This window comes from Myxine glutinosa, unplaced genomic scaffold (genome assembly GCF_964187855.1).
Source record: "Myxine glutinosa unplaced genomic scaffold, kmMyxGlut1.1 SCAFFOLD_532, whole genome shotgun sequence".
Taxonomy (NCBI): Eukaryota; Metazoa; Chordata; class Myxini; order Myxiniformes; family Myxinidae; genus Myxine; species Myxine glutinosa.
In genome coordinates, this window is record NW_027616629.1 from 146361 (window position 1) to 218449 (window position 72089).

General features: G+C 44.9%; 2 protein-coding genes across 2 annotated transcripts in view; both read right to left on the reverse strand.

The window, feature by feature from the left end:
• Positions 1-15502: 15502 nt before the first annotated feature.
• On the reverse strand, positions 15503-33547 carry LOC137412325 (chromosome-associated kinesin KIF4A-like). Its single transcript, XM_078768812.1, has 26 exons — positions 33520-33547; positions 32871-32986; positions 32535-32649; positions 31690-31877; positions 31500-31589; positions 31232-31398; positions 30877-31085; positions 30623-30798; positions 30294-30355; positions 28227-28338; positions 27871-27929; positions 26175-26277; positions 25839-26006; positions 25608-25702; positions 25289-25433; positions 25103-25213; positions 23108-23191; positions 22898-23002; positions 22481-22633; positions 22295-22380; positions 21668-21791; positions 21344-21478; positions 21185-21226; positions 20324-20368; positions 19696-19823; positions 15503-15774 (listed from the first exon to the last, which is right to left on the reverse strand). Exons 1-26 carry the CDS (start codon positions 33545-33547, stop codon positions 15768-15770), a joined length of 2853 nt encoding a protein of 950 aa, XP_078624938.1. The 3' UTR covers positions 15503-15767.
• A 25850-nt stretch (positions 33548-59397) lies between these two features.
• The window catches only part of LOC144889007 (chromosome-associated kinesin KIF4-like), a 14771-nt gene continuing 2079 nt past the window's right edge, over positions 59398-72089 (reverse strand). Inside the window, exons 8-11 of the mRNA XM_078768814.1 lie at positions 71253-71297; positions 70625-70752; positions 66279-66707; positions 59398-61272 (exon numbers count right to left, since the gene is read on the reverse strand). Coding sequence (XP_078624940.1) covers positions 66701-66707; positions 70625-70752; positions 71253-71297 — 180 coding nt within the window. The 3' untranslated portion in view covers positions 59398-61272; positions 66279-66700. The remainder of the gene's footprint in view (positions 61273-66278; positions 66708-70624; positions 70753-71252; positions 71298-72089) is intronic.

Here is a 72089-nt window from a genome sequence, read left to right on the forward strand (position 1 = left end):
TTCCATCATTGCTTCAGATATGAAATCTTTCCTCTTCTCCAATGGCTCTCTGATCATCAATTTGGTTTCGGACCTGGTCACTCTACTCTGGACATGCTGCTTCTGCTTTCTCAACAATGGATGGAGGTCCTCAATGCCAAACAGGAAATTAGAGCTGTCTCCCTTGACATATCACGTGCCTTCGATACGGTCTGGCACCCTGCTCTGCTCACCAAACTCTCCTCTTTTGGTATCCATGGAAATCTCCACGCATGGCTGGCAGACTTCCTCTCTAGTCGTAGTCACCGTGTGGCCCTGAATGGGTTTCTCTCATCTCCTCTTCCTGTTCAGGCTGGAGTTCCCCAAGGCAGTGTTCTGGGCCCTTTGCTTTTTCTGGTCTTCATCAATGATCTCTCTGACTCTCTTCAAAATCCTCTCTATCTCTTTGCTGATGACTATACTCTCTGTCGCTCCATTCTTCATCCCTCAGATCGGCAGTCTGCAGCCTCCTCTCTCTCTGCAGACCTGGACAAAATCACAGACTGGGCAAACAAGTGGAACATGTCTTTCAATCCTGACAAATCTCACACTCTTACGATGTCTCTCCAAAAAGACCAACTGGACAACCCTCCCATCCACTTTCTGAATAATCCTCTCCAAGAAGTTCTGTCACTCAAGCTTTTGGGTCTCACTATCTGCCATGATCTTTCCTGGGAAAACCACATTTCAAATCTGGCCTCCAAAGCCAGTCACCGACTGGGCATCCTCCGTCGTGTGAAGTCCTTCCTTGGCACACCTGAGCTCCTCACCACATACAAGGCTTTCATCCGCAGCTCAATGGAATACTGCTCTCCCCTCTGGGCTGGTGCTCCTGCCTCACACCTAGCTCGTCTTCACGCTGTTGAAACCAAAGCATTCAGAATCATTGGAATCTCCCGCGATGAAGCTAACTCCAAGGGCCTCTCACTCACTCACTCACTCACCGCAGGCAGGTTGGTGGTCTTTCCGTCTTCTACCGACTCCTCTCTGGCCTTGCCCCCCCCCCCCCCCCAGCTCTCTCTGGGCTCTGTCCCGCAAATATTCCTACAGGTCGCACAAGATCTGCCTGCAACCCTCTTATGGTTAAACTGCCAAAATCAAGACTCTCTGCTCACCTTCACTCCTTCATTCCTCTTTTCTCCCGCCTCTGGAACAAACTCCCTCACTCTCTTCAATCCCACTCCACCCTCCAGGTCTTTAAAAGAGCTGTTCACCACCATCTCTTATCTTCCCCCATCCAAAACCTTGATCTTTTCTACCCCCGCTAATTTCACCCCAATTCCACTTTTTTGAAATACCAACTTCTGTCCTGGAAGTCCGTGGTGTCCTTGTGTTTTATATTTCTCCCACCCGCCCCCCCCCCTTCCCACGCCTCCTCCCCCCAAGCCCTCTCCCTCCCACACATCTCCCTGCTCTCAAATGTTGTGTGCTCTCAAGTGTTTGTGTGCTTCCCCTTCTCTCCCCATCTTGTCTTCCGCTCCCTCTTTTTATATATTTTGTCTGTCTGGTTGATTTGTTTGTGAAGTAAATATCAGCTCTTTCACGAGCCTCGATTCAGTATACAAAAAAAAAATAAAATAAATAAATAAATTGTGACTCGGGACACAAACTGAAATAAAGTTCGGAAACTTTTTTCGCTGAAAATTGATAACCATACTGATTTGTTGATATTTGTGTTGAAAGTGTTCTCTTGTTTTTTTAAAAAGCATCTTATAGTCCCTATTAACCCCATATATGGGTTAAATAGGAATAAATAGGATTTTTATGGCTGTCCCTATTCACCCCGTTTTATGGGTGAATAGGGACTGTCACAGGGTGGTATGGTGTCAAGCGATTCTTCACCATTGAGAGATGGGGTAAAAAACGATATCTTAAAAAGTTATGGACGGATTCAGACAAAACTTGGTTCACGAGAATTGGTTGGGTGAGAAGAACAAGCCGATTAGATTTTAGTTCAGTCCGAATACAGATCCGGCCTATCGGTGGGATGGAGGAGGAAAAAAAGCCTACTAGCCTGCAGCGTGGTATGGTGTCCAGTCGGAGGAAAAAAAGCCTACTAGCCTGCAGGGTGGTATGGTGTCCAGTCGGAGGGAAAAAAGCCTTCTAGCCTGCAGGGTGGTATGGTGTCCAGTCGGAGGAAAAAAAGCCGACAAGACTGCAGGGGGGTATGGTGTCCAGTCGGAGGAAAAAAAGCCTACAAGACTGCAGGGTGGTATGGTGTCCAGTCGGAGGAAAAAAAGCCGACAAGACTGCAGGGTGGTATGGTGTCCAGGAGGAGGGAAAAAAGCCTACAAGAGTGCAGGGTGGTATGGTGTCCAGTCGGAGGAAAAAAAGCCGACAAGACTGCAGGGTGGTATGGTGTCCAGTCGGAGGAAAAAAAGCCTACAAGACTGCAGGGTGGTATGGTGTCCAGTCGGAGGAAAAAAAGCCGACAAGACTGCAGGGTGGTATGGTGTCCAGTCGGAGGAAAAAAAGCCTACAAGACTGCAGGGTGGTATGGTATCCAGTTGGAGGAAAAAAAGCCTACAAGACTGCAGGGTGGTATGGTGTCCAGTCGGAGGAAAAAAAGCCTACAAGACTGCAGGGTGGTATGGTATCCAGTCGGAGGAAAAAAAGCCTACAAGACTGCAGGGTGGTATGGTATCCAGTCGGAGGAAAAAAAGCCTACAAGACTGCAGGGTGGTATGGTATCCAGTCGGAGGAAAAAAAGCCTACAAGAGTGCAGGGTGGTATGGTATCCAGTCGGAGGAAAAAAAGCCTACAAGACTGCAGGGTGGTATGGTGTCCAGTCGGAGGAAAAAAAGCCGACAAGACTGCAGGGTGGTATGGTGTCCAGTCGGAGGAAAAAAAGCCTACAAGACTGCAGGGTGGTATGGTGTCCAGTCGGAGGAAAAAAAGCCTACAAGACTGCAGGGTGGTATGGTGTCCAGTCGGAGGAAAAAAAGCCGACAAGACTGCAGGGTGGCATGGTGTCCAGTCGGAGGAAAAAAAGCCTACAAGACTGCAGGGTGGTATGGTATCCAGTCGGAGGAAAAAAAGCCTACAAGACTGCAGGGTGGTATGGTGTCCAGTCGGAGGAAAAAAAGCCTACAAGACTGCAGGGTGGTATGGTATCCAGTCGGAGGAAAAAAAGCCTACAAGACTGCAGGGTGGTATGGTATCCAGTCGGAGGAAAAAAAGCCTACAAGACTGCAGGGTGGTATGGTATCCAGTCGGAGGAAAAAAAGCCTACAAGAGTGCAGGGTGGTATGGTATCCAGTCGGAGGAAAAAAAGCCTACAAGACTGCAGGGTGGTATGGTGTCCAGTCGGAGGAAAAAAAGCCGACAAGACTGCAGGGTGGTATGGTGTCCAGTCGGAGGAAAAAAAGCCTACAAGACTGCAGGGTGGTATGGTGTCCAGTCGGAGGAAAAAAAGCCGACAAGACTGCAGGGTGGTATGGTGTCCAGTCGGAGGAAAAAAAGCCTACAAGACTGCAGGGTGGTATGGTGTCCAGTTGGATGAAAAAAAGCCTACAAGACTGCAGGGTGGTATGGTGTCCAGTTGGAGGAAAAAAAGCCGACAAGACTGCAGGGTGGTATGGTGTCCAGTCGGAGGAAAAAAAGCCTACAAGACTGCAGGGTGGTATGGTGTCCAGTCGGAGGAAAAAAAGCCTACAAGACTGCAGGGTGGTATGGTGTCCAGTCGGAGGAAAAAAAGCCTACAAGACTGCAGGGTGGTATGGTGTCCAGTTGGAGGAAAAAAAGCCGACAAGACTGCAGGGTGGTATGGTGTCCAGTCGGAGGAAAAAAAGCCTACTAGCCTGCAGGGTGGTATGGTGTCCAGTCGGAGGAAAAAAAGCCTACTAGCCTGCAGGGTGGTATGGTGTCCAGTCGGAGGAAAAAAAGCCTACTAGCCTGCAGGGTGGTATGGTGTCCAGTCGGAGGAAGAAAAGCCTACAAGACTGCAGGGTGGTATGGTGTCCAGTCGGAGGAAAAAAAGCCTACTAGCCTGCAGGGTGGTATGGTGTCCAGTCGGAGGAAAAAAAGCCGACAAGAGTGCAGGGTGGCATGGTGTCCAGTCGGAGGAAAAAAAGCCGACAAGAGTGCAGGGTGGCATGGTGTCCAGTCGGAGGAAAAAAAGCCTACAAGACTGCAGGGTGGTATGGTGTCCAGGAGGAGGGAAAAAAGCCGACAAGAGTGCAGGGTGGCATGGTGTCCAGTCGGAGGAAAAAAAGCCTACAAGACTGCAGGGTGGCATGGTGTCCAGGAGGAGGGAAAAAAGCCGACAACACTCCCCCTGCAGGAGAAAAAAATGGTCACCATTTCCCATGGTCGCTATTACGAATATTGCATTTGCTTACCCCCATCAAATGTTTATGTTGAGCGAGTGTTCTCGCTAATGGGACAAAAGTGGGGTGGTTTTAGTTGCAGGTATAGCGTTGACCTCATGAAAGCTGAACTTCAGGTGGCATGTAGTGATTTCATGGCCTTTGCAAGATCTATACTTGGTCTGCTTAGAGCTGTAGGATCAAATGCAAACTACAAGAAATAAAAGTGTGCACACAACACACAAACCATCTGAGAGACAGACATACAGTGTTATGCTTGAGCAATTGTTCAATTTACCTGTTGGTATGGTTACGAGTTATGCTTGAATTTTTTTTGTCATATTGCAATTGCAATCTGAAACCTCAAGGAAATTGTGAAGCCTGGGGAGGCTTGTTCTGTATTTTGTCAAAAAGCAAAAAATGTACTTCAAGCTGTAATTGTTTTGAATTGAAAAGTTTCACCCTCAAAAGTTTAAATCCATTTAAACAAACTAATGTTGTTTGTACGTTTCCCACAATAATCTGAGCATTCACATTGGGGCCTACCACAGCCCGCTTGACCCATGCCTGAGTGTCCCGTATTTTTTTCCTCAGACCTGGTCACCCTACGTCCCTGTTCCCTACTGTTATACTTCCCTCTCTCCCCCCCCCCCCCCCCCTCCTGTCTCCCGCTTCCTTTGTTATAGGGTTTACGTGTTAGCTCTGATACGAGCCTCGATGAAGTATACAAAAAAATGGAAGGACCACGGTAACCTGAATTCACCCTGAGACCAAGCATATTTCACGCAAATAGTCATGAAGGCAACACAAGGAAGTACAGTAAACCCTTGGATATCACGGTTTTGAGGAATAACCATTTTCGAGCTTAGCTGTTCCACATATACCTAATCGACATACATGTCCATGTACTCCTAGTAGGCCTGCATGTCCTCATGCACTATCAACAGCCCGGATGCTTGTTTCCTCATCGTGGATTGTTACTGGCGGCCCTCAAGATTGCTGAAGTGTCGTGCAGTCGACTTGATGCCCAGAAGGGGGGCAACATGAACCTTTTATTACCTTCGCCAGAGGAGAGGGTTTTGCATTTGAGTCCGTTTTTTTTGGTCTGTCTAGCTGTTTGTCCGCACAAAATGTTTCACTCCTTCATTCCTCTTTTCTCCCACCTCTGGAACAAACTCCCTCACTCTCTCCAATCCCACTCCTCCCTCCAGGTCTTTAAAACGGCTGTTCACCACCATCTCTTATCCTCCCCCATCCGAAACCTTGATCTTTTCTACCCCCGCTAATTTCACCCCAAATCCACTTTTTTGAGGTGACTTTTGACTTCTTTCCTGGAAGTCCTTGGTGTCCTTGCGTTAACTAGTGTAGTGATCCTGCCTCCCCCCAGGCCCTCTCCCTCCCACACATCTCCTGATGTCCCTGCTCTCAAATGTTGTGTTTGTGTGCTTCCTCCCCTTCTCTCCCCATCTTGTCGACCGCTCCCCTTTTTATATACCTTGTTTGCTTGTTTGTTTGATTTGTTTGTTTGATAAATGTTAGCTCTTTCACGAGCCTCGACTCTGTACACAAAAAAAATAAAAAATAAAAATATGATTTTCTCTGGAACCCTTGGTCCGATTGACTGGAATTTTTCACCATAGGTAACCCTCCACCTGTATAATTTTTTGTTAATTACGTCATAGGTCACGTGGTATGGCCGCCATGTTGTAAAAACCGAAACAAATTGCACCTCTATCTCCGAAAGCGCTGCATGGAAAAAATTGAGCCGTGGCTCATTGTAAAGAACTCTTCATGGGGAATAAAATATTGTTATGAATTTTGGGGTCGTGATATATATAGATTTAGGTAGATCTGCATAGGTAGCTGCTCCGATGATCGTGCATAGCAAGAACCACTTCGATGTGCAGAAAGCAGGGACCTGTCTAGCCCGGATATCGGCTTAGGTGTATATTTGCCCGATTATGAGGAAGGGGGCGTGTTAACTAGTGTAGTGAATATGTTAATTCCCCTGTGTGTGAAACCTCTGTAGTTATCTCTACTGTTTTACCATCACCAGTGCCCATTAGTTACTCGAATGAATAATTGCCCCAATAAAACTCACCGGAAATGCAGGGAGGAAGTGCCCACACATTGCGCCGCCATGGTGATAAAACATTGCTCAGAATGGCTGAGGCCACGCCCACCTCACGACAGATTGTTCGAGGGGTTTGATGGGGTCACACCAATTGTCGGGATGGCCAATCAGCATGCAGCTGAAGCCCAGAGTCAAGGAGCCAGCTGATTGGCTAGGGGGAGATGATAAAAAGTGAGTGCGTCCGACATTTTCTCTCTCTGCTCCTGGGTTTTTGGCAAGGATTGCTCCCTGCGCTCTGTGTTCTCCTGCTGAGATTGGTTATCTCGCTCATCGGTCTCAGTGCTGAGTGGATCGCGATCGTCACGCCTGGGACATTCCAACAAACGTTCCACCATCACACCACAGAAGGAAGGCTGCCGGACTGCGGTGCGTTGGGCTTGACGGAGGCCGGTGCGTCGAGTGGCGGAGCGCGCGCATGCAAGGCTGCACCATTAGTCTGCAAATTCCCACTTCTCCGCGTAGGGCGAGAGGCGAGGGATCGTCGGCCAGACAATCAAGCCAGACCGAGCTGAGTACCCATAAAAATAATCCCTTTCATCCCGTCCCTTCATCCTTCGTCTTGTATTTGTGTTCTGTCTGTCGGAGTACTCCAATTTAAGGGGGTTTTAGTTACCGGCGCGTTTCATTGTTATTGGCATCCGTGGCAATAAAGCCTTATTTATTTTCACTGTACATTTTAACCCGGATTCCCGTTTGAGTTTATTTCCTGCAGGCTTTGAAGACTGCCCGGCGTGATCGTGTCAGGTGAAAGCTTTCCGCTTCTTCTTCCTCTCCCTTCCTCCCGTGCATATACAGCGAAGTCCGTATTTGATCGTCGCCTCAAATAACGCTCGATTGCTGTCCGTGATTTCCCAGTCTTCACCGAGGGGAATCACATGACAATATGTTAATGTCATAGGTGCCTCCATTACATCATAATTTGGCAAGTACAAAACTTCAATCAAAATAATTTATTGAGCATCATCTGGGGATAAAATGGTTGAGGAAAAAAAGAAGAAAAAAAAAAGCGGTCATGGTTCGGCCACCATGTTTTAACACAAAAGCCTCAAAACCACTGAAAACACGTCCTGGGGAGGGTCTGCAATCTGTGATTGCTCACCTCATGTACACCACAGCAATACCCAGATAGTTATTTATAGTGTGTGTAAAGGTAGACCTTTGCCCATTGTGTAAGGGTTGGGGTATGGGGGCATGTTTTGGAAGAACAGTTTATGTATGTATTCCCAGTGTGATGTCTCCCTTGTTCCAGCTATCTCTTTCAATCCACCATTGGTCCGTTGCAACAATCAAGCACAAGTAGGATCCACTTTATTTACTCCCTCAAATTGTAGTCGACTAAGTGAGGCAAATATCAATTGTGGAATATTGCCCATGCCCTGGGAACACAACACCCAAATCAGGATTTACTTTTTGCTGACATTCTTCCTTTTTTCTGCAAGTGCTGTTTCAGCTTTGTTCAAGACACGCTGAACATATTGGATACACTAGTGAAAGTTTCTGGGCAGGGGGAGATAGATGGGTACAGACGCAATAAATACTCTGCCCCTCTTCAAGTGAAAGATAGTTTTCCGTTTTTTTTTTTTTTTTCCATGAATAAATCACTCACTCTATTCTCTGCCCATTACTCGTTTTCATCCCTGGCTTTTCCCTTCCTGTTGTTGCAGTGTTAAGCTTGTATCCAGCTTGTTCACTCTCGGCCCTCCACCCAGCCAATAGTGCATCACTCCGCTCCCCCATGCTCTCGTCCAGCCCTTCAACAAGCCAAAACTTCATAAATTATAATTGGCAAAAATACCTGATTCCACCATTAAACATTGGGTTGGTGTTTTTTTTTTTGATTCAACAGAGGGGTCAGAGGTCAAAATTAAAGTTTCTGGCCTGACTCCTTTACAGCTCAACAAATCCATGCAAAACTTTGCATGAACATACCTCACCACAGCCCATTCTAACAAAAACGCAGGAGACATTGGTCCATAGTCTTTTTATTTTGACAGTGGTCAAATCAGTGTTTGCTCGTGAAAGTTTTGCAATTCGACTTCACAAGCACAAGAAAAGCTACATCAAAGATTTGCTGCTGACCACACAAACTGGTTAGTTCAATGACAAAATATACAGATTCAGCTCGTTAAAATATCCACATCAAAGACAAAAGTAAATGGCAATAATACATACCCAGTGGGTATTGGCACAGCAAACAGATTACTGTACCACAAACCACTGAAGAAAAAGGTCAGATTCAATTATCGTCGAAAGCCTCGTCGGTGTGTGGAAGCCAATTCAAGCGCAGATTACACAAATACCATAAAGGATGCATGCAGATGGCTGTTTGGTTGACTACAGAGATTTTTTCCTTTCTCCATTGGTTAATGTGGGTTTGATTCATGGCTGCCCACTCTAGCAAACTTACAAAATCAATTTTTCCTTAATCACTCCAATACCAAGTTGATTTGTAGTGTATTACCCACCACAACAGGGGGAAGGATAACAAAAAGAAGCAATACTACACAATTATGCAATTTCTGTACTATGCTAACCCTGGCTTTTGTACACAGTCCTTATTTACACAAACTTTAATGTCACACACACACACACACACACACACACACACACACACACACACACACACACACACACACAATGAATAAATAAATGACAGGAGGGTGACAAAACAAGAAATACCATTTTCGTTATTACGCAGCAGCGGGTAAATCACCCAGCCGCCATTCCGCACTGACTGGACTAGTATGAGATGGGCCACGGGATGCTGGGGGTGCGAGGACGAATACCAAATACGTAGCACCCTGATGGTTCCTTGTCAGCCATCTTGTGCATGCACCTCAAATCTTTCTGCTAAACTTATCGTGTAATGGTATCTTGTGCATCTTTTGACACCCTGAATGCTCTGGGTGAAAAACACAGGAAATATATTTCATTGAAGGTGAAATTAAAATTTAGATGGAACTGTTATTTGATGGAACCCCTCAATAACTCCACACCATTGTCCCCTCTATCTCCACCGCAAGCAACAACATTTAACAACTCAGGTTCATGAAATTACTATTCCCCATGGGGAGTACTTTACAATGAGCCATCTTTCAAATTTTTCCATGCAGAGGTTTCGGAGATGTGGAGGCGCAAAGTTTTTCATCTTTTTTTCCAAGATGGCGCCCATAACACGTGAAGCATGACGTCAATTTCTTCTCTTTTTAAATTATACAGGAGGCACGACGGTGAAAATTGTCAATCGGACCAACGGTTGCAGAGAAAACGAATTTTAAAAGGAACTAGAACTGCGAGCAATGATAAAATCGGCATCGAAGAATAAACACTTCAATTAGGTGCAGAGTACAATTTGTCTACAGAGTTGACGGCATCAAAAGGAAATAGTTACGTGCACTGAGGGAGTGCGCGACACGCTCAATCACATGAATACACTTCTGTCTGGCCCTCGGACACTTCGGCAGATATATTGAATTCAAAAGGGTGGTGGGAGGGGGAGGACATTGTTACACAGATGTAGAGTTCTCATCAAATAGCACAAGGGAGAAAATTATTTCCAGGAATGTTGGAAAAACAAGTTAGACAACCAAGGAAAATGAATGTGCTAGAGAGAAACAGTTGAGATGAATGAATGCTCGTTTTAAGGCCATTTTCCCCACGAGAGCAGGAGTTAGCCTTGCAGACCCCATGACAATCATGGTTCCCTGTTTGAGGCAATGTTTTTATGGCCGGATGCCATTCCTGACGCCAACCCTTGGTCACGCTCTTACGATGCGCAGGGATACGATGTACCTATTCTAAATGGGGGTACACACCGTGATCATTCATCCCAGCAAGCTGGTACTCAATTTGCCGACCTCGGAAGGATGACAGGCTGAGTCAACCCCCCCCCCCCCCCCCCCTGGCGTTAATTCAGCGATCGACAGGGATTGGAACCCAAGATCCTTGGATCCCAAGCCAGCACCCTAACCGCTAAGCCAACACCAGTTGAGATAAGAAAGCATATTTAAAATAATGAGAACCATATGCGGAGTCATTTCCCAGCACCCAAAAGTCAATGGGAGGGTGAGTTTATGACACCAGGATGGCAGAGTGTGCATTCTTGTACACTATAAACTATGAACTTGTCCTTCGGACAAGAAACAGTACGGTTTTCAGTTAAGAACAAAAGATTGTGTGTATTCTGTCTCGCCATATTGTCTCAAGTACAATTTGAACAGGGGAGAAAAAAAACAAAAACATTCATCCACAGTATTAAAGTGTTTTCCAATTATTTGCAATAAATATAGGACGACTCAAAATACTTCCACATAGGATTCCGGGTATAATGGCTGCCATACTACGTGACTGATATCATTTTCAATAAATTTTCATCATTTGTGGAGTCGTTCATATCTGTAAATTTTGGCTTGCATTGGTTAAACGGTTCTGGAGATATAGATTTTCAAATGTTTTTTTTTTTTTCATTGAATCCATCATGGCCACCATACCACGTGACTGATGGTCAGTTCAGAAACATTTTCCTCATGGGGAGTTGATCATAAATAGGAAATTTCATATTGATCCATTCAGTAGTTCTTGAAAACTAATAAATTAGTTAAAGTTCGTAGTTATTTTGGGTCCTCGATCGAGATCTTTGGGGTATTTAAGGGTCTTCGGGGTATATTGAGTCTTGGGGGTAATTTTGGGTCTTTGGGGGTCCACTGGGTCCTCAGGATCTTAAAGGAGCTTCGGGGTATTTTCAGTCTTTTGGATTGTTTCGGTCTTCGGGGATTTTAAGGGTCTACGGAGTATTTTGGGTGTTCGATCTTTTCGGTCTTCGGGGTTTTTTGGGTCTTTGATCCTTTCAGCAAAAGGGATCTTTTGGGTCTTTGAGCTCTTTAAGGTTCTTTGGGTCCTTTGTCTTCAGGGTCTTTTCGATATTTGGGGCATTTTTGGGTCTTCATGGTCTTTAACATTCTTCAGAGTTTTTGTGGTCTTTGGGGTATTCAGGGTATTTAAGGGTCTTTGGGGTATTTTGGGTCCTTGGGGTTGTTTGGGGCTTTAGGGTCTTCAGGGTCCATTGGGATATTTTGGGTCTTTGGTATTTTGGATCTTCAAAGTCCTTGGGGGTCAACAGTCTGCAGGGTATTTTGGGTCCATTGGGTCCTCAAAGTCTTTTAACCGGTGGACACAGTCATGTTGATAGATTGCCCATTAAATCCCCCCTCAAATCCCTCCTCAAAGCCTTTAAAACCGACCCTTATGAAGGGACACACACACACACACACACACACACACACACACACACACACACACACACACACACACACACACACACGGTAGATGACTGACGTCATACTTTAAAAATATTTTCCCCCATAGGAATGTAAACATGCGTTGCAAGTTTCATAATCGATCGGTGAAGCGGTTTCGGAGAAATAGATTTTTAAATCCAATATGGCCGCCAAACCACGTGACATCGATTTTTTTTGGCAAATTTATCCCCACAGCTAGGCTGTCATATTTGAAAAAAAAAAATTGTGTTGATCTATTCAGTGGTTCTGGAGAATATGTTTAAAGTTTGACATAACTGCTCTAGTGGGGAAAAATGGCCTTAAACTTCCCTGCTAATGTCTGCTGCTCTTCTTCTGCTCCAATCGGTTCTTCTGATCATGTGCTTGTCAAAGTGGACATCTCTCTGGCCATTCTCAGAGAGCCTCCTCAGCGTCGACGAGTCTAGCATTTCACTCAGGCCGACTGGGACGGTCTTCAAGCAGCCATCAATCGTCTGGATTGGTCTCCCATCTCCACTGCCTCTGACATCAATTCTTCCTGGGAATTCTTCCAAAGCAAACTGATCTCTCTCATGCACAGATTTATCCCATCTCGCCTTCAGTTGTCTTACCCTTCCTCCCGTCCATGGTACACTGAATCTTGTGGTGAGGCAGTTGCCCTGAAACAACTTGCCTTTGCCTCTTGGAAGGCTAATCCAACTGAAGGAAATCTCAGTTCCTTCCACCAAGCTCGGAACAAGTGTGTGTCTACCCTCAGGAGTGCCAGGAAGCACTATCTCTCACTCAAGAATGAACTCTCAAACCTGTCTCCTTCCTCCAAATCCTGGTGGCGTCTGGTCAAATGCGTTTCTGGTGTTTGTTCTCCCTCCATCCCCTCCCTTACCTCAAATGGCCACACAGTTGACATCGCACGTGACAAAGCCGAATGCCTCAACTCTGTGTTTGCCTCAAAATCCTTAGTCCCAAACCCATCTCTCTCTGTTCCCACCTTTCCCAGTCGAACCAAACTGCTCCTGGACTCTGTGACCTTCTCTCCTGACAAGGTGGAGGAGTTTTTGTCAAACCTCGACTCTGATTCTGCAACTGGACCAGATGGCATCAGCCCACGGGTCCTAAAATCCTGCTCTGCCGCTCTATCTCACCCTCTCTCTGTTCTTTTCACCCTATCTTTTGCTCAAGGTCATCTGCCAGCATCCTGGAAATCAGCAAACATTACCGCTTTACACAAAAAAGCTGCAAAAACAGATCCTTGCAACTACAGACCAATCAGCCTGCTCCCAATTATCAGCAAAGTCATGGAATCCATCATTGCTTCGGATATGAAATCTTTCCTCTTCTCCAATGGCTTGATCTCTGATCATCAATTTGGTTTCAGACCAGGTCACTCTACTCTGGACATGCTGCTTCTGCTGTCTCAACAATGGACGGAGGTGCTCAATGCCAAACAGGAAATCAGAGCCGTCTCCCTTGACATATCACGTGCCTTCGATACGGTCTGGCACCCAGCTCTGCTCACCAAACTCTCCTCCTATGGTATCCATGGAAATCTCCATGCATGGCTTGCGGACTTCCTCTCTGGTCGTAGTCAACGTGTGGCCCTGAATGGATTTCTCTCATCTCCCCTTCCCGTTCAGGCTGGAGTTCCCCAAGGCAGTGTGCTGGGCCCTGTGCTTTTTCTGGTCTTTATCAATGATCTCTCCGACTCTCTGGAAAATCCTCTGTATCTCTTTGCTGATGACTCCACTCTCTGCCGCTCCATTCTTCTTCCCTCAGATCGGCAGTCTGCAGCCTCCTCACTCTCTGAAGACCTGGACAAAATCACAGACTGGTCAAACATGTGGAACATGTCTTTCAATCCTGACAAATCTCACACTCTTACTATGTCTCTCCGAAAAGATCGACTGGACAACCCTCCCATCTACTTTCTCAACAATCCTCTCCAAGAAGTTCTGTCGCTCAAGATTTTGGGTCTCACCATCTGCCATGATCTTTCTTGGGAAAACCACATTTCCAAGCTGGCCTCCAAAGCCAGTCGCCGACTGGGCATCCTCCGTCGTGCGAAGTCCTTCCTAGGCACACCTGAGCTCCTCACCACATACAAGGCTTTCATCCGCAGCTCAATGGAATACTGTTCTCCCCTATGGGCTGGTGCTCCTGCCTCACACCTGGCTCGGCTTCACGCTGTTGAATCCAAAGCTTTCAGAATCATTGGAATCTCCCGCGATGAAGCTATCTCTGAGGGCCTTTCACTCACTCACCGCAGGCAGGTCGGTGGTCTTTCTGTCTTCTACCGACTCCTCTCCGGCCTTGCTCCCCCAGCTCTCTCTGTGCTCTGTCCCCCAAATATTCCTACAGGTCGCACAAGATCTGCCAGCCACCCTCTGATGGTTAAACTGCCGAAATCTCGGCTCTCTGCTCACCTTCACTCTTTCATTCCTCTTTTCTCCCGCCTCTGGAACAAACTCCCACACTCACTTCAATCACACTCCTCCCTCCAGGTCTTCAAAACAGCTGTTCACCACCATCTCTTATCTTCCCCCATCCAAAACCTTGATCTTTTCTACCCCCACTAATTCACCCCAGATCCACCTTGTTTGAAATTCCAACTTCTTTCCTGGAAGTCTTGGCAGTGTCCATATGTTTTATACCTCTCCCACCCACCCCCCCTTCCCATGCCTTCCCCCCAAAGCCCTCTCCCTCCCACAGTTCTCTCGATGTCTCCATGTCTCTCGGTCCCTGCTCTCAAATGTTGTGTTTGTGTCCTTCCCCCTCTCTCCCCATCTTGTCTACCGCTCCCGATGTTACTTGTTTTGTGTGTCTGTTTGTCTTTCTGTGTGATTAATGTTCGCTCTTTCACGAGCCTCGATCTTGTATACAACAACAACAACAAAAAAAAAAAAAAAAAAAAAAAAAAAAAACGATCATTCATTCATTTCATTAATCATAAGCAATGGCGGCCAATGCAAGTCAAAATTCATGATGCACCAAGTTACATTGGCATGTATAAATGAGTTAGTTTCGTATAGCTAGCTGTAACGGTTTTCTCGGAATAGTCTTCACAAATTGTGTGAGAATAATCCTTACAAGAATAGGCTCCCAGTGGGAAGCTCACTGGTAGCCTAAACCCAGCAAAATTCCGGCAGAAGGGACATATACACTGGACAGACAGATAAATGCTGAGACGGCATTGCCCCAAGAACTACATCGTAAAAATTGTCACAGTGCCTTCTGTACATGGCTGAAGTCAAGACTGATATAAAGAGCTATTGGTGGCATGTTTAACAGAGTGATACACCATGTGGCCACCTCAAACATATTGGGGGGAAAAAAAATTATCGGAAAAAAAAAGTCAATATCTATTACCAAAAAATTGATACAGCAATTTAAAACGGTGCAATTAAAACACAGAAGACAAACACCGACAATTAGCTTCAGGGTAATTAAAGGTATTCACAGCATCACGTAAACCCTGGTGTTGGCTTAGCGGCTAGGGTGCCGGCTTAGGATCCTAGATCCTGGGTTCGAATCCCGGTCGATCGCTGAATTAACGCAAGGGGGGTTGACTCAGCCTGTCATCCTTCCGAGGTCGGCAAATTGAGTACCAGTTCACTGGTAATTCCCTGTTTGTCGTAAAAGGCGACAAAAAGGGTTGGCGGCAGGAAGGGCATCCGGCCGCAAAACATTGCTTCAAAAAGGGGACCCAAAAACAACAACAACCATGGTACCAGAAAAAGGCCAACCCCCGCTTTGTGGGGAAAAATGGCCTCTAAAGGTGGTTTGTTTACAGCATCACCTTAAGCTACTTTCAAGCATCAAAGAACATATTTTAAGCTAAAGTGTAATATCAGAAAGCTGTTTGGTTGCCGTTTCGACAATTTTTGTTTTTCAGAAAAAGTCATCAAGCATGCATTTGGAGAAGATGCCAGTGGCAGATGGGACGGGTTTGTGTGTGCAGACTCCGTTTTGGTTCTCTTTCCAGCAATATCCCCTGGTGATTGAACAGCTTGCTCGCACAGTCTTTTGGCATTCCAGTCAATACCTGGAAGGGAGACATTTATGGCAAAAAAAAAAAGAATTTAAAAAAAATTATAAAAATAAAATAATAATTTCAGAAAATAATGAAAAACAAGACCAAAAGTCCAACAGCGGCGTAGCCGGGCTTGTAAAATATAAACCACGAACACACATAATTAGCTTTTTAAACAGTCGCTAATGCTGTTTATAACATTAAACAAAGAAATTTGGAGGAATCCCGACATCTGAGGTATGTTTTACTTACAGAACTGAGGGAAGATCTACTGTAATCTATATACCCCACAACAATACAACAACCGGCATTTTAAGGCCATTTTCCCTGCAAGAGCGGGGGTTAGCCTTGCGGTCCCCATGACATTGTCATGGTTCTATTTTTGAGGCAATGTTTTTATGGCCGGATGCCCTTCCTGACGCCAACCGTTTGTCGCCTCTTACGACACGCAGGGATACGGTGTACCTATTCTAAACCGGGGTACACACCGGTGTGTATATACCGCACAAGGATTGGGTTAATAACATGCCATCAAAAAAACCGAGGCAAATTCCTTACTTCCACAGTTGTTAGTACCGCAAACCGCTTATTTTTGATTCATGAACCAAACACTGCTTCAATCCATTAATTTGTATTCACGACATTGGGATTAAAGTGTTATGGTCATATTTACTATATTATTATTATTACTATTACAAAAATGATACAAGTGGAACGATACACTACTGCATTAAGAAACCTGTGCTTAATTTGTCCGAAGCAGTCTGAAGATGAGGCATATACGTACCGTTTTGTTGGAAGAGACGTCCGATGCTTTCGCTATTTCACTGTCATTTTAACAATCGGTTTGTTTGTGTCTCACACTGAATGAAAAACGTAGAGGTAGAGCATGTCGATTGTGACATATGACAGGTTCGACGATATGTTCGGCATGAGCGAAATTGGAATCAAAATGCCGGAGTGTGGAGAGTCAGCCGCCGTACCACCATAATGACATCAGACGTAATCACATCATCCTGTCATGCGACCAGATCCTCAGCTCTGATTGGTATACGTTTGAGGGAACATACATATGGACAAACACTATTCTAGACGGCTTTGCCCTATGGGCTACGCCGTAAAAAAAAACAATCGGAAGGAAAACCTGAAATTCAAAGCTAATTTTGAGCAGCATGGCAGGCAGCAACATTGGAAAAGGCAGGAGGATGTTTTGGCTCAAGATGATCCATCTCAATGTCAACCACGAAAAAATAATAAATCAAATTAGGCCATTGGCCAGACATGGTCCTCGTGCACCCACCCCCCCCCCCTCCCTCCCACAACTCTACCACCCCATATATTTTTGAAGCACTCAGGTCCCCTCAACATGAAATCAACTGGTAACAGTAAATAAACTGGTTCTTACTATTCATTTTTCACACATATTTGATGGTACCCTTAAAATATATCTTTTCCGTGTCGTTATGTTCCCTGAGATGGCTGAAAGTGGTCTGAGTTATATAAGTTATATATCATCTGAAAGGTAATTATCTGCTGGTCATTATAAATGGCATATATTTTAGATTTAGTGTTACCATTGGCCTCAAAAATCAAGTCGAACAGCTATACCCCATGTTTCGCTGTGCCAACGTAACACAGACTAAGATATTCGAACTTATATCTTCAATCCAGCCACAGTAGACTTGACATTAACAACAACTTTCTGGACATTCTTCATAAAAATACCTTTCATTTGATACCAAATATGTCTTCTTACCAGTAAACATCTATCAGATATGACACTGTAAACTGACCGCAGGTGTGCTGACAATTGCCGCATATGCTTCTCAGATGATCCATGTGGTAACACTGTGCCAACTTTCAACACAATGAAATATGAATTGCTAAATTCACACACAATCACACCTTATTTGTTACAGTATAACAACATTGCTGCTTTCTAGCTGAGCAACATACAATGCTCTCAAGTCTGATAGTTTCACAACCTTGTGGCTATGTAACACCTCCTTATCTACAACATCACAAACTACTTTAAAAGCTTTCTTGTGAACTTCTTCTAGTTCTCGCTGATGCTAGATTCTAGCTGATGTTCTAGCTGGTAAATTTCTGAATAGTAGCGAGTGGTTGACAAAGCTGCTTCATTTGCAACATGCATGTATTCCTGTAACTAAATCGAGGTAAAGTGTGACTTAATAATATATTGTCAAGTAACAATGAGCAATTGAATGATATTTCACTTTCCAATTAAAGCACCTTCCATGACTGACAATGTCTATCAACGCGATCATTTCGTGCAGTTATCGCGATTGTCGGCACACCTGCATTCTGTTTGAAGTGTCATATCTGATAGATTTTTATTGACAAAAATACACATTTGGTATCAAATGAAAGGTATTTTTATGAAGAATGTCCAGACATTTGTTATTAATGTGAATCAATTCTAGTGCGGCTGGATTTGAAGTGTTAGTTTGACACAGCGAAACATGGGGTATAGCTGTTCGACTTGATTTTTGAGGCCAATGGTAACACTAAATTTAAAATATATGCCATTTATAATGACCAGCAGATAATTACCTTTCAGATGATATATAACTTGTATAACTCAGACCACTTTCAGCCATCTCGGGGAACATAACGACACGGAAAAGATATATTTTAAGGGTACCATCAAATATGTGTGAAAAATGAATAGTAAGAACCAGTTTATTTACTGTTACCAGTTGATTTCATGTTGAGGGGACCCGAGTGCTTCAAAAGTATATGGGGTGGTAGAGTTGTGGGGGGGGGGGGGGGGTGCACGAGGACCATGTCTGGCCCATGGCCTAAATGTTTCACGAATAAAAATTAGAGCAGGTCATTATTACAGCAAGCATTTATAAAACTATCATGGCAAATTACATCATGAAACATGTCAACATCAACGTCACATTCTTTCAGCAATTTGCACTTGCACGTCTGAAAGAATGGGAAGCCACCCAGAAAACAAGACACGGTCAACTGCCCTCGTGAATATGGTCAAGTGGTCTGATATTTTCACACTTTTCTCGACACTGATGAGATAACTTGCCCAACTGTTGCACAAAATTAAAGGTGGTGTAGGATGAATGGTGGAAACAATGGATACTCTATCGTACAAGGGTGCAGGTGAGTGAGACTGGGAGCTTTGGGCTTAACAATGGGTGCATGCTCAAGTGCCGCTATCCCAGGTCCTAATCTATCAATCACTCTGAAAATGGCAAAATACAACAACCGGAGAAATGCCCTCAGCAGCTTCTCGTGAGTCAATAGATGGCACGTCAGCATGATATCGTGCTAATTTGAAAAAACATTGGGCTCAGGAAGTTATTCGAAAGTGAAAACATCTCACCCCGATAAAACAAATACTTCTCAAAATCGAAATAAATAAAACTAATCCTGTCTGGGTTCCAAATCCGACCAGGGGATTGTCAAAAGAGTATTTTGTCCACCACTTTAGCCTATGAAGACCCCTCTTTACATGCTTGGGAGAATAATCTTTCCATGCTGCAGGATATGCTTGGGAGATCAAGACCCTTGAAAACCCTGAACACTCCAAAGACCATTTGGACCCCAAAGATTCTCAAGACCCATGAAAACCACAAAGACTCCTTTACACACCAGCATTGCCTCAACTCACCATTTTATATAAACCCAAATTTAACCCCGTCTCTTCCTGCAACCACGCCTTACGGACTCTTTCCCCCTCCTCCCTTCGCCCCCCCCCCCCAAACCCCATCGGTTCTCCTACCCCTTTTCAGTTTTTCCCCTGTCCCCTCTCTGCTGGCTGTCCTGCCACCCTCTCACCCCAACCCCCTCCACACCCCACCCCCCCCCCCCCCCCCAGCAAAACACTGGATAACCCTGCCATAAAAAAAAATTACGTAATGAACCCAATGACTTGCAAAGGGATGTTACCTTTTATTTGGTGAAGGAGCGATGTCAGGAATGGAGAAGAAAGACGTTTCTGGGGGAACCTCAACACCATCCTGCGGCTGTTCACCTCTGGGGCTCTGGTCACTATTTTGGTCACCTGTCCGTTGTTCCTGCATCATCGTTGAGGTTATGAAAGGAAAACAAATGGACAGCTTCAGCATTATTTGTTAATTTCATCAGTTATCTTCATATTTCGATTGTGCGTTTGAATGCAAATCATCCATACGATTTCAAGAGTCTCGTTTACAAACCGGGTTACAGGCAAGAGGCAGCATTAAAACGAACACATTAACTGATATTTTCCAAAACAGATGTTGAAGACATTGCAACTGAAAACGTTGAAGCAACCGCATAATATTACGGTGATGTTTAAATCTGAGTGAGAATAGTTCTAAATTTTAAAAACTTTCTTCTGATATTTGTGATTTATTTCAAACAAACTGTATTTCCCATCAGACATGACCAACTTGCATTACACACACCAAGAATAAATCACATTTGCAACTTAAATGCACCACAACACAAGAGATATACCAAAGACAATGGTCAACTTTCAACCTCAAAGGAAGAGACAGGTAAAAGATTACTTGGGAATTTATGAAGGCCTAACCTTTGGAGGGGTTTTTTGCTCATCAGAGACATTCAAAGCTTTCTGCTGAAAAACCCAGAAACAAAGAAAAACAAAGTGAATTCGACCATACAAGCTGTAAATCGACAAAAACACAAATCGACATTGAAGCAAAACAATAAGAGTTCCCTTATAAGGAACTTCATTCCATGCAGGAGGCCATTAGGCCCATCAAGCCTATGCAATAATAGACAACCTATGGTTGTTCCTCTGCCACGTCTTTTTAAATGCTTGAGGATTAACATAAACAAAATTTGGAAACTCACTTGTATGTGGCAATCACAAGTAATGACAGTTTGCATGACAATCTTTACCCCCTCACCCCAAGCCCACCCCAGCAGTATGCAGACATGGCTGGGACAGCAAAACAGCCAATTAAGCAAGTGAAAATATTGGAATTTGATGGAAACATGCTGTTCCTTTGGTTTTGAAAGTATTTGATCATGAACAGACTCATTTGGCATGAGTGGAGTTGGGTCGACCACCCCACTGCTCATCCCATCTCCAAATGTGGCACAAAAATTGTTGGCACAGTTCATGCAATCTGGTAGGTCAAATTTCCAAAAAAAGAAAATAAAAAACAGCCAACCACCTTTGCCATTTAACTTGAAGATATGGACGTAACCACTAGTTATTCTACATCGTTGTTTATATAGAAAGGGAAGAGTTGGAAGTACCTGTATTATAAAAGTTCCACCATTTTTGCATAATCTATTGTGCAGAAGATGCCTTGGATTTTAGGCTTGGCAAAGTAACATCTTTTTTGGAACAAAAGTGCATCTGCCTTTTATACACCCAGAAATAAAAAGTTCTCAGCCACAAATTCTGAAAGGCAGAAGTTACCTTGTCTTCTGCTTCTTGTTGTCGCTGATTTATCAGGATCATCTGTCGGAAAAAGGGAGGTGCTTGAAGGTGGTTAACATTGCTTCAATAGCATAATATCAAAGTTGAACACCAGAGTCCAGAGCCAGAATTTACCATCCACCACCTGACATGCAATACCTGATCTTGATGTTCTTGAGCCTCGCATGCAATACCTGCGGCCTCGCTTGCTCGCTGTCGCTCCTGTGACACCTGCTTGGTGAACTCAACCACTTCTCTTTCCTTAACCCCACACCGCACCCGTGTGGCAACCACCTGGAGTGAAACATCAAATATACACACCACCCACAAAAATTAGTGGAGTGTACCATTCCTTATTCATCTGGAGAAAAAAATAATAATAATAAGGATAATAAAAATAATAATAATAAGCAAGGAGAATAATTTTTATTCTTTTAAATAAAGGAGAGGGATCTTCCCGACACAGAGAAAAGGCTCTCATACCTCCTTCATAAGCCACTTGAGGGCAGACTTAGCCTCAATCAAGCTGAAGCCATCCCAAAATGGCACACGCTCATCACCATCCACATCAGCCAGCTTTTGTTGCATGTCAGCAATCTGTGCAGACCTGTGGAGGAAGTTTTAAAATAAACTTGGCAAAAAAACAACAAAAAAAAAACAAGCATTACGCCTAGGTCCCCCGTCGTTGAAGTGATGCGAGTTGACAAAGTGGAAGATGCAAGGCGGCCATCTTGGATTTTGACGTGGCGACCCAATTTTCAAGTGTTCTTCCTTATGCCTAGATACACCCACACACCAGATTAGAAGTTGGTACTTCGCTTATTTTTCAAGATATTAAGCTCAAGGTTCAGACATACATGGCGTCAGACATACATGGCGGTGGCCATCTTGGATTTTGACGTGGGTTGCACCCACACACCAAATTAGAATTCGGTCCTTCGCTTACGCATGCACGGAGGGGAAAACCATAGTCCTCTTTCGCTCCGCAGTGCGACGGGGGACAAAAAAAAAAAAACCTTGCATTGAGAATCACTGGTTGGATAAATTATATGAAAAACTGGCAGGATGCACTGATTGAAATTCTTGATTCGTAGACAGTAAAATATGTACCTCAGTTCCATCTCAGTTTCCAAACTTTTGATCTGCTCGTCAATGTCACAATCTTGTTCGCGTTCCCTGCTGCCGAACGTTCTTCGCTACAGATGACAAATAGACAGAGGTTAGAATGGAACCCAGGAGTGACAAATGACTTGGTTAAAACTTAATTTTTTAATTCACTTGATCACATGACCTTACCCGAGATTTTTTAATAGGCTGGGAAATGTCCTCCTTGTTGCGCTGCAGCTGTGCCAAATCCCGGGCAAGCATGTGGTCATCCAAAAGGTTATTGAGGTGACATCTTACCTCCTCCATGCTTACCAAGACCTCTACCTCAATGGTCAACAAGCCCTGAGGTCAAAGCAATCAGCATGAAAAACAAAACCCCAGGTTTTTGAAATGCCAGCATACCAAACCCTCAACCTTGGCATTAAAACATGAAGCTAGCACCAACTACAAGCTTTCTATCTCATGAGAATGGTTATAGAGGTATTTGGATCCACATACAGTACACCCAAGATTATTAAATGATTCATGTAATGACTCTTGCAATTCCTCCCTCCCCTCAAGATACATAATGTTAATCAAAAATTCTGGTCATCAGAAGATGAAGACCTTGATCCAAGCAGCCATTCCTTCCTTGCCCTTCTGCTGCTGTCCCTTGCGTTGCTCCCCAGCTTCCTTCTGCCGCTGCAGTGCATCTCTCAACCGGCGAGCTGCCTAGATAAGAGAATGACACACAAGGGGGGGCTCACCCAAGGAAGGGCAATTTAGGCTTGGTCAAAATTCCTGCAGCCCTTTGGCCGCTAAAGACCAAGGGCTCACCTCTTCAGTTTTGCGTCGAAGAACGGCCATCTGCTTTTCATAGCCCCTCTCCATCCTCAGCACCTCAAACTGGTGCTTTCTCTCCTAAAAAGTGTACATCGGTTTACTTTATTATTTTTTTTAAAGGAAAATAAAAATAAAAATTAAAATAAAGACGAACAAGGAGGAGTTTTCCTTGGTTGGGTGATGCAAGAATGGCAGGCCCTTTCTATATGGCCCAAAAATAGAGGCCTACTCCACAATATTGCTTGGATCTCTCCCTTTGAAAAAAACCACTGCATCCTAAGATGACATATATCCAACAGAAACCTTTCATTGGCTATCTTGGACTAGCTCATCTCCCTCGAGCTTTTGTACACCACTCCTTTCCTATGCCATCTCCAGGCGCTTTGTATAACGTCATTGCCGGACACCGAAGGGGGCTCGGCAATGACGCACGCTGAAAGGGAATACTCAATTTTCACTCTGGTTGTTTGTTTTCTTGTTTTCTTGTTTGTTTGTCCGGGCGATATCTCAGCCATCCTTCGAGCTGGGAAGCTGAAATTTCGGCACAATAGTCAGTACTTTGTCAAAAACGGGATTTTGTTGTTTTTTGAATAATCAACTAATTGATGAATTACTTAATTATTATCGATTAAGTACTGATACATTTCTTTAGTCTCCTCATCCTTTAAATCCTTTAAATTTTAATTATTTAATTTTTAAATTTTAATCCTTTAAAATCCTTAAAATCCTTGAAATTAAATAATTTAATTTAAATTTAATAATTTTGATTTTTAATTTAATAATTTAATAATAATAATTAAATTATTATAATATTTAAATCCTTTAAATAATTTAAATCCTTTAAATTTTAATCCTTTAAATCCTTAGTCTTAAATGTCAGGCACCTTTTGAGTTAGGAAGCTGATATTTGGACATGCCAACGACCAAGTGCCAATGCCAATGACCAAGATCCAATGATTTGGACATCCCATGATCTTTCTTGGGAAAACCACATTTCCAAGCTGGCCTCCAAAGCCAGTCGCCGACTGGGCATCCTCCGTCGTGCGCAGTCATTCCTTGGCACACCTGAGCTCCTCACCACATATAAGGCTTTCATCCGCAGCTCAATGGAATACTGTTCCCCCCCCTCTGGGCTGGTGCTCCTGCCTAACAGCGTGAAGCCGAGCAAGGTGTGGAGGCCAAAGCTTTCAGAATCATTGGAATCTCCTGCGATGAAGTCAACTCCAAGGGCCTTTCACTCACTCACCGCAGGCAGGTTGGTGGTCTTTCTGTCTTCCACCGACTCCTCTCCAGCCTTGCTCCCCCAGCTCTGTCCCCCCAATATTCCTTCAGGTCGCACAAGATCTGCCTGCAACCCTCTTATGGTTAAACTGCCAAAGTCGAGTCTCTCTGCTCACCTTCACTCTTTCATTCCCCTTTTCTCCCGCCTCTGGAACAAACTCCCCCACTCCCTTCAATCCCACTCCTCCCTCCAGGTCTTTAAAACAGCTGTTCACCACCATCTATCTTCCCCCATCGAAAACCTTGATCTTTTCTAACCCCGGTAATTCACCCCAGAGTCCTTGCAGTGTTCATATGTTTTATACCTCTCCCACCTCCCCCCCCCCCAAGTCCTCCCGATGTCCCTGCTCTCAAATGTTGTGTTTGTGTCCTTCCCCCTCTTGTCTGCCGCTCCCCTTGTTTTTTGTGTTTTGTGTGTCGGTTTGACTTTTGTATGATTAATGTTTAATGTATTTGTATACAAAAAAGAAAGAATTTTTTTTTTTATTTCGCAGGAAAGGCTATTTTTGATTTATTGATTAAGCAATTAATCGATTAATTATTTATTGATTGATAAATGAATTATTTAGTTTCTTTATTTTTGACTTATTATTATTATTATTAATTTTTTTTTTTTTCACAATCAAAACAAGCTTCATTCACAATCGAAACAAGATAGCCAACCAAACTTCTGGTCTATGCTTCAGAAGTCTCATTGCACAAGCTGACCTTCTGCTTGAGCTGTTGAACCTCACGGTTCTTTTGTACACACCACTGACGGAACTTGGTTGAATCATCTTTGATACTCTTGATGAGATGTACACGTTGGTTCAGGTGCACCTGAAGATGGGGAAACATCAACCACTGGCCTGGCCAAGATAAATCAATTTCTCAAACTACAGTGCAACCCATTACCTGGATCTCATCATTGAGTTGGGAGACCGTTTTGTCAGTTCTCTGCTTGTGGTCGAGGAGCTTAGTTTGCTCAACAATTTTCTTCTTCAGCGACGCCATTTCACTTGCGAGGTCCTGCAGCCTTTTCCGACGCTTCTCACTGATCCTTGAATGAAAATGGCAGTGACACATTATGAAGAATTTTTTTATTTTTTATTCTCCCATACGAGAATAACTTTTGGGCCATATGGCAATGTTGACAATGTTGCCTTTCCAAAACCTGCAGACTTGATATTTAATCCAATATGGATAAGGATCAGGGTACATTAACAATTCATACTTGGCATGGATGGCTTCTTTCTTGGCCGCAGCATGTTGCTCCTCTTTCTCACGCTCAAGGTTTTGAACTTTTTTTTCTAGTTCCAAAAGATTATCCTGATGAAAGAGGTAAAAATGGTACACATTAATTAATTTATTTTTAAACCTCAATGCCCAATAATCCAAAGGAAAAAAAACAAAAATTAAAACCCCAAAAAAATAAAAACCCATCACACAATGCATTTCCATTTACCTGGTAACTGCCATTATCTGCAAGCACGGTCGTGTCAACTAGCGTGACATGGCGAGCCAGCTCTTTCTTCATGGCCAGTGTTTGGTCCAATTGCAGCAGCTCTAGAGACAACTTTACCTGTCGCTCGTCATATTGCACCGAGAAAGGCTCCGCAACTTCACCTGAACCCTACAGCAGAAATAAAACATAAAACGTGAGAATTCCCACAAAGCAGAAAAAGCACCTGCACAAAACAAAAAGTAAATTAAATAACAATTTTGTTTTTTTTTTAACAAAAAACGAACAAAAGTTGTTGTTTTTTTGGTTTTTTTAAGAACACTTGTTACTCCAGAATACCTCCAGCTCAGTGATCTTGCTCTGAAGGTTCTGCAGAAGTTCAAACGGTTTTCTTAACTCAATTCCTCCATTTGCAAGCACATCCAACGACTCTGCAAATGCACTGAAAGGGAATACTCAATGTTGCACTGATGTCCACACCACACCTGCAACAAACAGCACAGCCAGGTACCTAACTCACAGTTCCAACTACTCAGCAGACAAAAACCCAGCTGTCCAATTGGATTGATAGTAATTCAATTATAGCATCCGATAGCGTAACTGTGCGGTACTATAACAGTGCAATCTTTAAATGCAAATATTTTAAAGTCACTTTCTACTGTGAATCCGTCGTGGTGCTAATTGCACTACTGGTATTTGGTGCTAATCGCACTAACCATACCTGCTTTGTTACACAGTGGGTCAATTATTCGAGTTAAGGAACATTTTGCATGGAAACAAGATTTATCAATCATCAATATAGAAACACACCAAAAAAAAAAAAAAAAAAAAAAAAAAAAAACCCTCCTACCAAAGAAAACCAAAACATGTGCTTCTCAGGCTATTCCCAGAATGCACACAAGACTACACTAGTTAAATGCAAAAATGACAAGTAAACAAACAATATTTCACCTCAGTACTTGGTCCAGAAGACACGACACCCAACATGTCAGACACAGAACATGTGTTTGGTGTGTTTGGGGCCCAGGAAAGGGCCTGAAATAACTCCTGGGGGGAGTGGTAATGGGGGTGACAGGCCCCGGACATGTATCGAAAAAGACACTTAACACATGCCCACGTGTGCAAAACCGGGTGCCCACCGACGCGCGTGCCAACAAATGGAACAAATGCTGCGGTCCTTCGAAGGGATGCTAAAGAAGATTGTGCATATGACGTACATGACCACACGTGACCTTGCAATCCAGCGCATCCATTTGCGCATGCGCCAAAGTCTTTCAGAGCACATCAACACCATAACAGCGCATTTTCGCATGCGCAAGATTGAGAACCGGCTGTGTTCCATCCACATATGACGTACATGTCCACACGTGACCTTGCAATCCAGCGCGTCCATTTGCGCATGCGCCAGTCTTTGAGAGCATCACATCAACACCATAACAGCGCATTTGCACATGCGCAAGATTGTCGTCCAGGTGAATCCAGGTGTCGTCCAGGTGTGTTCCACTGAACGTTGAGATGAATATCTTGAAAAATAAGCGAAGTACCAACTTCTGATTTGGTGTGTGGGTGCATCTCGGCATAAGGAAGAACGCTATTGTAAATTGGGTCGCCACGTCAAAATCCAAGATGGCCGCCTTGCAACTTCCACTTTGTCAACTCGCATCACTTCATGTTTAATGCCACAACAGGGCGCTCATCCAATGTTAAGTGAATGTCAGGGTTATATGTTTAATGCCACAAGATGGCGCTCATGCAAAGTTAAGTTATGTGAACTGGTACTCAATTAGCCGACCTCGGAAGGATGACAGGCTGAGTCAACCCCCCTGGCGTTAATTCAGCAATCGACCGGGATTCAAACCCAGGATCCTAAGCTGGCACCCTAGCCGCTAAGCCAACACCAGGCTGAATCTACAGTACTAATTGATGAATTGATGAATCTACAGTACTAATTGGGGGTGGAGAGGGGAAGAAAAAAAAATGAAACAAAAACGCAACACGATTAATGTGTAAGTATGCAGGTTGATGGATGACATACCCTTCATGCTGTTTCACATCCTCGATAGATTTCTGAACTTTCTCTTTCTGCATCTCCAGCTAAAAGTAGATTACAAAGAAAATGTTTAATTGGAGGGGGAAAAAAAAAGAAAAAAAAGTGTGTGTGTGTGTGTGTATATATTATATATATACACATATATACACAATTGGAGGGGGAGGGGAAGAAGAAGAAGAAGAAAAAAAACCCCCCCAAAAAACCACAATCAATGTTATTGAAAAGTGGTAAAGGCCGTTATGGGTGAAGACTCATTCAAGGGTGAATCAGTATTCCACAACAATGTGGAGGTATGAAGCTGCACAACAACCAGCCATGCCTTGGCTTTTTTGTTGACGTACCAACACAACTTGCTCGCTCAGTTGAGAATTTTGGCGTTCCAGGCGATCAACATGCTTTTGTAGGTCGACATTGCGCTCAGTGAGCTGTTGCTCTCGCTCTTCATTTCCATGACTACATTTCCACACAAACAATGCCAGCAACAAATTAATACATTAACACGGAAATGGAGATTACGGTTCAGTTCCAGAACCAGAAGAAGTGGAGATAGAGAGAAAATTTTTATATATGAATGAATGATCGTTTTAAGGCCATTTTTCCCCGCTAGAGCGGGAGTTAGCCTTGCGGGCCCCATGACAATCATGGTTCCCTGTTTGAGGCAATGTTTTTATGGCCGGATGCCCTTCCTGACGCCAACCCTTGGTCGCCTCTTACGATACGCAGGGATACGGTGTACCTATTCTAAATCGGCCATTTGGGGTAACAAAACTAGAAAAAAAAAAATGAAAAAAAAAATCAGAGATTGCAGACTCTCACCAGGACGTGTTTTCAGTGGTTAAGGCTTTTGTGTTAAAACAAATATGGCGGCTGTCGTGGATATTTTCCCTACCATAGTATGTAATATATGAACCAAGAAATTCAATGTCCATCAACTTGTCAGAAGAAAGTCACAAATTTAATTCCCGAGGAGGATAACACTTTCTGTCTAAAAGGAAATAACAACAAGCAAACAATAACCTTTATCAAACCATAATACAATTCACAAATTACATTTCAAGATTCACAGAAGGTCCCAAGTGAAAATCCTGGTACGTATAGAGATGTACATCAAAGGAAACATCATAAGGATACAGTAGCATGCACAGTATACAGTCAACATACAGTGTAAACATACAGAATTCTAAGTACAGCAAACCAACATCCTACACACCCAGTGATAATCCTGGTTATTTGGTCATTCGTTCTGATTTTTAAAACATTTCAAGTGGGAGGAGCAAGAGGAGGGGGGAGGAGCGAAGAGAGGGGAGCAGAGCAGTCGGATTGGTTGGGTAAAAGTTTGGGTGGGAGGGCGCAAGGATCGGGGGATACAATGTGATTGGTCAAGTGAAATATTGGGATGCGGGTGCTCCCTGCTGGGAGCAGATCTGCATTTACAAATCCTTTAATGAGAAGAATGTGCTGCTTCAGACTCTTCGGCACCAAGCAATCATAACAATGCGTAAACGTTGCAGCGACGTTTTATAATGCCATTGCAGGGACATTTATGATTTAATATTTAGAAAATATACAATAAGAAAGTCCTTATTTAATCACTCAGTAGCTATACTAGAGTAGCTCATGGTGGTTGAGTATGCACTTTATTGTACAGACCTAAACTCTTCAGGAATCCACTAATTGAAGGTCCAGGAACAATATTTGGTTGGTAACACATTTGCCACTGACGGCAAAATAGCTGAAATGGCCACACCCCTTTTTGGGCCACGCCCCCTTTTTTGCCGTGACTGTATCTACAGAACCGTTGGACCTAGGAGGTTGCCCGACCACTCAAAATTTGCGCAATGGCCACATTATGGGGGGTCAGTAATACATTTTCATATCCAAAAGTCAATGGTTTTTAAGATAATTGCCAAAAACCGATTTAGTAAACTGCTTCAAATCTTCCCGGTTGTCTTTTCCTTCATTTTTTTCAGCTTTGCGTGAACATAATAGCCCCATTAATTTGCTCCATCAGGTAGCAGACTCCCACCCAGGGTTTAGCTCGGCTGCACGTAACCGGTTGTGTGTGTGACAAGAACGAATTGATAAAATTTCCGAAGGTCTGAATGCAGACATGAAAAAAAAAAAAATTAAGTGGTTCTTTGCCATTGAGTGATAGGGCCAAAAACAATATATAGGAAGACATCTCAAAAGGTTGTGGACGAGTTATGACAAAACTTGGTGGATGAGTTGGGTCGGAGAAAAGAACAAACAGATTAGATTTTAGTTCAGGTCTGAATCCAGATCTGGCCAAGTGAGATACAAAACGTAACCTGTTCAGCCTGGTGGAGGTATGTGCTCTACCGAGTGCCTTTCAAGTTAAGCATGTAACTACCATGTGTAATAAAGCAATGCAAAAAAAAAAAGCGTACCTGAGCTGCTCCGGTGCCCTTCCACCTGTCGCTTGCAAAAGTTGTACACTTAGCTGCTGTACCTGCATGTAGTACAAATATATATATATATATATATATATATATATATATATATATATATATATATATATATATATATATAAATTGGGAGGGGGTTGAGGGGGAGGAAGGGGAGAAGGTAAGACATGGTTTTCCGCATTCAATTTTAAGTTTACAGAAGGTACCAAGCTTTCATATCCTTGTAGGATACAATGCTTTGCTCAAGCATTGGTAATATAGTTAAGAAAAATTAATTCCACCATCTACAGAAGAGAAGAAGAAGCCCTCACTTGCTGTTTCAGGGCCAGCATCTCCGCAGCCTGAGGATCACGTTTCACAATTGGCTTGTTTTTTATCTTGCGTGCACGGTCTGCAAAGCGAAGAGTGTTCACAGTTTCCTCAAGGTGGGCATCAGCTGGACTGATACATGCCACCATCAATGTGTGACTGTTGCCACCAAGGGAATCTGTGGGTGAAGTGCAACCAGTGAGAAAACAGAGTTGGTATAATGAGACTGCATAATGTGGGTCCAATCGGCCATCACCTTGCAACAGGCGCGTGAGCTTTGAGTCACGGTAAGGAATGTGGCCCTTCCTTCCCGAATCCTCTCCAAGGGCACTGATAACATTTCCCAAGGCAAGAAGACCACGGTTGATGTTGATTCCCTCTTTGAGACGAACACCCTCAGTTTTAGTCTTCTTTTGACATTCTGACCCAGCGACGTCTACCAAATGAAACTTGCAACAACAGCAGCTGTCACATTCATGCCCAATAAGGTTTGAAAGGAAGGGAAAGGTACAACAGGTTAACGACATGTCAGTCATTATAGTAGCCATTTGGGGTAATGCCTTTTACCTTTCCTCAGTCACATGACAAAATGTTCCGACATTGCCCCTCACCGTTGTTCTGCACGCTTTTGTTCCATGGAGATTGTGAATATTGCATGCGAGCGGGATGACTGTGCATTAATCGCCGTTGAACGCACAGTTCGAGCTGAATTCCCCAGCTCCAAGCATCTCACCATCTCCTCAGCAGTGCAAACAATTTGCTCTGTCAAACCGGCTACCTGGGGACGTTATTACAATTTTAAATAGTCGAAGAAACAGCCATCGTGACACACTGCAGGCATAAAAACATCTCATTTCAGAAATCCAAATCCACACTTGCCTTTAGGCCCTCTTTGGCATTTTCTCTGATGCTCAACACTTGATGTTCTTTTGAGTTGTGGAGCAAATCGATGATCTCTTCATTGTAAACCTGCAAAATAAATCGATAAAATAAAAAGGAAATCTCAAGTTGCAAAGTCACAGAAAACAAAATTTCACACCCACAAAACAATCTCAACATTTTCAGTTACCTCGAGGTAGGAAACTTTGAGCACAAATTCGATCTCGGATCTTTGAGATATACCATCAAAGAGATGGTGTATGACCCGGGGAATAACTCCAACTTCATAATCATCCTGATTGGTTGTGTAAGTTCCCCCCATGGTGAATGTTTTACCTGAGCCAGTTTGACCATATGCCAGGACTGTGGCATTGTAACCTAAAAAAAAAAAAAAATTCTCAAAACTTCAGCAACAATACATTTTCTTGAGTCAATGATTTATCAATCAATTTATCAAGTCAATGAAATCAAATATTTGATTTATCAATTCCCTTTTCCTGGTTAGGCCTTCTTCTCAGAGCTCTATCAGCACTCAAAGTGCAATGCTGTCAACAAAATAAAATATCTTAAGGATGGGTTTAACAAAACCAAAATTATACTCGTTTCTGACTTGGGACAATCAAGATCATATTCAATCACTCTGTAGTTGCATGTTCAGAAAACACTGAAATGTATTCTTTGAGATGTACCATACACTGTTAAACAGCATCAATGATGCCAGAATAGTTTCTTGGCAAGGATTATACAGGGTGGGTAACCATTGCCTTCAGTGGTAGTTAGGGCAGGAATTTCGCAATTTGGTCATGGTGCATCGATAGATCACCTACTCTTTGCAAAAAGAGGAACAAACTAGGAAGTATGTAAAAAAGCAAAGCTCATCCACATCCATTTGTATTCAGCAGTCTGCTTCTGTATGCTCAAAATAACGAAAACAGTTTTTTTTAACCATACAAAATGAAAATTGATTTATACAGCCTCGACTTTTGACCTTTATAAATAAATGAGTTTACAAAAAGAAAAGAGGAAAACAATTACCATCGAAAATACCACAAAGCAGAGGAGCAACAGTAGCATTGAACACCTCTTCCTGCTTAGTTGCAGGGTCAAACGTGTAATCAAATGTGAACGCCTTCTCCGTACCAACAATAATCTGGAGAGAACAGAAGAATACATATCGGGAGATTATCAACACCAAATTATATTTCAATACGAGGACACTTCAACAACTAGGAAATATAATTAGATGCAAATGCATCAATTGATATGCCTCTGCCCACATTACAGCATCCCACTAATGTTTGATCTCATTTAAAGGACAAATGAAGAACTAGAGTGAAGTCGATGACGAGCCATCGCAAAATATGCATTTACCTGCGGCTCCCCAGGTACAAAGGATATGCACGTCTTGCATCCTTCAGCCAACTCTCGAGGAACAAGAGGCCGGCAACGGATGGCCACACGAACTGGAATAACTTTCTCTTCCATCACTGAAAGCACAAATCAACCAATAGAACCCTTGCAAAAACATGAACAAACAACCTCATTAAAAATAACAATAAAGCAAATAAGGAATTCCCAATCAGGTTATGGTGGCTGAAGCATCGATGCCAAATGCGCAGAAATTGAAATCAAAGAAGAACATGACCAAGATGACTGAGCAAACAGGCAATTTGACCTTTAAGTCTTGTGCTAAACAATCTGGTGCATCCGATGATGCAATCCATGCAGTATTCAACAGTACAGTACATTATATTATAGTATAGCATCATAGACCATGAGGAACACTCCCCGTATCTAGGAAAGCACCTAGCGATTTAACAAATGTCCTTCGCAGTGACTATTTATTGTGCATGACTATTGTGCAACGTGAACTTTATACAAAGACGCGAAGTTGCTTATTTTTTTTGGCATCGAGCCAAAAGCTTGATATTGTTGGGCTTCAGTTACATGTTGGGCTTGATATTGCACCATCTAGTGTGGTCAGATAAGGGAACAATATTTACCTGCTGGACAAAAGTACCATTTTTTGTGTGTGGGTTCCCTATCATGCCTACAAGCAATTTCAATAAGACGACAATCGAGATCGGTTACTATACGCCCACAAGAGGGCGCTATGTACGGTAGGGGAAAATGGGCGTCGCCGCAGTGCGGAACCGACGGGAACGCCCTTTTCGTGCTTCATTTTCCGATGGAGGCAGAGCATTTCTTCGCAAAATGGTGGCGGTAAGTGCGATTTTGAATAATTTTGAATTGTTTTGAGTATTTATTGATGCAGTCGAGACATTTTGAAGGTTCAGATTTAGTAAAACTAGCTGTTTAACTGATGTATTACGTAGTATTTGCGAGTCTTAATCCTAAATACACATCTGTTGTGGGCAATATGTGACGAACAAGACGTTTTTTTTGGTTGGATTTTTTTCTGTTATTTCCGAAAAAACGATGTTGTTACACCCATAGCGAGCGGGTGTGGGTAGCAGGGAAGTAATTTGGCGAAAAGGGTCTGCACATGAGCCATTTCAGCTTTATAATATGCCATTTATGTGCTCTATGTGGAGTTATTCTCTGTTAACCTCCCTCCCACCACGAAAAATTTTGGGCCCGAATGTAAAAAAGGGAGGGGTAAGGCAAGTCATCCTACCATTATTTTTTTGCTCTCGCGACTCTCCAAATGGGGTTTTGAAAAAAATACCATCCCCAGAGAAAAATAGACTGAATGCTTAGAACACCCATCTTTCTCCTAGGCAAGCCTGCTGTGTATTTAGTAAAACAGACCATCCCCTGTTGTGACAGCAAACCTGACAGAAATTGCTTTTTTGATGGATATATTCTATATAGCAATTAGCTATTTCAAGTGAAGTAGTTAAATTACATAATTACATATTTCTATCAATTCTTCAAACCTTTTCATGGGTGGAAAGGAACTTTTTATTATGAGGGGTGGCAGATATTTTAGATGAGTAGGTCAGGGCGCCTCGAGCTGCTGGGTTCGGAGGCATGCTCCAGAATTTTCACTATAACAAAACAAGTATTTTATGAAACAAATTATTTTGGGATACAATTCTGTATTGAGATATTAATTGTATCTTTTGGTCTCTTTCAGTTACTCGCGGAGGCCGAGACCAGCCGGCCTACCGACTGGAATAAGTGCCTGATTTGTCAGAAGATAACTCAGGAAAATCTGAGATGCCCGCTGGATGCGTTCAACAGAAGGGATGAAAAGTCGGAAGGGTATACTAAATTCCTGGAGAACGTTCGCATATTCCGAGAGCTAGAAGCTATGCCAGTAAATGTGCCCTTCATCCCGGAGGACGTTAGCAAGCTGATCTCAAACACCGCGAAGTGGCACAAATCGTGCTACTCAAAATTCAACGATCAAAAGCTTGAACGAATTCGGAAACGGGCCAGCCTGGACTTCGACGACGCCGCCGCAACTGCAAAACGTAGCAAACGTCACGGGTCTGTGGACGACACAAAGCGACAATGTTTGTTCTGTGGCAGGGACGGTACAGTTGGAACTGATCTTCACGAGTGCATTACTTTTGGTGCTGATAAAAAAATTCGCCAAATGGCCATAGAATTGCAGGACGGCGATTTATTAGCTAGATTGAATGGAGGTTCTGATTTGATTTCAATCGAAGCAAAATATCATTTCGATTGCCTCACAAAGTTTCGGAATCGCCATCGTTCGCTGAAAAGAAACGAACAAAAGACATCGGCAGATGAGTTGGAAATGATGTCCCAGTCGCGAGCTCGTGTTGAACTTTTCACGTATGTTGAAAACTCTGTTATGAACGGTCAAGTTGTGTTCAAACTCAGTGAATTGTATGACTTGTATCAAGCTCGCCTTAGTGACCTCGGTATAGACAAGCTGACAAACCGGAGCAGACTAAAGAATGAAATACTGGAATGATTTCCAGAAGCAACGACAGTTTCTGAAGGACGCAATTTGTTGATAGTTTACAGAGATTCGCTATCGTACTTGCTGAAGGACCATATGACGTCACGGGACTATGATGAAGCACGTACAATCGTGAAAGCTGCCAATATCATTCGCAGAGACCTGTTCGAACACAAGAAATTCACCTTTTCTGGAAATTTTCATCCGGGATGCCAAAAGGAAGCCATACCCACGTCTCTTCTGTCAATGATCGCAATGATCTTGAATGGGTCGGACTTGAAAGACCAAACTAAAGTTGAGTCACAAGCGTGTTTGACCGCGTGTCAAACAATACTTCTTAATGCTAAGAAAAAGGGAACTGACGGATCACGGCCACAGGCAAACGTATCCTCCACCGCTGCCGATCTATATTGGCCTGAGAATTCACGCACAGTTTCGAGACAAAATACTCATTCAGGCCCTCTTCAAGTTATGGCTCAGCATTTCTTATTCTCGTGTCCTGGAAATAGAGTCGGCAATGGCTGTGTCTTTGAGTGAGCGATTCATTGAGGACGGTGTCGTGTGCCCAGTTCAGCTCAGAAAACAGATTTTTACTGTCGCGGCTCTGGACAATATTGACCACAATTTATCCTCCACATCCGCTACATCTTCATTCCACGGCACTGGTATTTCATTGTTCCAGAAGATTTCAGAAACCAATCCCGGTGAAGTTAGAGAACCGATAGGATTTCCACCCAAAGGGTACCCAGCCGCTGATGCTCAAGAGCTATCATGATGTCTTGGAAGTGCCAACAAATGGAACAAAATGTGAGTACATGCCTCCCGCTACCCAGCCATCTTTGACGCCCGCAGAAACGGAAACAGTTGGCGAAACCGCACCGGAGCTCAGCAAGTGGATAGATTACTGCATCCAAAAAATGCGAGAATGCAAAATTTCTCAGGGAGATATGGTAACATGGTCTGCCTTCCACGCCGCTCTCCAAGACTCCATAAATTGTACAACGATATCAGCTATGCTTCCACTGTTCTACGAAAAGTCTGCAACACCGTCAATGATCAAACATTGTATGGACGTCGTTAAAACGGCCCTCAATTTCTTGAACCCTGGACAGGTCGCGGTTCTTACAGTCGATCAGCCACTCTATGCCATTGCCAAGTCAATACAATGGAAATGGCCTCTGGAATACGGTGCGGAACATTTCGTCGTCATGCTAGGAGGGCTACACATAGAAATGTCTCTGGAATATCGCAAGAAATCTCCTTGACCATTCTGGGTGAACAGACGCTCTGACGAAGGCAAACATCACGGGGTCCGGTACTGCCGAGTCATTCTTGAATGTCTCATCTGAAGAGAACCAGGTGAGTTTGCTCTGAGTATGTAGTTTGTAAAGTGATGACACTGACGATTTTCTCCATCCTAACGATTTTTTCTATTATTATGAACACATAATCAATTTCCTCATCTTTATTAACTTAACTATGATAAATCTGAAATAATCATCATTGGCCCTAAAACGCTCATAAAATCCACCAATAACTTTGCCCTCAAAATCGATGGTATCCCAGTATCCACCTCCCCTCACATCCGGAATCTTGGCATCATCTTTGACCAAACCCTCTCCTTCGACAAATACACTAAACAGATCACAAAGTCAGCCTTCTTTCACCTGAAAAACATCGCCCGTCTCCGTCCATCCCTCTCCTCCATGGCTGCAGAAACCCTCATCCACGCCTTCATCACCTCCCGTCTGGACTACTGCAATAGCCTCCTCTATGGTTCACCCTCAACAATCACCAATAAACTCCAATACATTCAGAACTCCGCTGCCCGTCTATTCACCCGTTCCCGGGCCCGTGACCACATCACCCCCGTCCTTTACAAGCTTCACTGGCTCCCAATCTCCCAGAGAATCCAGTACAAAATCCTCCTTGACCTACAAAGCCCTCCATAACCTGGCCCCATCCTACCTGGCTGACCTCCTCTCCGGACACACTCCCAACCGCAACCTCCGCTCTGCTGGTACCAACCTCCTGACCCCCCCCCCCCGCGCCCCCATCCGGACCAAATTCAGATCCTGGGGGGACAGGGCCTTCTCCATTGCTGCTCCCACCCTCTGGAACTCACTACCTCACACCATCAGAGACTCCTCCTCGCTCACCACATTCAAAACATCACTCAAGACCCACCTGTTCAACACTGCATTCAACATTTAACCCACAGCATTTAAAAGCCATGATTATCTCTTCTCCTTCTCCCTCCTTTTGGCTATGGGTATTTCCCTATTGATTCTTGTTTTTTTGCAATTGTTTTTATGTTTTGCTATGCATTATGTTTTGCACTCTGTCAAAGCGTCTTTGGGCTCCCTGAAAAGCGCTATATAAAATAAATGCATTATTATTATTATTATTATACTTACTTACTTACTTATAATTATTATGATACGCACACCAGGTTACTGTAACCTGCTCGTCTCTGCTGGAACAAGACGCCTTTATCGCTGACGGGGCATCAGACGACGACACAATTACATTGGAATCCTGGCGAAAACTCATGTGCAGGCAGCACCCGACCTACTATTTCTGGGATTTGGTCTGACGATATGAGGTACTCGTTTTGACCATGGTGAAGGCGCACAGGGAGCGTAACTTTCAACTCTTTCTGAGAGTTTTGGAGGAGGTAATCCCATTCGCTTTCGCATTCAATCATACAAACTACGCTCGGTGGTTGCCCGTGTATCTGAAGGACATGAAACTGCTGCCGGACGAAGTAGCGACGGAATTCCAGAATGGCGGATGGGTGATTGCAAAGACTTCGAATAAATTTTCAACAATCCCGATCGACGAGGCGCACGAACAAATGAGTAAAATCGTGAAGGGATGTGGCGGTGCCATTGGTCTCCTTCAGAACCCGGCAATGTTGAGACAATGGCTCTTGTGTGCCCCCGGAACAGTCACGCTTATTAATGCAATTTGAAGCGGATCTGGGACTGACTACGGACTTATCAGATGAGAATTACGATTCTGGATTCGCCAGTCAGAAAACTTTTCATAGACAAGTTCGGCTTCTGTACCGAGCGATTGCAAATATGGGGAATCCGTTTTCGAACCATTTCCCTGAGCTGATCAGTTTGAATCAAACATGTGCCTCAGAGACCGCCATTGACTGCCTACGGACGCTAGAGAAGATCGGAACTGAGAAATTCCAGTGTTTCGTCAAGGATGTACTCACCGAAAAGTCGACATCTATTCATCAAACCATCAAGAGGAATAGCATCCAGCTCTTCAAACCTACACTGAAAGCGGCTTCCAAGACAAAAATAAAGATGGCAGAACTGAAAGATGATATTTCTGTGTTTGGACAGTTGTACGTGTCAGTCCAGAATCGATCAGGAGACATGGCGGAATTTTTTTCACATGAAAGCAAATCCTATCCTCATTCGATTTCTGATCAGGGTAAGATGTTTTTTACCACGAAATCCCAGCTTCTCGAATGCCTACTACCGAAAAATGACAGTGAGGAACCACCAAGCGTCTATGATTGCAAAATAATCGATGGAGCCATAATGATTCATTCGCTACCCAGAAAATCGGCGTCAACATTCCAAGATTACGCTCAGCACATATTCAACCCATATCTATGTCAACAACTCCATACATCCAACCGCCTTGACGTCGTTTGGGATAGATTTCTTCAAGACAGTCTGAAGGAGGCAACTCACGAGAAGCGCGGTACAGGCTCCCGACTCAAAGTTGGTAACCAGACTAAGATTCCCGCCAAGTGGGAGGAATTCCTGAAAGTTTCAGAAAACAAAGAGGAACTATTTGCCTACCTCACGGCTGAAGCTACGAAGATGGCGCTTCCACCTGGAAAACGACTTATGACAGGTTAGGAATTCTGATGAGAAACCATTATATGACGATCGCGGTACAGGCTCCCGACTCAAAGTTGGTAACCAGACTAAGATTCCCGCCAAGTGGGAGGAATTCCTGAAAGTTTCAGAAAACAAAGAGGAACTATTTGCCTACCTCACGGCTGAAGCTAAGATGGCGCTTCCACCTGGAAAACGACTTGTTATGACAGGTTAGGAATTCTGATGAGAAACCATTATATGACGATTTCCTACCAACTACATTTTGTGAAAGCGTTCGTTTCTAATTTTGCATTTCTGTGTTCATTTCAGGGCAAGATGCTGAAAGCGATTTAGCCAGATGTGATCATGAAGAGGCCGATACGCGCATTGTGTTTCACATCCTGGACGCCTGCAAAGTGGACACAGCCTTATTCAAGTACGCTCGGTGGATACGGATGTGGTTGTGATTCTTCTTGGCATGTACAGTAAACTGCGGTCTCAACACAATGACCTTCAGCTCTGGGCAGCATTTGGCATGGGTGCCCACTACACTTGTGTGGACATAGGATCGCTCTCTGCTACTCTCTGAGATCGTGCCGAAGCGCTTACAGCCTTCCATGCCTTTACTGGATGTGACACCACTTCTGGGTTTCACTGGTCGAGTAAGAAGAAAGCCTGGCGCGTATGAGACATGCTACCCCAATTGACTGATGCTTTTCTGGCTATAGCACGAGAACCGTTTCTGAATGTGAACGGAATCGCCGGTCTTTGCCGTCCTGGAAAGGTTTGTCGTCTTATTGTACGACAGCAAACTCAGTACAACTTCCATCAATGAAGCCAGGATGATGATGTTCAAGACCAAACCAAGACCACTGAACAAACTGCCACCAACGCAGGTAAGATTGAAAATATCAAGACAGCGACTAGACAGACGCGTAATGAATCCTCAATTTTTGGCATGCGCATTCTCAATTTCATTTCGCTTTCTGACTTTCTTATCTTCATTGCCTCTTTTCAGAACGCATTGCTACACCACACCAGACGTGCCGTATATCAGACAGGTATATGGACAATGAGCACAACCCCAACAACGTGCCCCTCGGAATTCGGATGGGTCAGGTGTGATGGCGGGTGGCAGCCTCTGTGGATGACGCAGCCCGAGGTCTCCTTGGCATGTCGGGAGTTCATCAAATGTGCCTGTGCTATGCCATGCAAAGTCTGCCACTGCTTCCGTGCTAATTTGAAGTGCACCGGTCTCTGCAAATGTGCATGCCAAAAATGAGTCCTATTGCATAATTGCAATATTCCTCAAGCATCCAGGCTTGTGGTATGTACAGTAAAACTCGCCAAATTTCACCTTATTGCCTGTTAAACCTCATGGTGAACACCGATTGTCATGTACGAAACATCTTGTAGCCACTCATGGCTTTGGAGAAACATTTCGAGAAAAGTAGACAGATGGGCTGCTGTCCGAGGTCGGCACGGAAACCCGCTAAGGCCTCGTCGTAGCACTTGTCGAGGTAGTGCTTTCAAATCCAGCTTTCATCGGGGATCTGGAGAGTGATGTGCTTCTCCAGGAACGACCGGAGGGCAGGGTTTTCCAATTTCGACCATGGGATGCCAGCGGCCAGCCTGGCCTGGCACAGCTCCTGAGCCACGACGTCGCACTTGTGCCTCTTTCCGCCACCAAAGTCCTCCATGGTGGCTTGCGTGACCGTCCTCTTCTTCTTCAAGGCCAAGTTGCTCTTGGGGCGGTCTCCTCGGACATGTTGGGCCAGCTCAGACTTCTGCTTCGCCCGGAAAGTCTTTTCACAAGCTCGACAGAAAGCCGTGTCACTCGACACGTACTTGAAGGTGGCCCCATCGCCGCCAGCGTTGAATTCCTTCAGCCACTTGTCACGAAGATCAGCACTCATCTTGATAGGAGACTTGTTCACACTTTGTGTACTCTCTCACTGTAGTACACCGCCTCACTGCAGTACACGCTGGGGACGCAACGTTTTGTTTTTGAGATCGATCGCAGTTAAAAATTTCGAAAAATTCCCTAATTTTTTTTCGCGTTGCCAGACATTTTCGACCAAAAAGGGCATTTTATTTTTCCCGAAAAAGGGCGAAATTTTTTTTTTCTCAGAAAATAGCAAAATAATTTTTTTGCGCGCAAAAAAGCCGTTTTATGTGAAAAAATATTTTTTTTATTTTTTCACATAAAAATCCGATGTGCAGTTATGAGGTTAGTTAGCTACACAATACCGAAAATTCGGTGAAAAATGAAATGAAAAAATAATAAAAACATCGAGCTCCGTGGGGCGAGACACATGACATTGGCCGAAACAAATACCGAAACCCCTGTCAGATTCCACCAAACCCCTCGGAGAAGATGAAGCTTGAACTCGATTAACCCCGAAAAAGACATCTTTTTCGGGCGTGGCTCCGCCCACAATGGGTGAAATATGCCCACTCCAGGCAGAACACAACTGGATCATGATATCAACCTCCCACCCAAGTTTCATCAACATCGGATGATATCATCGGGTAGTTATGCTGCGGACAGACACACACACACACACACACACACACACACACACACACACACACACACACACACACACACACACACACACACACACACACACACACACACACACACACACACACACACACACACACACACACACACACACACACACACCCATTCCATAGAAGATGGTACAAAAGAGGTTACAAAAAGTTGCCATGGCCTGCCAATGTTGTGAAATCCCTGTTCACATTTAACCAATACATTTCCATTAGCACATTTCAAAACTCAATAATTACCACTCACTCATATTTCCATTCTCCATGACCACATAAAAACATAACCACAACACAAAAACAAACGCCACCCACAAGACTCTGTGGCACACATTCCATCCCCCCTCACCGACCATGTCATCACTCTCACCCGCCCCCAACTCCAAATTACATGTCCCAATTTACGAAGCAAGTCCTGAAGCCTGGGACAGTAAACATCAAAACACTCACCTCAAGTGCAGGTAGTTGCAGGTTGGTCGGGTCCAAGAGTGCCATCCACCACTCCTAATTTCCCCCTCATCCTTCCAATCCACCCAGGAGCCTCCCGACCCATGTAGGAGCTCAGTCTATCCCCGTGAACTATCTGTGGAAGGGTATGCGGGCCCTCCTGAATTTTGAACACCACATCAGTCACCTGCCGAAGCACCACCCTGGGGCCCTTCCAGGGTGAGGTGAGTTTTGGACACACCCCCTTCCTCCTCCGGGGCCAGTGGAGCCAAATAAGGTATCCGCGGAGGAACCGAGGTGTGTGTGCCCGAGCATCATACAGCGTTTTCATATGCGAGGAAGCCAAGCCAATTTGCTTCCTCGCAAATTTGTGAGCCTTCTCCATGCTCTTTTTCAAATTGGTTGAATAACTTTCCACAGATGCTTCACCCGTTTCTTCTGGTGACCGTCCCATGAACAAATCAGTGGGGACTCGCATCTTCCTACCGAACATCAACAAGGCGGGGGTGCACCGAGTGGTCGCATGCTGGGCGGTCCGGTATGCCATCAGTATAAAGGGGAGGTGCTCGTCCCAATCCTGTTTGTTTTCGGATGTAAAGAGGGCCAATTGGGTCAATAATGTGCGGTTGAACCTCCCCACCATCCCATCCGATTGAGGCCTAAGGGGGGTCGTCCTGGTCTTGTGAATTTGGAGGAGCTCGCACACCGACTGCAGGAGCGCGGATTCAAAGTTCCGGCCCTGGTCGGTGTGTAGTTCCCTTGGAACGCCAAATCGGGAGAAGAATCCCTCAACTAAAACTTGAGCTACCAGCCAGGCTTCCTGGTTGGGCAATGGGTAGGCTTCTGGCCACTTGGTGAAGTAGTCCATTGCCACCATAATGTACCGGTTCCCTCGGCAGGTGGCTGGCAGGGGCCCCACCACATCTACTGCCACCCGCTCAAGTGGTGCCCCTACGTTGTACACCTGGAGTGGGGCCTTGCACGCACGTGGGGGTCCCTTCTTACCGCGGCAGAGGGCGCAGGATCTCACCCAATTTTGAATGTCCCTGCCCAAATTCACCCAACAGAACTTCTGCCACAATTTGGACAAAGTTTTGGCCATGCCCAAATGTCCCATTGTCCTAGTCCCATGTACATGCCCCATAACCACTTCCTTCAATTTTTTTGGTACAATAATTATCAACCAGGAAGCTACATCACCCATTGTTGTCACCCATTTTCTAAACAAATAGCCATCTTTCAATCCCAACATCTGCCACTGTGCCCAATAAGCCTTTACCTGGGCCCCATGTGGAGCAATATCCTCCCAAGGTCTTTTGTCCTCCTCCAGCCAATGAAAAAGGGGCCCCAAAACAGGATCCTCCCTTTGACTCTCTTGCCAATTCACATCGCCCAATTCAGGTGGGGGTTGTGGCAAAGTTTGCCTGGTCACTCTCGCTGCATATAGGCATGCATCAATTTGATCCTGCCCAATTGGATCCTTGGCTTCCTGTCTATCACAAAATTTGCATTGTGCCTCCCAACAGGGGCGCCGAGAGAGGGCGTCTGCATTGGCATGTGCTTTGCCGGGCCGATGTTGCACAGCGAAATTATACTGCTGCAGCCTCTCAAGCCACCTTGCAATTTGTCCCTCTGGCTATTTGAACCAAAGAAGCCATTGCAAGGAGGCATGATCTACTCGGATCACAAACTCCCTCCCATAAAGGTAAGGGTGAAATTGTCCAACCGCAGACAGTAGGGCTAATAGTTATTTGCGGGTAACGCAATCATTTCGCTCTGGCCTCAAAAGTACCCGACTAATATGCAATAACCCTCTCGACTCCCTGTTGCATTTGTGACAACACAGCTCCCAATCCTTCCTGGCTCGCATCTGTGTCCAGGATGTAATTGCCATCATCCGTCGGGTATGCCAAAACTGGGGCCTCGACCAGACGTTGTTTTAAGTGACTGAATGCCTCGCTGCAGCTCTCTGACCATATAAATCGGGCTCCTTTCTCTGTCAATGTGTGCAAGGGTCTTGCAAGTTCTGCGAAATTTGCCACAAATCTCCTGTAGTAAGAGCAGAGGCCCAAAAATCCTCTGACCTCTCTTACACTTTTGGGGGCGGGCCACTCTTTTACAGCCTTTACTTTTCCAGGGTCAGTGGCCACGCCGCTCTCACTAATCACGTGACCCAGGTAAGTCACCTCTCTCCTGAAAATTTCACACTTGCTCGGATTCAATTTCAACCCAGCACCCCGTAATCACTCAAATACCTATGACAAATTTTTAGCAGCCTGTTCAAATGTGGGAGCGTGGACCAATACGTCATCCAGATAGACAAGGCAAGTCTGCCATGGTAAGCCAATTAGAACACGTTCCATCAGACGCTCAAACGTGGCAGGGGCATTGCACAATCCAAAAGGCATGACAACAAACTGCCAGAGACCCTTTCCTGTGGTGAATGCCGTTTTCTCTCTCGCCTCTTTATCCATCTCCACCTGCCAATAACCACTCTTTAAGTCCAATGTCGAAAACCATTTTGAGCCTGAAACAGCATCGAGGGTGTCATCAATTCTTGGGAGGGGATATGAGTCCTTGAGTGTCACGTGATTGAGCTGGCGGTAGTCCACACAGAACCGAGTGGTCCCATCCTTCTTTTTCACCAGCACAATGGGTGACACCCAAGGACTCACCGAGGGCTCGATAAGTCTGGCTTTTTCCATTTTGCTCACCTGTTCTTCTGCCTCCTCTTTCCTAGTGAAAGGGAGCCGCCTTGGTGGTTGGCGATAGGCCGAGCCTCGCCAGTACTAATTTGGTGCCTGATGAGACCCGTGCGTCCAACATCCTTGGGAGAGAGAGAAAAAACATCCAAGTTCTTACCAACCAAATTGTGCAATGTCTCTACCTGCTCCGATGTCAGGCCCCCTTCAGAGCGTGTCATCATGTCCCGCACTCCCTCTGGCCAAACACATTTCCCCAAATTTTCCCCTCTTTCCGGCTGTACTGGCAAGCATGTGGATCCACTTCCTCCGGTGACCTCTACTACACTACTGCATTTGGCTACGATGGCTCCGCGCCTTAAAGTGCGGGGGCTATCGGACAAGGTGAGCAGCCTAACTGCCAACATAGGCCCACGGGTGTCTACGAGGGTGCGACCCACCATCAATCCCTCGGTCCCCTGTGAGGACCACGACTCCACTAGCCCCAGCTGGCCAATGGGTTGAGCACCTGCTGCTAACTCCGCAATCACCACTGTCTGACCTGGGAGGCACGGCCACAGTGCGTGGCACCTCCAGCCACGTCCCCTGCACCTCCTCGTCATCCACCAGTCCCACCAACTGCAGCCTCAGTGCCCAACCACATATGACCACGCCCAAGGTCTAGTTGGCAGTCATGTTCCACCAGGAAACTCAAGCCCAATAGACACTGATCACACACCTCCTCCACCCATGCAACCACGCTGACCTCCAGACCACCCAACTCCATCCTCACCACTCCACGTCCCCATATTGGCGCCGTTTCCCCCATAGCCAGTTGAAGGCTGTGTCCTTCTACCCTATCGATTTTGTCCCAGCCTCCAACACTCTGGTCCAGCACTCGGATTGATAATGGTGTCACTGGCTCCAGTGTCCACAGCCTCACAAAATTCTCCCTCAATTTTGCATCTAACCCTTAGATTACCCGTGCCAATTTTTCCGCAATTTACTATCTTCGCCAAAGGAGTACGCTTCTCCACACACTTGCCAGCCGAGCATGGCCCCGTATGCTCGGCTCGTTCTAGTTTCCCGCACACTATATTGCGACAGGCCCAGTCCGAGGTGGTGGTCCTCTTTCTGGTGCCTGTAGACCTACTGGGGGCCCCCTCCTTTCTGGACTGTGAAGCCTGTTAGGAGGTGGTGGCCCAGGTGGTTGCCGACAATCCCTCTGCCTGTGCCCTCTTCTCCCACATCTAAAACAAGTCCCCATGAACAGACTCCTCTGGTACCCAGGCGGAGCACCCCTTTCTCCTGGCCCAACCCGATGAAAATCAGGCCATCCTGATGGCAAACCTGGGCCAAACTGCCGTGACTCACTCCCTGCAAATTTGCCCCCGGTCAAATTTGTCAGCTGGCGGCTAATCCCCCTTAACATTCGGCCTATGTCATCCTCTGGCTTCTCCTGATCCTGCACCTCTGCCTGCCGTACCGTCACAGGTGCCCTCTCTGATGCGCGGTTCGACGTCCTCAAAAAGGTCAGTCTCACCACGCATTCCGCCGCCCTGTACACAGTGGGCGGCTCCTGCAACTCCACCAACGTCCGGACCTCGGGATCAGGAATTTAAAAAAACAATTTTAAAAACCACCTTTAGAGGCCATTTTTCCCCGCAAAGCGGGGGTTGGCCTTTTTCGGGCACCGTGGTTGTTGTTGTTTTTGTTGGTCCCCTTTTTGAAGCAATGTTTTACGGCCAGATGCCCTTCCTGCCGCCAACCCTGTTTGTCACCTTTTTACGACACAGGGAATTACCAGTGAGCTGGTACTCAATTAGCCGACCTCGGAAGGATGACAGGCTGAGTCAACCCCCCTGACGTTAATTCAGCGATCGACCGGGATTCGAACCCAGGATCCTAGGATCCTAAGCTGGCACCCTAGCCGCTACACCAACATCCTAGGATCCACCAGGCAACATCAGGAATAGCAGCCATAAATTTCTCTAGCGCCAGCTTGTCCCACGCCTGTACTGGTAGGTCCCGGTATGCTATCCCCACAGATTGGTAAATATCCTGAGCCATCTCCTGCATCGTCTCGTTAGGCTTTCGCCTACGATGCAGCAGCTGCGCCCTGACCAGGTCGCACCTCGAACCTGTCCCATACCTGAGAGTCAAGGCCTCACAGATGGCCTTGCTGGTCAATATTCCCTCTGGGACTACATTTAGTATGTCTGCGGCTGACCCCTGCAGTGTCGCCACCAGATTCCCCATGCGCTCCCGCTCTCCCCAACCATTGAGCTGAGACACGCACTCAAATTGTGTCAGGAAGCCTCTAGACTCCTTGATCCATCAAAATGTACGAGGGGGGGTTGTTTTTCCAGAGACTCTATTCCCCGATTCCTCTCTGTCCAAATCCAGCCCGGGGCCAAAACACCCCCCCCCCCCCAACTGGGTATTCAGTTTCGGGGCCTCTGGTGTCCAAATGTGGCTCGTGGTGAGGGTCTCCTGGGTCACCTTAATCTGATCCTGGAGATGTTTAATGGACCGACTCACCTCTTCTCTTCGCTTTCTTGGACCCGAACAACCTCCGCCTTGATGGTATTGTCCCAGGTCTCCAGTCGCTCCTGCATCAAATCATTCACTCGTTTGTCATCCAAATGTGGCCCCCACAGGCTTTTTTCAATTAACCCCCTCTCCTCTGTTATGCGGGCTTCCAACCCTTTTACCCCTTCGGCCAATTCGCCCCCCTGTTGTTTGAGCAGTCCCCATGCCTCACTGTTGTCGCATTCTGGCATCCACCCGGCCCCACTAGCCTTCCAGATCTCCATTTACTTTATCAATTCTGGTATTTGTGGCCCCAATTCTATCCTCCAATTTTTTCCCCCATTCGGACAGCCTGGGTCATGCCCTGCTCTATTTTTGACATTAATTCTTCCCGTTTAAGTTCAATTTCCACCCCCACTGATTTTTCCATCTCCCCCATTTTAGTTTCTACTTTAGCCTCAAATTCCCCCAGTCTGTCTGTAATTTGGTTTTGCACTCTCCCTTCTACGCCATCAATTCGTTCCCCTCAACTGCTGTGTCTTTCCCCTATTTTTACTTCCAATTGTTCATTCCTTTCCTTTATATCATTTCCTTGTTCATTCATTTGCTCATTCATCCCCTCCATTTTCCCCTCCAATCCATCAATTTTGCTTTCCATCCCTTCAATTTGCTCTTTCAATCCCTCCTTCAATCCATCAATTTGCCCTTCCAATTCTCCCTTTAATCCCTCAATTTTGTTTTCCATTCGCTCACTCCGAGCATCCATTTTGTTTTCCAATCCCCTATCTGCTCACTTTGAGCATCAATTTTGCTTCCCATTCACTCCAGAAATTGCATTAATTAAGGCCTGGTTATCATTCGGGACCGCCTAGATAGCGGGGGTGTCTCCATCGCTATGCTCAACCCCAACTATGTCCGACTCACTTCCAATGCTCCCTGCATCTTCCATCCTTTTTCTTCCATATTGCTCATCTCTCCCATCCGTAAAGAAGAGGTCGCTTTCACGCGGATTTTACAACAGGAACCGATTTAATTTTAACTGACGCGCTGTTCGCGCACCGATCGACGATGCAAATTTATCGCCTCAGACTACGAAAATTTTGCGTCCAAATTATCCACACTCGACACCAATTTATAACAAGGTTCAACCCCACTCCTGAATAGCAGTTGTTGTGCGAATACGCTCCGGTTAATACCAGGGTGACCGAACGGCTTTAATTATTGAGGCGACGAGCATCTCGGATTCGGCTATAAACCGCGGGACGTAGAAGTGAAGAGGAAGAGGCGGAGGCGCTTACCGAAGCGATCCAACCAAAGCTCCGATCCTGCAGGGGAATTAACTCAACGAACACATGATTTTGAATGGAAAGGGAAAATAATACAATGGTTTATTTACAAGGATAGCGTGACAGGAAAATACGCGCCGGTAATCAAATGTCCTAAATCGGGATCCCGCACACCTCACCTCAGAGACAAGACAAAGGAAAATGATTTACAAAAATAACTGTCCGTCGTGTAATGGTTCGTGGGTGCGAGCTTATCTGTCTGCAGTCTTGTCCACCGTCCAACGCAGCTCCAAGCTCCGGAGCGAGGAAGCCCTCCGTCCACTTCGCCCACGCTCTGCTCGGTCCCGACCAAACGCCCCACTCCAGGTTCTCGTCCACCGCCCACGAGGTCCGTTCGCTCACAGCACCGAGAAGATGGCGAACACACGACCTCCAAAGACGAAGAGCCAAGGACGAATAACGACAAGCGAATGGACCAGCACGACTCAATCCCCCAGAGGCCAGAGCGAAGCGTCCAGAATGCCGCCGGCGAATCCTTTTGTAACTTGGCATGTGACGTCAGTTTTGGCGCGCCACCAACCAGAGCCTCGTAGCTTCCCGCCGTCTGCCGAACCTCCTCGCGCCTTCCGCACTGATTCGCTCAAGGTTCGCGCCTTCCACGCCAACCAATCACAGTCCTACTGGGCGTGGTTCCCAGCCTGCCCGGTGTCTGATGCCCACGCCGGTGTTGTACGCGGCCGTTGCCTGTTTGTCCTCCACAGTCTTTGTAAGGGAAGGGAATTTAATTGCTGTTGTGCACTAAGGACCTATGTAAGTGTTTATATGAGTGCGTTGCCATAAGGGACACAGGTTTGACGACAGAGGGGATGACGAACAAAGGAATCTTATCCATAATCCCTGCACTATTTAGCACACCCCGCTCCCTTATAGTGGGGACACCAATGCAGCTTATCCCGACAAACCGGACTAACCATAGAACTTATTACAAGGTAGATTCCCTATCGCGACAGACGAAGCATGTGATACCTCTTCAGATCTACCTAGCTCTATATATCACTCTACCAAATTCATAACAATATAATATAATGATGTGATAATGTGGGAGGAGGCATATCGGTCGAGGTCATGATGTCGAAGAGTGCCATTCTAGTTTATTTGAGCCTTGCCTTCCAACTTAAGGGAATAATCTAGGGAGGTAAGAATACATTTGTGTGGCCTTAGACATAATTATTTTTAATGCATTGTGTTTTTGTGATATCCCTAATTTACAAACTGATTTAGTAGCCCCAACTGAGCATTAGCCCAACTGGGTTTTATATTTTGGGGCATGTTCTTCTGCAGCCGCTACTCGAAAATGACGATGCTTTTCTTTCATATTTGGCACATGTATGCAATATCTGGGGATGATGAACCACACAATGTCTGGCCATTTTGGGATCTAGTCAGGTTCACTATGTCAATAAATTATATTTCGTTCAAAATCATGGTAGATTAGCAAACCTATACATTTTTGGAAAGGTTATAGCATAAGGAATCTGAAAATCAATGTTTACATTTGCGGTGTTTACATTTGCGGATTTTCAAAATGGCCGCCATAAAAATACATATTTTGCTCTATTTCTGCCTCTAATTACCCTAAAAACTTTTAAAAATATACTAAACCTATATTTTCAGGGACAAGGACAATTTCCGTTCTCAGGACAGAACTCTCTTATCTGTCTCCCTCTTGCAAATCCTGGTGGCATCTGGTCAAATCTGTTTCTGGTGTTTGTTCCCCCTCCATCCCCTCCCTCACCTCAAATGACCACACGGCTGACTCCGCACGTGAAAAAGCTGAATGCCTCAACTCTGTGTTTGCCTCTAAATCTTGTGTCCCAAACCCATCCCTCTCTGTACCCACCGTACCGAGTCGTACCCAGCTGCTCCTGGACTCTGTGTCCTTTCCTCCTGACAAGGTGGAAAAGTTTCTGTCAACCCTCGACTCTGATTCTGCAACTGGACCTGACGGCATCAGCCCACGGGTCCTAAAATCCTGTTCTTCCGCTCTTTCACTCCCTCTCTCTGTTCTCTTCACCCTCTCTTTTGCTCAAGGTCATCTGCCATCTGCTTGGAAATCTGCCAACATCACCGCTTTGCACAAAAAAGGTGCAAAAACAGATCCCAGCAACTACAGACCAATCAGCCTTCTTCCAATTATCAGCAAAGTCATGGATTCCATCATTGCTTCAGATATGAAATCTTTCCTCTTCTCCAATGGCTCTCTGATCATCAATTTGGTTTCGGACCTGGTCACTCTACTCTGGACATGCTGCTTCTGCTTTCTCAACAATGGATGGAGGTCCTCAATGCCAAACAGGAAATTAGAGCTGTCTCCCTTGACATATCACGTGCCTTCGATACGGTCTGGCACCCTGCTCTGCTCACCAAACTCTCCTCTTTTGGTATCCATGGAAATCTCCACGCATGGCTGGCAGACTTCCTCTCTAGTCGTAGTCACCGTGTGGCCCTGAATGGGTTTCTCTCATCTCCTCTTCCTGTTCAGGCTGGAGTTCCCCAAGGCAGTGTTCTGGGCCCTGTGCTTTTTCTGGTCTTCATCAATGATCTCTCTGACTCTCTTCAAAATCCTCTCTATCTCTTTGCTGATGACTATACTCTCTGTCGCTCCATTCTTCATCCCTCAGATCGGCAGTCTGCAGCCTCCTCTCTCTCTGCAGACCTGGACAAAATCACAGACTGGGCAAACAAGTGGAACATGTCTTTCAATCCTGACAAATCTCACACTCTTACGATGTCTCTCCAAAAAGACCAACTGGACAACCCTCCCATCCACTTTCTGAATAATCCTCTCCAAGAAGTTCTGTCACTCAAGCTTTTGGGTCTCACTATCTGCCATGATCTTTCCTGGGAAAACCACATTTCAAATCTGGCCTCCAAAGCCAGTCACCGACTGGGCATCCTCCGTCGTGTGAAGTCCTTCCTTGGCACACCTGAGCTCCTCACCACATACAAGGCTTTCATCCACAGCTCAATGGAATACTGCTCTCCCCTCTGGGCTGGTGCTCCTGCCTCACACCTAGCTCGTCTTCACGCTGTTGAAACCAAAGCATTCAGAATCATTGGAATCTCCCGCGATGAAGCTAACTCCAAGGGCCTCTCACTCACTCACTCACTCACCGCAGGCAGGTTGGTGGTCTTTCCGTCTTCTACCGACTCCTCTCTGGCCTTGCCCCCCCCCCCCCAGCTCTCTCTGGGCTCTGTCCCGCAAATATTCCTACAGGTCGCACAAGATCTGCCTGCAACCCTCTTATGGTTAAACTGCCAAAATCAAGACTCTCTGCTCACCTTCACTCCTTCATTCCTCTTTTCTCCCGCCTCTGGAACAAACTCCCTCACTCTCTTCAATCCCACTCCACCCTCCAGGTCTTTAAAAGAGCTGTTCACCACCATCTCTTATCTTCCCCCATCCAAAACCTTGATCTTTTCTACCCCCGCTAATTTCACCCCAATTCCACTTTTTTGAAATACCAACTTCTGTCCTGGAAGTCCGTGGTGTCCTTGTGTTTTATATTTCTCCCACCCGCCCCCCCCCCCTTCCCACGCCTCCTCCCCCCAAGCCCTCTCCCTCCCACACATCTCCCTGCTCTCAAATGTTGTGTGCTCTCAAGTGTTTGTGTGCTTCCCCTTCTCTCCCCATCTTGTCTTCCGCTCCCTCTTTTTATATATTTTGTCTGTCTGGTTGATTTGTTTGTGAAGTAAATATCAGCTCTTTCACGAGCCTCGATTCAGTATACAAAAAAAAAAAAAAAAAAAAAAAAAAATTGTGACTCGGGACACAAACTGAAATAAAGTTCGGAAACTTTTTTCGCTGAAAATTGATAACCATACTGATTTGTTGATATTTGTGTTGAAAGTGTTCTCTTGTTTTTTTAAAAAGCATCTTATAGTCCCTATTAACCCCATATATGGGTTAAATAGGAATAAATAGGATTTTTATGGCTGTCCCTATTCACCCCGTTTTATGGGTGAATAGGGACTGTCACAGGGTGGTATGGTGTCAAGCGATTCTTCACCATTGAGAGATGGGGTAAAAAACGATATCTTAAAAAGTTATGGACGGATTCAGACAAAACTTGGTTCACGAGAATTGGTTGGGTGAGAAGAACAAGCCGATTAGATTTTAGTTCAGTCCGAATACAGATCCGGCCTATCGGTGGGATGGAGGAGGAAAAAAAGCCTACTAGCCTGCAGGGTGGTATGGTGTCCAGTCGGAGGAAAAAAAGCCTACTAGCCTGCAGGGTGGTATGGTGTCCAGTCGGAGGGAAAAAAGCCTTCTAGCCTGCAGGGTGGTATGGTGTCCAGTCGGAGGAAAAAAAGCCGACAAGACTGCAGGGGGGTATGGTGTCCAGTCGGAGGAAAAAAAGCCTACAAGACTGCAGGGTGGTATGGTGTCCAGTCGGAGGAAAAAAAGCCGACAAGACTGCAGGGTGGTATGGTGTCCAGGAGGAGGGAAAAAAGCCTACAAGAGTGCAGGGTGGTATGGTGTCCAGTCGGAGGAAAAAAAGCCGACAAGACTGCAGGGTGGTATGGTGTCCAGTCGGAGGAAAAAAAGCCTACAAGACTGCAGGGTGGTATGGTGTCCAGTCGGAGGAAAAAAAGCCGACAAGACTGCAGGGTGGTATGGTGTCCAGTCGGAGGAAAAAAAGCCTACAAGACTGCAGGGTGGTATGGTATCCAGTTGGAGGAAAAAAAGCCTACAAGACTGCAGGGTGGTATGGTGTCCAGTCGGAGGAAAAAAAGCCTACAAGACTGCAGGGTGGTATGGTATCCAGTCGGAGGAAAAAAAGCCTACAAGACTGCAGGGTGGTATGGTATCCAGTCGGAGGAAAAAAAGCCTACAAGACTGCAGGGTGGTATGGTATCCAGTCGGAGGAAAAAAAGCCTACAAGAGTGCAGGGTGGTATGGTATCCAGTCGGAGGAAAAAAAGCCTACAAGACTGCAGGGTGGTATGGTGTCCAGTCGGAGGAAAAAAAGCCGACAAGACTGCAGGGTGGTATGGTGTCCAGTCGGAGGAAAAAAAGCCTACAAGACTGCAGGGTGGTATGGTGTCCAGTCGGAGGAAAAAAAGCCTACAAGACTGCAGGGTGGTATGGTGTCCAGTCGGAGGAAAAAAAGCCGACAAGACTGCAGGGTGGCATGGTGTCCAGTCGGAGGAAAAAAAGCCTACAAGACTGCAGGGTGGTATGGTATCCAGTCGGAGGAAAAAAAGCCTACAAGACTGCAGGGTGGTATGGTGTCCAGTCGGAGGAAAAAAAGCCTACAAGACTGCAGGGTGGTATGGTATCCAGTCGGAGGAAAAAAAGCCTACAAGACTGCAGGGTGGTATGGTATCCAGTCGGAGGAAAAAAAGCCTACAAGACTGCAGGGTGGTATGGTATCCAGTCGGAGGAAAAAAAGCCTACAAGAGTGCAGGGTGGTATGGTATCCAGTCGGAGGAAAAAAAGCCTACAAGACTGCAGGGTGGTATGGTGTCCAGTCGGAGGAAAAAAAGCCGACAAGACTGCAGGGTGGTATGGTGTCCAGTCGGAGGAAAAAAAGCCTACAAGACTGCAGGGTGGTATGGTGTCCAGTCGGAGGAAAAAAAGCCGACAAGACTGCAGGGTGGTATGGTGTCCAGTCGGAGGAAAAAAAGCCTACAAGACTGCAGGGTGGTATGGTGTCCAGTTGGATGAAAAAAAGCCTACAAGACTGCAGGGTGGTATGGTGTCCAGTTGGAGGAAAAAAAGCCGACAAGACTGCAGGGTGGTATGGTGTCCAGTCGGAGGAAAAAAAGCCTACAAGACTGCAGGGTGGTATGGTGTCCAGTCGGAGGAAAAAAAGCCTACAAGACTGCAGGGTGGTATGGTGTCCAGTCGGAGGAAAAAAAGCCTACAAGACTGCAGGGTGGTATGGTGTCCAGTTGGAGGAAAAAAAGCCGACAAGACTGCAGGGTGGTATGGTGTCCAGTCGGAGGAAAAAAAGCCTACTAGCCTGCAGGGTGGTATGGTGTCCAGTCGGAGGAAAAAAAGCCTACTAGCCTGCAGGGTGGTATGGTGTCCAGTCGGAGGAAAAAAAGCCTACTAGCCTGCAGGGTGGTATGGTGTCCAGTCGGAGGAAGAAAAGCCTACAAGACTGCAGGGTGGTATGGTGTCCAGTCGGAGGAAAAAAAGCCTACTAGCCTGCAGGGTGGTATGGTGTCCAGTCGGAGGAAAAAAAGCCGACAAGAGTGCAGGGTGGCATGGTGTCCAGTCGGAGGAAAAAAAGCCGACAAGAGTGCAGGGTGGCATGGTGTCCAGTCGGAGGAAAAAAAGCCTACAAGACTGCAGGGTGGTATGGTGTCCAGGAGGAGGGAAAAAAGCCGACAAGAGTGCAGGGTGGCATGGTGTCCAGTCGGAGGAAAAAAAGCCTACAAGACTGCAGGGTGGCATGGTGTCCAGGAGGAGGGAAAAAAGCCGACAACACTCCCCCTGCAGGAGAAAAAAATGGTCACCATTTCCCATGGTCGCTATTACGAATATTGCATTTGCTTACCCCCATCAAATGTTTATGTTGAGCGAGTGTTCTCGCTAATGGGACAAAAGTGGGGTGGTTTTAGTTGCAGGTATAGCGTTGACCTCATGAAAGCTGAACTTCAGGTGGCATGTAGTGATTTCATGGCCTTTGCAAGATCTATACTTGGTCTGCTTAGAGCTGTAGGATCAAATGCAAACTACAAGAAATAAAAGTGTGCACACAACACACAAACCATCTGAGAGACAGACATACAGTGTTATGCTTGAGCAATTGTTCAATTTACCTGTTGGTATGGTTACGAGTTATGCTTGAATTTTTTTTGTCATATTGCAATTGCAATCTGAAACCTCAAGGAAATTGTGAAGCCTGGGGAGGCTTGTTCTGTATTTTGTCAAAAAGCAAAAAATGTACTTCAAGCTGTAATTGTTTTGAATTGAAAAGTTTCACCCTCAAAAGTTGAAATCCATTTAAACAAACTAATGTTGTTTGTACGTTTCCCACAATAATCTGAGCATTCACATTGGGGCCTACCACAGCCCGCTTGACCCATGCCTGAGTGTCCCGTATTTTTTTCCTCAGACCTGGTCACCCTACGTCCCTGTTCCCTACTGTTATACTTCCCTCTCTCCCCCCCCCCCCCTCCTGTCTCCCGCTTCCTTTGTTATAGGGTTTACGTGTTAGCTCTGATACGAGCCTCGATGAAGTATACAAAAAAATGGAAGGACCACGGTAACCTGAATTCACCCTGAGACCAAGCATATTTCACGCAAATAGTCATGAAGGCAACACAAGGAAGTACAGTAAACCCTTGGATATCACGGTTTTGAGGAATAACCATTTTCGAGCTTAGCTGTTCCACATATACCTAATCGACATACATGTCCATGTACTCCTAGTAGGCCTGCATGTCCTCATGCACTATCAACAGCCCGGATGCTTGTTTCCTCATCGTGGATTGTTACTGGCGGCCCTCAAGATTGCTGAAGTGTCGTGCAGTCGACTTGATGCCCAGAAGGGGGGCAACATGAACCTTTTATTACCTTCGCCAGAGGAGAGGGTTTTGCATTTGAGTCCGTTTTTTTTGGTCTGTCTAGCTGTTTGTCCGCACAAAATGTTTCACTCCTTCATTCCTCTTTTCTCCCACCTCTGGAACAAACTCCCTCACTCTCTCCAATCCCACTCCTCCCTCCAGGTCTTTAAAACGGCTGTTCACCACCATCTCTTATCCTCCCCCATCCGAAACCTTGATCTTTTCTACCCCCGCTAATTTCACCCCAAATCCACTTTTTTGAGGTGACTTTTGACTTCTTTCCTGGAAGTCCTTGGTGTCCTTGCGTTAACTAGTGTAGTGATCCTGCCTCCCCCCAGGCCCTCTCCCTCCCACACATCTCCTGATGTCCCTGCTCTCAAATGTTGTGTTTGTGTGCTTCCTCCCCTTCTCTCCCCATCTTGTCGACCGCTCCCCTTTTTATATACCTTGTTTGCTTGTTTGTTTGATTTGTTTGTTTGATAAATGTTAGCTCTTTCACGAGCCTCGACTCTGTACACAAAAAAAATAAAAAATAAAAATATGATTTTCTCTGGAACCCTTGGTCCGATTGACTGGAATTTTTCACCATAGGTAACCCTCCACCTGTATAATTTTTTGTTAATTACGTCATAGGTCACGTGGTATGGCCGCCATGTTGTAAAAACCGAAACAAATTGCACCTCTATCTCCGAAAGCGCTGCATGGAAAAAATTGAGCCGTGGCTCATTGTAAAGAACTCTTCATGGGGAATAAAATATTGTTATGAATTTTGGGGTCGTGATATATATAGATTTAGGTAGATCTGCATAGGTAGCTGCTCCGATGATCGTGCATAGCAAGAACCACTTCGATGTGCAGAAAGCAGGGACCTGTCTAGCCCGGATATCGGCTTAGGTGTATATTTGCCCGATTATGAGGAAGGGGGCGTGTTAACTAGTGTAGTGAATATGTTAATTCCCCTGTGTGTGAAACCTCTGTAGTTATCTCTACTGTTTTACCATCACCAGTGCCCATTAGTTACTCGAATGAATAATTGCCCCAATAAAACTCACCGGAAATGCAGGGAGGAAGTGCCCACACATTGCGCCGCCATGGTGATAAAACATTGCTCAGAATGGCTGAGGCCACGCCCACCTCACGACAGATTGTTCGAGGGGTTTGATGGGGTCACACCAATTGTCGGGATGGCCAATCAGCATGCAGCTGAAGCCCAGAGTCAAGGAGCCAGCTGATTGGCTAGGGGGAGATGATAAAAAGTGAGTGCGTCCGACATTTTCTCTCTCTGCTCCTGGGTTTTTGGCAAGGATTGCTCCCTGCGCTCTGTGTTCTCCTGCTGAGATTGGTTATCTCGCTCATCGGTCTCAGTGCTGAGTGGATCGCGATCGTCACGCCTGGGACATTCCAACAAACGTTCCACCATCACACCACAGAAGGAAGGCTGCCGGACTGCGGTGCGTTGGGCTTGACGGAGGCCGGTGCGTCGAGTGGCGGAGCGCGCGCATGCAAGGCTGCACCATTAGTCTGCAAATTCCCACTTCTCCGCGTAGGGCGAGAGGCGAGGGATCGTCGGCCAGACAATCAAGCCAGACCGAGCTGAGTACCCATAAAAATAATCCCTTTCATCCCGTCTCTTCATCCTTCGTCTTGTATTTGTGTTCTGTCTGTCGGAGTACTCCAATTTAAGGGGGTTTTAGTTACCGGCGCGTTTCATTGTTATTGGCATCCGTGGCAATAAAGCCTTATTTATTTTCACTGTACATTTTAACCCGGATTCCCGTTTGAGTTTATTTCCTGCAGGCTTTGAAGACTGCCCGGCGTGATCGTGTCAGGTGAAAGCTTTCCGCTTCTTCTTCCTCTCCCTTCCTCCCGTGCATATACAGCGAAGTCCGTATTTGATCGTCGCCTCAAATAACGCTCGATTGCTGTCCGTGATTTCCCAGTCTTCACCGAGGGGAATCACATGACAATATGTTAATGTCATAGGTGCCTCCATTACATCATAATTTGGCAAGTACAAAACTTCAATCAAAATAATTTATTGAGCATCATCTGGGGATAAAATGGTTGAGGAAAAAAAGAAGAAAAAAAAAAAGCGGTCATGGTTCGGCCACCATGTTTTAACACAAAAGCCTCAAAACCACTGAAAACACGTCCTGGGGAGGGTCTGCAATCTGTGATTGCTCACCTCATGTACACCACAGCAATACCCAGATAGTTATTTATAGTGTGTGTAAAGGTAGACCTTTGCCCATTGTGTAAGGGTTGGGGTATGGGGGCATGTTTTGGAAGAACAGTTTATGTATGTATTCCCAGTGTGATGTCTCCCTTGTTCCAGCTATCTCTTTCAATCCACCATTGGTCCGTTGCAACAATCAAGCACAAGTAGGATCCACTTTATTTACTCCCTCAAATTGTAGTCGACTAAGTGAGGCAAATATCAATTGTGGAATATTGCCCATGCCCTGGGAACACAACACCCAAATCAGGATTTACTTTTTGCTGACATTCTTCCTTTTTTCTGCAAGTGCTGTTTCAGCTTTGTTCAAGACACGCTGAACATATTGGATACACTAGTGAAAGTTTCTGGGCAGGGGGAGATAGATGGGTACAGACGCAATAAATACTCTGCCCCTCTTCAAGTGAAAGATAGTTTTCCGTTTTTTTTTTTTTTTTCCATGAATAAATCACTCACTCTATTCTCTGCCCATTACTCGTTTTCATCCCTGGCTTTTCCCTTCCTGTTGTTGCAGTGTTAAGCTTGTATCCAGCTTGTTCACTCTCGGCCCTCCACCCAGCCAATAGTGCATCACTCCGCTCCCCCATGCTCTCGTCCAGCCCTTCAACAAGCCAAAACTTCATAAATTATAATTGGCAAAAATACCTGATTCCACCATTAAACATTGGGTTGGTGTTTTTTTTTTTGATTCAACAGAGGGGTCAGAGGTCAAAATTAAAGTTTCTGGCCTGACTCCTTTACAGCTCAACAAATCCATGCAAAACTTTGCATGAACATACCTCACCACAGCCCATTCTAACAAAAACGCAGGAGACATTGGTCCATAGTCTTTTTATTTTGACAGTGGTCAAATCAGTGTTTGCTCGTGAAAGTTTTGCAATTCGACTTCACAAGCACAAGAAAAGCTACATCAAAGATTTGCTGCTGACCACACAAACTGGTTAGTTCAATGACAAAATATACAGATTCAGCTCGTTAAAATATCCACATCAAAGACAAAAGTAAATGGCAATAATACATACCCAGTGGGTATTGGCACAGCAAACAGATTACTGTACCACAAACCACTGAAGAAAAAGGTCAGATTCAATTATCGTCGAAAGCCTCGTCGGTGTGTGGAAGCCAATTCAAGCGCAGATTACACAAATACCATAAAGGATGCATGCAGATGGCTGTTTGGTTGACTACAGAGATTTTTTCCTTTCTCCATTGGTTAATGTGGGTTTGATTCATGGCTGCCCACTCTAGCAAACTTACAAAATCAATTTTTCCTTAATCACTCCAATACCAAGTTGATTTGTAGTGTATTACCCACCACAACAGGGGGAAGGATAACAAAAAGAAGCAATACTACACAATTATGCAATTTCTGTACTATGCTAACCCTGGCTTTTGTACACAGTCCTTATTTACACAAACTTTAATGTCACACACACACACACACACACACACACACACACACACACACACACACACACACACACACACACAATGAATAAATAAATGACAGGAGGGTGACAAAACAAGAAATACCATTTTCGTTATTACGCAGCAGCGGGTAAATCACCCAGCCGCCATTCCGCACTGACTGGACTAGTATGAGATGGGCCACGGGATGCTGGGGGTGCGAGGACGAATACCAAATACGTAGCACCCTGATGGTTCCTTGTCAGCCATCTTGTGCATGCACCTCAAATCTTTCTGCTAAACTTATCGTGTAATGGTATCTTGTGCATCTTTTGACACCCTGAATGCTCTGGGTGAAAAACACAGGAAATATATTTCATTGAAGGTGAAATTAAAATTTAGATGGAACTGTTATTTGATGGAACCCCTCAATAACTCCACACCATTGTCCCCTCTATCTCCACCGCAAGCAACAACATTTAACAACTCAGGTTCATGAAATTACTATTCCCCATGGGGAGTACTTTACAATGAGCCATCTTTCAAATTTTTCCATGCAGAGGTTTCGGAGATGTGGAGGCGCAAAGTTTTTCATCTTTTTTTCCAAGATGGCGCCCATAACACGTGAAGCATGACGTCAATTTCTTCTCTTTTTAAATTATACAGGAGGCACGACGGTGAAAATTGTCAATCGGACCAACGGTTGCAGAGAAAACGAATTTTAAAAGGAACTAGAACTGCGAGCAATGATAAAATCGGCATCGAAGAATAAACACTTCAATTAGGTGCAGAGTACAATTTGTCTACAGAGTTGACGGCATCAAAAGGAAATAGTTACGTGCACTGAGGGAGTGCGCGACACGCTCAATCACATGAATACACTTCTGTCTGGCCCTCGGACACTTCGGCAGATATATTGAATTCAAAAGGGTGGTGGGAGGGGGAGGACATTGTTACACAGATGTAGAGTTCTCATCAAATAGCACAAGGGAGAAAATTATTTCCAGGAATGTTGGAAAAACAAGTTAGACAACCAAGGAAAATGAATGTGCTAGAGAGAAACAGTTGAGATGAATGAATGCTCGTTTTAAGGCCATTTTCCCCACGAGAGCAGGGGTTAGCCTTGCAGACCCCATGACAATCATGGTTCCCTGTTTGAGGCAATGTTTTTATGGCCGGATGCCATTCCTGACGCCAACCCTTGGTCACGCTCTTACGATGCGCAGGGATACGATGTACCTATTCTAAATGGGGGTACACACCGTGATCATTCATCCCAGCAAGCTGGTACTCAATTTGCCGACCTCGGAAGGATGACAGGCTGAGTCAACCCCCCCCCCCCCCCCCCTGGCGTTAATTCAGCGATCGACAGGGATTGGAACCCAAGATCCTTGGATCCCAAGCCAGCACCCTAACCGCTAAGCCAACACCAGTTGAGATAAGAAAGCATATTTAAAATAATGAGAACCATATGCGGAGTCATTTCCCAGCACCCAAAAGTCAATGGGAGGGTGAGTTTATGACACCAGGATGGCAGAGTGTGCATTCTTGTACACTATAAACTATGAACTTGTCCTTCGGACAAGAAACAGTACGGTTTTCAGTTAAGAACAAAAGATTGTGTGTATTCTGTCTCGCCATATTGTCTCAAGTACAATTTGAACAGGGGAGAAAAAAAACAAAAACATTCATCCACAGTATTAAAGTGTTTTCCAATTATTTGCAATAAATATAGGACGACTCAAAATACTTCCACATAGGATTCCGGGTATAATGGCTGCCATACTACGTGACTGATATCATTTTCAATAAATTTTCATCATTTGTGGAGTCGTTCATATCTGTAAATTTTGGCTTGCATTGGTTAAACGGTTCTGGAGATATAGATTTTCAAATGTTTTTTTTTTTTTCATTGAATCCATCATGGCCACCATACCACGTGACTGATGGTCAGTTCAGAAACATTTTCCTCATGGGGAGTTGATCATAAATAGGAAATTTCATATTGATCCATTCAGTAGTTCTTGAAAACTAATAAATTAGTTAAAGTTCGTAGTTATTTTGGGTCCTCGATCGAGATCTTTGGGGTATTTAAGGGTCTTCGGGGTATATTGAGTCTTGGGGGTAATTTTGGGTCTTTGGGGGTCCACTGGGTCCTCAGGATCTTAAAGGAGCTTCGGGGTATTTTCAGTCTTTTGGATTGTTTCGGTCTTCGGGGATTTTAAGGGTCTACGGAGTATTTTGGGTGTTCGATCTTTTCGGTCTTCGGGGTTTTTTGGGTCTTTGATCCTTTCAGCAAAAGGGATCTTTTGGGTCTTTGAGCTCTTTAAGGTTCTTTGGGTCCTTTGTCTTCAGGGTCTTTTCGATATTTGGGGCATTTTTGGGTCTTCATGGTCTTTAACATTCTTCAGAGTTTTTGTGGTCTTTGGGGTATTCAGGGTATTTAAGGGTCTTTGGGGTATTTTGGGTCCTTGGGGTTGTTTGGGGCTTTAGGGTCTTCAGGGTCCATTGGGATATTTTGGGTCTTTGGTATTTTGGATCTTCAAAGTCCTTGGGGGTCAACAGTCTGCAGGGTATTTTGGGTCCATTGGGTCCTCAAAGTCTTTTAACCGGTGGACACAGTCATGTTGATAGATTGCCCATTAAATCCCCCCTCAAAGCCTTTAAAACCGACCCTTATGAAGGGACACACACACACACACACACACACACACACACACACACACACACGGTAGATGACTGACGTCATACTTTAAAAATATTTTCCCCCATAGGAATGTAAACATGCGTTGCAAGTTTCATAATCGATCGGTGAAGCGGTTTCGGAGAAATAGATTTTTAAATCCAATATGGCCGCCAAACCACGTGACATCGATTTTTTTTGGCAAATTTATCCCCACAGCTAGGCTGTCATATTTGAAAAAAAAAAATTGTGTTGATCTATTCAGTGGTTCTGGAGAATATGTTTAAAGTTTGACATAACTGCTCTAGTGGGGAAAAATGGCCTTAAACTTCCCTGCTAATGTCTGCTGCTCTTCTTCTGCTCCAATCGGTTCTTCTGATCATGTGCTTGTCAAAGTGGACATCTCTCTGGCCATTCTCAGAGAGCCTCCTCAGCGTCGACGAGTCTAGCATTTCACTCAGGCCGACTGGGACGGTCTTCAAGCAGCCATCAATCGTCTGGATTGGTCTCCCATCTCCACTGCCTCTGACATCAATTCTTCCTGGGAATTCTTCCAAAGCAAACTGATCTCTCTCATGCACAGATTTATCCCATCTCGCCTTCAGTTGTCTTACCCTTCCTCCCGTCCATGGTACACTGAATCTTGTGGTGAGGCAGTTGCCCTGAAACAACTTGCCTTTGCCTCTTGGAAGGCTAATCCAACTGAAGGAAATCTCAGTTCCTTCCACCAAGCTCGGAACAAGTGTGTGTCTACCCTCAGGAGTGCCAGGAAGCACTATCTCTCACTCAAGAATGAACTCTCAAACCTGTCTCCTTCCTCCAAATCCTGGTGGCGTCTGGTCAAATGCGTTTCTGGTGTTTGTTCTCCCTCCATCCCCTCCCTTACCTCAAATGGCCACACAGTTGACATCGCACGTGACAAAGCCGAATGCCTCAACTCTGTGTTTGCCTCAAAATCCTTAGTCCCAAACCCATCTCTCTCTGTTCCCACCTTTCCCAGTCGAACCAAACTGCTCCTGGACTCTGTGACCTTCTCTCCTGACAAGGTGGAGGAGTTTTTGTCAAACCTCGACTCTGATTCTGCAACTGGACCAGATGGCATCAGCCCACGGGTCCTAAAATCCTGCTCTGCCGCTCTATCTCACCCTCTCTCTGTTCTTTTCACCCTATCTTTTGCTCAAGGTCATCTGCCAGCATCCTGGAAATCAGCAAACATTACCGCTTTACACAAAAAAGCTGCAAAAACAGATCCTTGCAACTACAGACCAATCAGCCTGCTCCCAATTATCAGCAAAGTCATGGAATCCATCATTGCTTCGGATATGAAATCTTTCCTCTTCTCCAATGGCTTGATCTCTGATCATCAATTTGGTTTCAGACCAGGTCACTCTACTCTGGACATGCTGCTTCTGCTGTCTCAACAATGGATGGAGGTGCTCAATGCCAAACAGGAAATCAGAGCCGTCTCCCTTGACATATCACGTGCCTTCGATACGGTCTGGCACCCAGCTCTGCTCACCAAACTCTCCTCCTATGGTATCCATGGAAATCTCCATGCATGGCTTGCGGACTTCCTCTCTGGTCGTAGTCAACGTGTGGCCCTGAATGGATTTCTCTCATCTCCCCTTCCCGTTCAGGCTGGAGTTCCCCAAGGCAGTGTGCTGGGCCCTGTGCTTTTTCTGGTCTTTATCAATGATCTCTCCGACTCTCTGGAAAATCCTCTGTATCTCTTTGCTGATGACTCCACTCTCTGCCGCTCCATTCTTCTTCCCTCAGATCGGCAGTCTGCAGCCTCCTCACTCTCTGAAGACCTGGACAAAATCACAGACTGGTCAAACATGTGGAACATGTCTTTCAATCCTGACAAATCTCACACTCTTACTATGTCTCTCCGAAAAGATCGACTGGACAACCCTCCCATCTACTTTCTCAACAATCCTCTCCAAGAAGTTCTGTCGCTCAAGATTTTGGGTCTCACCATCTGCCATGATCTTTCTTGGGAAAACCACATTTCCAAGCTGGCCTCCAAAGCCAGTCGCCGACTGGGCATCCTCCGTCGTGCGAAGTCCTTCCTAGGCACACCTGAGCTCCTCACCACATACAAGGCTTTCATCCGCAGCTCAATGGAATACTGTTCTCCCCTATGGGCTGGTGCTCCTGCCTCACACCTGGCTCGGCTTCACGCTGTTGAATCCAAAGCTTTCAGAATCATTGGAATCTCCCGCGATGAAGCTATCTCTGAGGGCCTTTCACTCACTCACCGCAGGCAGGTCGGTGGTCTTTCTGTCTTCTACCGACTCCTCTCCGGCCTTGCTCCCCCAGCTCTCTCTGTGCTCTGTCCCCCAAATATTCCTACAGGTCGCACAAGATCTGCCAGCCACCCTCTGATGGTTAAACTGCCGAAATCTCGGCTCTCTGCTCACCTTCACTCTTTCATTCCTCTTTTCTCCCGCCTCTGGAACAAACTCCCACACTCACTTCAATCACACTCCTCCCTCCAGGTCTTCAAAACAGCTGTTCACCACCATCTCTTATCTTCCCCCATCCAAAACCTTGATCTTTTCTACCCCCACTAATTCACCCCAGATCCACCTTGTTTGAAATTCCAACTTCTTTCCTGGAAGTCTTGGCAGTGTCCATATGTTTTATACCTCTCCCACCCACCCCCCCTTCCCATGCCTTCCCCCCAAAGCCCTCTCCCTCCCACAGTTCTCTCGATGTCTCCATGTCTCTCGGTCCCTGCTCTCAAATGTTGTGTTTGTGTCCTTCCCCCTCTCCCCATCTTGTCTACCGCTCCCGATGTTACTTGTTTTGTGTGTCTGTTTGTCTTTCTGTGTGATTAATGTTCGCTCTTTCACGAGCCTCGATCTTGTATACAACAACAAAAAAAAAAAAAAAAAAAAAAAAAAAAAAAACGATCATTCATTCATTTCATTAATCATAAGCAATGGCGGCCAATGCAAGTCAAAATTCATGATGCACCAAGTTACATTGGCATGTATAAATGAGTTAGTTTCGTATAGCTAGCTGTAACGGTTTTCTCGGAATAGTCTTCACAAATTGTGTGAGAATAATCCTTACAAGAATAGGCTCCCAGTGGGAAGCTCACTGGTAGCCTAAACCCAGCAAAATTCCGGCAGAAGGGACATATACACTGGACAGACAGATAAATGCTGAGACGGCATTGCCCCAAGAACTACATCGTAAAAATTGTCACAGTGCCTTCTGTACATGGCTGAAGTCAAGACTGATATAAAGAGCTATTGGTGGCATGTTTAACAGAGTGATACACCATGTGGCCACCTCAAACATATTGGGGGGAAAAAAAATTATCGGAAAAAAAAAGTCAATATCTATTACCAAAAATTTGATACAGCAATTTAAAACGGTGCAATTAAAACACAGAAGACAAACACCGACAATTAGCTTCAGGGTAATTAAAGGTATTCACAGCATCACGTAAACCCTGGTGTTGGCTTAGCGGCTAGGGTGCCGGCTTAGGATCCTAGATCCTGGGTTCGAATCCCGGTCGATCGCTGAATTAACGCAAGGGGGGTTGACTCAGCCTGTCATCCTTCCGAGGTCGGCAAATTGAGTACCAGTTCACTGGTAATTCCCTGTTTGTCGTAAAAGGCGACAAAAAGGGTTGGCGGCAGGAAGGGCATCCGGCCGCAAAACATTGCTTCAAAAAGGGGACCCAAAAACAACAACAACCATGGTACCAGAAAAAGGCCAACCCCCGCTTTGTGGGGAAAAATGGCCTCTAAAGGTGGTTTGTTTACAGCATCACCTTAAGCTACTTTCAAGCATCAAAGAACATATTTTAAGCTAAAGTGTAATATCAGAAAGCTGTTTGGTTGCCGTTTCGACAATTTTTGTTTTTCAGAAAAAGTCATCAAGCATGCATTTGGAGAAGATGCCAGTGGCAGATGGGACGGGTTTGTGTGTGCAGACTCCGTTTTGGTTCTCTTTCCAGCAATATCCCCTGGTGATTGAACAGCTTGCTCGCACAGTCTTTTGGCATTCCAGTCAATACCTGGAAGGGAGACATTTATGGCAAAAAAAAAAAGAATTTAAAAAAAATTATAAAAATAAAATAATAATTTCAGAAAATAATGAAAAACAAGACCAAAAGTCCAACAGCGGCGTAGCCGGGCTTGTAAAATATAAACCACGAACACACATAATTAGCTTTTTAAACAGTCGCTAATGCTGTTTATAACATTAAACAAAGAAATTTGGAGGAATCCCGACATCTGAGGTATGTTTTACTTACAGAACTGAGGGAAGATCTACTGTAATCTATATACCCCACAACAATACAACAACCGGCATTTTAAGGCCATTTTCCCTGCAAGAGCGGGGGTTAGCCTTGCGGTCCCCATGACATTGTCATGGTTCTATTTTTGAGGCAATGTTTTTATGGCCGGATGCCCTTCCTGACGCCAACCGTTTGTCGCCTCTTACGACACGCAGGGATACGGTGTACCTATTCTAAACCGGGGTACACACCGGTGTGTATATACCGCACAAGGATTGGGTTAATAACATGCCATCAAAAAAACCGAGGCAAATTCCTTACTTCCACAGTTGTTAGTACCGCAAACCGCTTATTTTTGATTCATGAACCAAACACTGCTTCAATCCATTAATTTGTATTCACGACATTGGGATTAAAGTGTTATGGTCATATTTACTATATTATTATTATTACTATTACAAAAATGATACAAGTGGAACGATACACTACTGCATTAAGAAACCTGTGCTTAATTTGTCCGAAGCAGTCTGAAGATGAGGCATATACGTACCGTTTTGTTGGAAGAGACGTCCGATGCTTTCGCTATTTCACTGTCATTTTAACAATCGGTTTGTTTGTGTCTCACACTGAATGAAAAACGTAGAGGTAGAGCATGTCGATTGTGACATATGACAGGTTCGACGATATGTTCGGCATGAGCGAAATTGGAATCAAAATGCCGGAGTGTGGAGAGTCAGCCGCCGTACCACCATAATGACATCAGACGTAATCACATCATCCTGTCATGCGACCAGATCCTCAGCTCTGATTGGTATACGTTTGAGGGAACATACATATGGACAAACACTATTCTAGACGGCTTTGCCCTATGGGCTACGCCGTAAAAAAAAACAATCGGAAGGAAAACCTGAAATTCAAAGCTAATTTTGAGCAGCATGGCAGGCAGCAACATTGGAAAAGGCAGGAGGATGTTTTGGCTCAAGATGATCCATCTCAATGTCAACCACGAAAAAATAATAAATCAAATTAGGCCATTGGCCAGACATGGTCCTCGTGCACCCACCCCCCCCCCCTCCCTCCCACAACTCTACCACCCCATATATTTTTGAAGCACTCAGGTCCCCTCAACATGAAATCAACTGGTAACAGTAAATAAACTGGTTCTTACTATTCATTTTTCACACATATTTGATGGTACCCTTAAAATATATCTTTTCCGTGTCGTTATGTTCCCTGAGATGGCTGAAAGTGGTCTGAGTTATATAAGTTATATATCATCTGAAAGGTAATTATCTGCTGGTCATTATAAATGGCATATATTTTAGATTTAGTGTTACCATTGGCCTCAAAAATCAAGTCGAACAGCTATACCCCATGTTTCGCTGTGCCAACGTAACACAGACTAAGATATTCGAACTTATATCTTCAATCCAGCCACAGTAGACTTGACATTAACAACAACTTTCTGGACATTCTTCATAAAAATACCTTTCATTTGATACCAAATATGTCTTCTTACCAGTAAACATCTATCAGATATGACACTGTAAACTGACCGCAGGTGTGCTGACAATTGCCGCATATGCTTCTCAGATGATCCATGTGGTAACACTGTGCCAACTTTCAACACAATGAAATATGAATTGCTAAATTCACACACAATCACACCTTATTTGTTACAGTATAACAACATTGCTGCTTTCTAGCTGAGCAACATACAATGCTCTCAAGTCTGATAGTTTCACAACCTTGTGGCTATGTAACACCTCCTTATCTACAACATCACAAACTACTTTAAAAGCTTTCTTGTGAACTTCTTCTAGTTCTCGCTGATGCTAGATTCTAGCTGATGTTCTAGCTGGTAAATTTCTGAATAGTAGCGAGTGGTTGACAAAGCTGCTTCATTTGCAACATGCATGTATTCCTGTAACTAAATCGAGGTAAAGTGTGACTTAATAATATATTGTCAAGTAACAATGAGCAATTGAATGATATTTCACTTTCCAATTAAAGCACCTTCCATGACTGACAATGTCTATCAACGCGATCATTTCGTGCAGTTATCGCGATTGTCGGCACACCTGCATTCTGTTTGAAGTGTCATATCTGATAGATTTTTATTGACAAAAATACACATTTGGTATCAAATGAAAGGTATTTTTATGAAGAATGTCCAGACATTTGTTATTAATGTGAATCAATTCTAGTGTGGCTGGATTTGAAGTGTTAGTTTGACACAGCGAAACATGGGGTATAGCTGTTCGACTTGATTTTTGAGGCCAATGGTAACACTAAATTTAAAATATATGCCATTTATAATGACCAGCAGATAATTACCTTTCAGATGATATATAACTTGTATAACTCAGACCACTTTCAGCCATCTCGGGGAACATAACGACACGGAAAAGATATATTTTAAGGGTACCATCAAATATGTGTGAAAAATGAATAGTAAGAACCAGTTTATTTACTGTTACCAGTTGATTTCATGTTGAGGGGACCCGAGTGCTTCAAAAGTATATGGGGTGGTAGAGTTGTGGGGGGGGGGGGGGTGCACGAGGACCATGTCTGGCCCATGGCCTAAATGTTTCACGAATAAAAATTAGAGCAGGTCATTATTACAGCAAGCATTTATAAAACTATCATGGCAAATTACATCATGAAACATGTCAACATCAACGTCACATTCTTTCAGCAATTTGCACTTGCACGTCTGAAAGAATGGGAAGCCACCCAGAAAACAAGACACGGTCAACTGCCCTCGTGAATATGGTCAAGTGGTCTGATATTTTCACACTTTTCTCGACACTGATGAGATAACTTGCCCAACTGTTGCACAAAATTAAAGGTGGTGTAGGATGAATGGTGGAAACAATGGATACTCTATCGTACAAGGGTGCAGGTGAGTGAGACTGGGAGCTTTGGGCTTAACAATGGGTGCATGCTCAAGTGCCGCTATCCCAGGTCCTAATCTATCAATCACTCTGAAAATGGCAAAATACAACAACCGGAGAAATGCCCTCAGCAGCTTCTCGTGAGTCAATAGATGGCACGTCAGCATGATATCGTGCTAATTTGAAAAAACATTGGGCTCAGGAAGTTATTCGAAAGTGAAAACATCTCACCCCGATAAAACAAATACTTCTCAAAATCGAAATAAATAAAACTAATCCTGTCTGGGTTCCAAATCCGACCAGGGGATTGTCAAAAGAGTATTTTGTCCACCACTTTAGCCTATGAAGACCCCTCTTTACATGCTTGGGAGAATAATCTTTCCATGCTGCAGGATATGCTTGGGAGATCAAGACCCTTGAAAACCCTGAACACTCCAAAGACCATTTGGACCCCAAAGATCCTCAAGACCCATGAAAACCACAAAGACTCCTTTACACACCAGCATTGCCTCAACTCACCATTTTATATAAACCCAAATTTAACCCCGTCTCTTCCTGCAACCACGCCTTACGGACTCTTTCCCCCTCCTCCCTTCGCCCCCCCCCCCCAAACCCCATCGGTTCTCCTACCCCTTTTCAGTTTTTCCCCTGTCCCCTCTCTGCTGGCTGTCCTGCCACCCTCTCACCCCAACCCCCTCCACACCCCACCCCCCCCCCCCCCCAGCAAAACACTGGATAACCCTGCCATAAAAAAAAATTACGTAATGAACCCAATGACTTGCAAAGGGATGTTACCTTTTATTTGGTGAAGGAGCGATGTCAGGAATGGAGAAGAAAGACGTTTCTGGGGGAACCTCAACACCATCCTGCGGCTGTTCACCTCTGGGGCTCTGGTCACTATTTTGGTCACCTGTCCGTTGTTCCTGCATCATCGTTGAGGTTATGAAAGGAAAACAAATGGACAGCTTCAGCATTATTTGTTAATTTCATCAGTTATCTTCATATTTCGATTGTGCGTTTGAATGCAAATCATCCATACGATTTCAAGAGTCTCGTTTACAAACCGGGTTACAGGCAAGAGGCAGCATTAAAACGAACACATTAACTGATATTTTCCAAAACAGATGTTGAAGACATTGCAACTGAAAACGTTGAAGCAACCGCATAATATTACGGTGATGTTTAACTCTGAGTGAGAATAGTTCTAAATTTTAAAAACTTTCTTCTGATATTTGTGATTTATTTCAAACAAACTGTATTTCCCATCAGACATGACCAACTTGCATTACACACACCAAGAATAAATCACATTTGCAACTTAAATGCACCACAACACAAGAGATATACCAAAGACAATGGTCAACTTTCAACCTCAAAGGAAGAGACAGGTAAAAGATTACTTGGGAATTTATGAAGGCCTAACCTTTGGAGGGGTTTTTTGCTCATCAGAGACATTCAAAGCTTTCTGCTGAAAAACCCAGAAACAAAGAAAAACAAAGTGAATTCGACCATACAAGCTGTAAATCGACAAAAACACAAATCGACATTGAAGCAAAACAATAAGAGTTCCCTTATAAGGAACTTCATTCCATGCAGGAGGCCATTAGGCCCATCAAGCCTATGCAATAATAGACAACCTATGGTTGTTCCTCTGCCACATCTTTTTAAATGCTTGAGGATTAACATAAACAAAATTTGGAAACTCACTTGTATGTGGCAATCACAAGTAATGACAGTTTGCATGACAATCTTTACCCCCTCACCCCAAGCCCACCCCAGCAGTATGCAGACATGGCTGGGACAGCAAAACAGCCAATTAAGCAAGTGAAAATATTGGAATTTGATGGAAACATGCTGTTCCTTTGGTTTTGAAAGTATTTGATCATGAACAGACTCATTTGGCATGAGTGGAGTTGGGTCGACCACCCCACTGCTCATCCCATCTCCAAATGTGGCACAAAAATTGTTGGCACAGTTCATGCAATCTGGTAGGTCAAATTTCCAAAAAAAGAAAATAAAAAACAGCCAACCACCTTTGCCATTTAACTTGAAGATATGGACGTAACCACTAGTTATTCTACATCGTTGTTTATATAGAAAGGGAAGAGTTGGAAGTACCTGTATTATAAAAGTTCCACCATTTTTGCATAATCTATTGTGCAGAAGATGCCTTGGATTTTAGGCTTGGCAAAGTAACATCTTTTTTGGAACAAAAGTGCATCTGCCTTTTATACACCCAGAAATAAAAAGTTCTCAGCCA

What these genes read in the sequence shown, in the direction of transcription:
- LOC137412325 (XM_078768812.1), bottom strand. Translation starts at nt 33,547, where the DNA reads ATGATAGGGAACCCACACACAAAAAATG. An exon ending in GATGTGAAACAGCATGAAGG is followed by an intron (nt 26,278 to 27,870) that starts GTATGTCATCCA and finishes ATTCCCTTTCAG; the next exon opens with TGCATTTGCAGAGTCGTTGG. An exon ending in GCAAGATCACTGAGCTGGAG is followed by an intron (nt 26,007 to 26,174) that starts GTATTCTGGAGT and finishes TTTCTGCTGTAG; the next exon opens with GGTTCAGGTGAAGTTGCGGA.